General features: G+C 35.6%; 2 protein-coding genes and 3 pseudogenes across 5 annotated transcripts; 1 reads left to right on the top strand and 4 right to left on the bottom strand.

Annotated features, from left to right (window-relative positions):
• Positions 1–3,611: 3,611 nt before the first annotated feature.
• Positions 3,612–4,568, top strand: LOC308642054 (olfactory receptor 52N2; the record flags this gene model as incomplete). The annotated part of the gene is made up of 1 exon (XM_081280657.1): positions 3,612–4,568. One exon carries the CDS (start codon positions 3,612–3,614, stop codon positions 4,566–4,568), a length of 957 nt encoding a protein of 318 aa, XP_081136783.1.
• Positions 4,569–17,781: 13,213 nt separating this feature from the next.
• LOC308634702 (olfactory receptor 56B2-like) lies at positions 17,782–18,741 on the bottom strand (the record flags this gene model as incomplete). Its single annotated transcript, XM_081268723.1, has 1 exon — positions 17,782–18,741. One exon carries the CDS (start codon positions 18,739–18,741, stop codon positions 17,782–17,784), a length of 960 nt encoding a protein of 319 aa, XP_081124849.1.
• Positions 18,742–25,646: 6,905 nt separating this feature from the next.
• Positions 25,647–26,611, bottom strand: LOC308642036 (olfactory receptor 52N4-like; annotated as a pseudogene). The gene has a single exon. The product of its transcript is annotated as an olfactory receptor 52N4-like (transcript).
• A 15,210-nt stretch (positions 26,612–41,821) lies between these two features.
• On the bottom strand, positions 41,822–42,769 carry LOC308642063 (olfactory receptor 56B1-like; annotated as a pseudogene). The gene has a single exon. The product of its transcript is annotated as an olfactory receptor 56B1-like (transcript).
• Positions 42,770–68,144: 25,375 nt separating this feature from the next.
• Positions 68,145–69,093, bottom strand: LOC308634698 (olfactory receptor 56B2-like; annotated as a pseudogene). The gene has a single exon. The product of its transcript is annotated as an olfactory receptor 56B2-like (transcript).
• Positions 69,094–72,089: the final 2,996 nt, after the last annotated feature.

Raw genomic sequence — 72,089 nt, 5'->3', positions numbered from 1 at the left:
ATCAACCATATGAAATAGTTACACTATCATATACTTGCCTGCCAATTTATTAGATATATACATTTGGGTTATGGTTGTGATATACTTTGAATTAAAACTTAAAGATTACTTTAAACATTGGTTCTGATTTTGGAAGAAATCTTCATATATTCACATACAGGAGTGAGAACAATCATTTAAATTTGGTTCCCAGTCCCTTCAGAATCAGTCTTCTTTACAATAAAATATAAAAAGGAAAACTCAGGGAGAAAAATGTACACAAAATCTATTTAGAACTGTTTAGTCACAACTTTTGCCCTCCATAATAAACATATGAACATTCATATGCATATTTGTGCACATTTATGTTTTCATCAACTTGATAAACTCAAGACAAAGCATAACTAGACAGAGCATAGTCCTCTATTACTCATATGAAATGTATAATTTTTTATTTCATAAATCTTTATGAAATTTATATATCTATACATATATTCGTGTATATATATGTGTTATTGTGCCATGTATATAGTGATTGGTGAGCTGTGGTGAGCATAATATTGCGATCAAGATAAACGAAAAATGTTTCCTAGGACTGTCAGACCCTTCGTCAGAAGATCAGGGAGAAAACATAGAAATATGACACTATTTTTTTCTGTAATTTCCTCACTGCATAAGAAGCTGAAAAATGCAGAAACTGTCTCAAAAGTCCCAAAGGATCTTTTCCTTTGAACCAGAGCCTCCTGAGACACTGAACTGCAGAGACCCAAGCAGATGCACACATTGGAGTCTGGAAATCTTCAAAAGGTGCAATGATACTCAGAAGAGGCAGAACCTGACTGCTGTGGGACTCCTGGTGCTCAGAACTCTCAGGCATGCACACCAGTCTGATCTTTGCTAACACTGAGGTGAGTTAGGTTGATTACAAAACTCATATTTTCAACAAATGAAAATATCTAGACCAGAAACACAAGTGTGTGATTTGTGGTTCATGGCAAATTCAGGATTATTTTTTTTTTACTCTCACCCTAACACATTACCATTTATTTGGGGAATAAGAAGGGAAAGGCTTTCTGGAGTTGTGAAATAAATTTAAAACCTATGTCATAATTCATTGGAAATAGCAAAATATGTGCAATAGTGTGTTGCAATCAAAGGAAAACTAAACAAAACCTTTTGCCTTAATTATTGCATAAATACACTCAGAATTGTTTCCAGTTGGAATGTTTTTTTGTGGGGAAGTGGAAAGTGAACCAGTATCAAACATGAATCCAAGAAAGTATTGAGGCCACTTGTTAAAAGAAGCTTTAATAGAGAAATCCTCCCACTTGACCCCCTCCGTCTGCAAATGGGTGACATATAGCATCTGTATGAACAAATCCAGGGATGAGAAATCAGCAATGACACAGATACATTCTCTCTGTTCACAGAGCTTGCATAGCTAAGGAATGATTTGCTGTAACTTTGACTTGCTATACCTGTAACTTCTCATGTTTGTTCTACCTCTTCCTTAAGATACAATTAGGAAACATTTGTGCATGTGATAATACACCACAATGAATTCCACTATTATGTATAACTATTATTCACCAATAAAAAATTAAAATAGATTTTTCTCTCCTGCACTTTAAAATCAGTTTCTTCCTAGGTCACCATGAGTTGTTTAGTCTAGTTATGTTCAGCTTATGCAACTGTTCTTCAGTGTTTAGGTTCGGTAAATAATTATAACAGATGGAGTCTGATTAGACAAGTGGCTTTGAAGTCAAAGTTTAATTTGATTGAACTTTGCCTTTACCAGTTTTAAGTTTTTATGAGGATAGATATTTGGTTAACCTTGCATCTCCATCTCCTCATGAATAAAATGATGGTTATAACAAATTTGTGATATTTAGATTGAAATATTAGCACCCTGAGTGGAAGAGATTTGATTTGCTTGATTAGTATATCCCTAGAAACTAGAATGGTGCCACAAATGTTGGAAACAATCAATAAATACCTGTTAAGCAAAGAGTGTATGCCTCATCATATATTCTGACAATTTTAGAAGTAGATAACATGTGCTGATGTCCACATTCCAAGCACTGCTGAAAAGAGTATCATTTAGCCATTCTAACATGTCTATGGTATATATTATTATCAGTATCCTTTGAGAATTATGAATATACTTGCAAGGCGAAATATGCAACTTGCTCAAGTTGATCCAGTTAGTAAGTGTTGGAAACAAGATTTAGCCCAGGGAGTCTGGGGTGCCCATGTCTCCATAGTAAGCAAGCAAAAAATCAGATCTCATATTTTCTGAGAGCAGACACTTAGTCATCTACGTTTCTTTCTTTTGTACATATTCTAATTTTATAATTAGTTTGCTTAACAGCAGAATCCATGTGAATCCTTGAGTGTCATTGTGAGGGAGGTTGTACACAAATATTTATGAACTGAGGAGTGGGAAGGATAAACTGGCTCTGAGTTTGTGTGTCTCTTTGTAAACTAACAAGTATGGTTTGATGTTTATTCATATTATTGATGCTTGGATGAGTCTGTGATGGCTGACCAGCTTTACAAACCAGCAGTGTAAAGCCTAAAATCCCCATCTCTCCTGACATCCTGTCTTTTCTCCAGTCTTGTAGCTCTGGTGGCTTCTGGCTACTTGAAAACAAACAGAGACACAGGCAACATTCCCTACAGACTAGTTCTATTCTTGGGGATTCCAATAGACACAGGATTAGTTACCTTAGAAGTAGGAAGATCTTTGAAGGGATTTAGTTGAATGAAATTTTCCTGGATCTGATTCCAGATCTTAAAAGACATTTATGTTTATATTTTTTTCTATCTAAAACTCAGGCACATGTTTAAATCTCCTGTCATATTAACACATGTATTTTCTATAATTGACTTGCCAATCTCTTGATATAGCTGAGATTTTCAAAATTCAACAGTATCCTTTTAACTCAAAATATACAATGGCACTTGAGTTTACAGACGGTGAGTAGGTTTATTTGAATCTACACTTATTATCCAAGGTAAGCTTGATCTCTTGGGATGCTCTAAGCTGACTCAGAAGTGACAATAATAGCAGTCGTGATTATTGCTTATATCTATTAAGTATTCACTCTGCACTATTCAAAGTTTTAGCACATAATATAAAATTAAATTATTAAATAATCCTGATAAATAATCCTGACAACAATGCAATGATCTCATTTAGATGGAGAAAACTGAGGCATAATGTGGTTAAACAACTCGTTCATATCATACGCTATGTGCAGTTAGAAACAGGTGGAACATGAAACTAGACAGAGTGACTCCAGGGGAATCTGATAGATTCTCATTGCAAAGGCCTTATTGAAATCACACAGGTAACCACTAAAGGCACTCCAAATCATCGTACTATCCAAAAGTGGGATCCTAAATTAGAATAAATTATAATCCACTTATATATGTCAAAATACATTCTCCTATCATGTATATATATAAAAAGAACAAACTTAAAAAAAAAGAATTCACATAGTAAAAAAAATAAATAAATAATTTAATAAAAGATGTTTTCATGCTCTCTACTTACCTTCGGTTTCCTTTCTGGCCCAGGGAACTGTCACTGTTAAAGAGTCTAAAATGCTCTCCTCCTGTCAGCCATTATGTCTGGAGCCAACAGCTCCAGCCTGACACCAGGATTCTTTATCTTGAATGGTGTTCCTGGGCTGGAAGCTGCACACACCTGGATCTCCCTGCCATTCTGCCTCATGTACATCATTGCTCTTGTGGGGAATGTGGGACTCATCTATCTCATCAGTCATAATGAAGCCCTGCACCGACCCATGTACTACTTCCTGGCCCTGCTCGCCTCCACTGATGTCACCTTGTGTACCACCACTGTGCCCAACATGCTGTGTATATTCTGGTTCAACCTCAAGGAGATAGACTTTAATGCCTGCCTGGTCCAGATGTTTTTTGTCCACATGTTGACTGGGATGGAGTCTGGGGTGCTCATGCTCATGGCTCTGGACCGCTATGTGGCCATCTGCTACCCCTTACGCTATACCACCATCCTCACCAACCCTGTCATCGCCAAGGCTGGTCTTGCCACTTTCTTAAGGAGTGTGATGCTCATCATCCCATTCACTTTTCTCACCAAACGCCTGCCCTATTGCCAGGGCCACCTCATCCCCCACACCTACTGTGACCACATGTCTGTGGCCAAGGTGTCCTGTGGCAACGTCAAGGTAAATGCTATCTATGGTCTGATGGTTGCCCTCCTGATTGGGGTGTTTGATATCTGTTGTATCTCTGCATCTTACACTATGATTTTGCGGGCTGTAGTGAGCCTGTCATCAGCAGATGCTCGTCACAAAGCCTTTAGCACCTGCACATCTCATATGTGTGCCATCGTGATCACTTATGTACCTGCTTTTTTCACTTTCTTCACTCACCGATTTGGAGGCCACAATATTCCCCACCACATACACATCATTGTGGCCAACCTTTATCTGTTGTTGCCTCCTACCATGAACCCAATTGTTTATGGAGTCAAGACAAAGCAGATTCGTGAAGGAGTCATCAAATTCCTATTTGGAGACAAGACTGGCCTCACTTAAGACAAGCAAATCACAAAATGCACTGTTTGGGATGGAGAGAAAATAGTGGAGAAGAATTCATAAAAGGTGCAAATGAAATATTAAATCATTCTAAAACATAGATTTCCTAAAGTCTTTGCAAGTGTATATTTTTAAATGTTTATTGTTTGTAAATATCTGCCAAAATAGAGAATGCAGAATTAAAAAGGTAAAATACTCGTTTCCAATAAAGATTATGTTTGTCATGAATTTTTATAGAATCATATGTTTAGTGACACTAGAAAGTTAATAAAAAGCAAAAGGTAAGCCTGATGTATCCACACATTGTATGGAGAAGTAGGAGGCTAGACTAATGTGAGCAAGCACATCCTCTCCACTAGGAACAAATTCTATGCAGATCAAATGCATTTTTGCCATGGGGCCATAAGGGTCCAGGGTTGCAATATTTTCTAATAATTTTAAGACAAGCAAGATTTGATTTTTTTATAAAATCTTTGAGTTTTGTTCACTATTTTTGAAAAAATCCTGTTTCATACAAAAATTTCTAAGTGTTCTATTTTGTCCTATGTAATCATTTTGCAACCTTTATTTAAAATGTATCTAAAGGATATAGTTGTCTTGTTAAATATCAAGGAGGCAAATGTGTTATTATTAGTATACCTATTAATTAATTCACTCCTTCACTCATTCATTAATTTTGAGACACTGATAATAATATTTGTCATGCCTTGAATTTAATGAAAGAGAGGCAGAGTTGAAAATAATTCAGTCTCAGGCCTCAGTGTGTAGAATCTAGATGTTGGACCAGGATACATGAGAGGAAACACATGTGAAAAAAGAAGGATAGATCATTAAAAATGGATGAAATGTGGAGGAACCAAAAAGTTAGTAGGAAAGAGTTTGAGGAGATATAACATGAGTTTAATACCTAGTTAGTCCCAAAGTTTAAATACTCTGTCTTTTAATATCTAGTGCCTAGACTTTAACAGACTACTTCATCTAAGTCTCAACCTCCATTTTTTTTAAAGAGAGAGTGAGAGAGGAGAGAGAGGAAAGAGAGAATTTTTTTTTTTAATATTTATTTTTTAGTTCTCGGCGGACACAACATCTTTGTTGGTATGTGGTGCTGAGGATCGAACCCGGGCCGCAAGCATGCAAGGCTTGAGCCACATCCCCAGACCTCAACCTCCATTTTTTTTCAAGTGAGAAAAAAAAAAAAACAACAAAGATGCTTCTGGCCAATTACATGCTCTAATATGTAATTTTTTAAAAAAGTAAAAGCATGTAGCATGGTTTTGGACAAGTTTTGTTTTTTTATGACTTATTAGTTTCTACTCTGTCTCATTCTGAACATCACATTCGCAGAAGAAATCTTTCCAATTGTACAGTCAGTGGACGATTAGATTTCTATGGTTAAGCTTGCATTGAGTTTTCACAAACATTTTGTCAATATGAACAAACAAGTTTTTCTGGGTACCCTCTAGGTACCTGCCTTCATGTTATGTACTGTGAAATATAAATGATTACAAAAACTCTAGTGAATTCTACTCTAATAGAGGATAAAAATGCTTGGAATGGCTACCAGACAATGTAACAAGTTTTGTTTGCTATTTTTTAAAAATAGCGAATAGTGAAATAGATTTTCAAAAATCATGGAAACTGAGAATAGGATCATCAATATCAATTAGAGTTAGTAAATAAATTCTTTACAGGGAAGGTAGGATTTGAGATGAATCTTGAATTATACATGAGTATTAAAAGAAAGAGAAAATGGGATTATTTGAAACAATAAAATATTTTCATATATTTTGTGTAAAATGTTAAGGTTAAACAAACAATATCAAGTTTGGGCAAATAAATGTCCTCAGAAGCAAAAGATAAAGAGGAAGACAAAAAGATGGGTCTGAAAGGTAGAAGCCCTGCTGTGAGGTGCATTGCTTGTGAGCCTGGGCAGGACACCAGGAGCATCAGGTGCTGCTCCTCCATCAGCACCGAGAGGCCACAGGGGCCCTAGAATGGCCCTTAACCTTGAGCAGCTGCTGTCCATTGGTCACTTTCCTGGACTGTTCATGTCTCCACCAAAACCTCTGTCTCTGAAGGCCTGTCTCCCTCCCTGCTTTCTTCTGTCTTCCTTATAGACTCTATTTTCTCATTTCTACTTCCTTCTTTGGTGAACCAGCCTGAGTTCTTCAAAGGCTGTTCCTGGGTACTGTGTAGATTCCTTGTCTTCCTTTTGAAGATGTTGAGTATTTTCATAAGAACATGGTTTCAAGATTATAACAACAACAAACATATATGGCCCTCATTTTCCAGATATTTTTCTAAGCATTGTATGCGCGTTTGTTCTTAAAACAAGTCTGAGGATGGCACTATTTCATGTCCTTTCTACAGGCAAGCTTACTGAAGCAAAGGGAGGTTAGACAATGAAAATCATATAGCCAGCAAGTGGCAGAACTTGGATTTACATCCAGGCCACCTGGACCCAGTGTTTTTATTTTTAACAACTGCAATATACTACATCGTTTTCTAAGGAATTAAAAGTTTGAAGCATAATTTTTTTTTTATGACTGGGATAATGAGAAGTCCCTTATGGTGACCCTGCCCTGGGTGAAGAGATTCTCTTTTGTACTTCTTTATGACTGAAGAGTATTCATTTTCATGTGAGAGAATGACTTATGAAAATACAGAACTGCCATCAGATTCTTAAGGGTCCCACACAATATTTGACTCAAGTGCACATAATTGCAAGAGAAAACGTGTGCTCTCTATCCTGCTCTTGTGTTTTTCATGGAGCATGTTGCTTTCAAGACTTTTATTGGGTGTCCCCCCCACCAATCCTACTATATAGATGATTACTGCCATGATCGCTTATTAGCCTTTTGACTAAGACCAAGTTTAGGTTATTAATGCCATGAAATCAGGATCTTTACCCGATTTATTTACCAAGGTATTTCAAATTCCAAAATTATTGCCTGCTACATGGTAGATGCAATAAAAACATATCACCAAGCACCTCACCTAGACATGAGTCAGAAGCTCATTGCTGAGAAAGGAATTCTTAAATTCCATTTGAAAGTGGAGATAGACCAAGTGGGAAAATTAAAATAAAGATCCAAAACAGACTTACATTCTTCTGTAAACTATGGTTATGCTGGTAATAATTTTTATAACTCTCATATTATTTCATAATATACTATAAACATTTTAATATTTATATATAAGAGATTATACAGTATTTGGTTTTTTGTATCTGGTTTAATTTCACTTACTACATCCTCCAGGTTTATCTATGCTGTTACAAAAAGCATAATTTCCTCCTTTTTAAATGCTGAGTAATATTTCCTTGTGCACATATACCACATTTTCTTTATCCATTCATCTTTCAATGAATATTAGAGTTGTTTCCACTTCTCGGCTCTTGTGAATAATGCTACTATGAATACAATGATGTGTACCTCTCTTTGAGATGTTGACTTTATTTCCTTTAGATACATACTCAGCAAAGAAATTTCTGGATCACATGATAGTTATATTTTCAATATTTTGAGGAACTTTCTTTTACGTAGTAAACATTTATTTACATATCAGTATAAACAATATTATTTTTGTTAATATTATAAACAAAAATATTCAAAAACATGTTATTTCAAAGAGACATCAAGCACTATAAAATTAGTTGAAAATATTAATATACTAGATTCAAAAATAAAAGGTTAACCATCCTTTAATATCCATTTGAACTTGATATGTTAATTTTTGATATATTTAATAATTTTTTTTTTGGCTTCAAATATATCTCTATCTCCATCTCTATCTACCTACCTAAGTATTTCTTCAATTTTATTTTTGAACTTCCAGCTGACATCTACTGAACCTGGTGACTGATGTTGGCAATATTTTAGGAAAAGTTTCACCAGGTATGAAACTCTGTATTCATTGGATTTCTTTAGATCTACATATCTATATCTACCTGTCATTTATCTACCTATTTTCATACCTCTTTGATTTCATTTTTTGATTTCTAAATGAAATCCAAACATCTTGGTAGTGTTACCAATATTTTAAGGAGAGTTTGTTTCCATAATGGCTTTACTAATTTATGTTCCTCTTAACAGTGTATAGTTATTCTTTTTCCCCCTATATCCTTGCCAGTACTTGTTATCTTTTGTTGTTTTCAACAAGTTAAATTCACTATGGTTTCCTTTCTTTTTTATTTCTATTTATGAATAAAATCATACAGCACTCATTTTTCTGTGCCTGTTTTTTTTTACTTAGCATAATTATCTCTAGTTAATGCTATTTACATACGACAGATTTTTGTTCTTTTTTATGATGGAAGAGTATTCTATTGCATGTATGTATGACTTTTTTTAATCAATTCATCATTTTACTATTGGCTATTATGAGTAATGTTGCAATATATTTGGTAGCCCAAGTGTTTCTTTGGTATACTTTTGGAGTCTTATTTAAAAAAAAATCCACTCCAATTCCAATGTTCTAAGTGAATTTCCTGTACATTTTCTTCAAGTACCTTTATTATTTTGTGTCTTACATTTAAGTCTTTAATTTATTTCAAATTGATTTTTAGAACTGGTAAGAGATAGGGCTCTAATTTTTATTCTTCCACACATGGATACCCAATTTATCTAGCCCCATTTCTTGAAAAGACTATACTTTCTCTAATGCATATTCTTAACAGTTTTGTAAAAATTCAGTTGGCTCTAGATACCTGGATTAATATCTATTACCTGGTATTGGCACCAAAACAAACATGTTGACCAATGGTCCAGAATAGAGGATACAGAGACAAATCCACATAAATACAGTTATCTTATACTTGACAAAGGTACCAAAGACATACATTGAAGAATCTTTTATTATTTTATCCACTACCTTAAGATACCTAGCAAGTTAAACACAGTGTGTTGCTAATAGGGACCCATGGTCTCTATTTAGCTGTTACTGATACTTGTTTTTTCTAGTCTAATTCCCTCACTGAAGTTTGATAAAAGTCCACATCTCTGTTTGAACCAGACAGGATCTAGATGTAGACCTGAAATTCTCTGGGTGGTTATGAGGATTAATGGATATTTTTGATTTAGTTCTGTAGATCTCAAAAATCTTCCATGCTACTTGTACTGTGTCTTTGGAAAGCTACATATTTAAAACATCACCATGTGAGAGGCATAATTACATTACAAATTTTAAGTCAATAACCATTAAATTAATGGAGTCTTATTTTGGTTGTTTCTACTTCCTGGCTCTTGTGAATAATGGATTATTATTATCAAATAATAATAATTAATATTAAATAATATTTTAAGATAAAGAAAATCTATGCCTTATGTCAAAAGTATTCAAATTGAATTTCCAGTATAAATATGGCATTATGTTGAAGTGATTTTGATTGAAAGATTAATTCATTGCTCTTTTCATGCCTTCTAATGGTAGATCCACTTAATTTTGTTAATTCATGTAGGTTGTTTCAACTTTTGAACTAATAGTGTTATTATAAAAATGTATGCACAAGTTTGTGGAAGGTTATCCAAAATAAGGGATGAGGGTAAAAATTAGAAGAAAGACCTATGGAGTAGACAAAGGGATTGATGGTGAGGAAGGAAGGATAGAATAAAGAATGAACATTGGAACAAATCTGACCTAACTTTCCTATGTACGTGTGTGAATATATCACAGTGAATCTCACCATTACATACATGACAGTAATTTTTAAAAAACTGTAAGTAAATAGCAGAAAGATTATTAGAGCAGAGGGAAGGGAACTGTGGGAGGATAAGAGGAGGCAAAGATAAAATACTGGGGACTAAATTAGAAAAAAATTATATTCCATGCTTATACAATTTTGTGAAAATGAATTCCCCGATTATGTATAACTAAAAAGAACCAATAAAAGAAAAGAACAAGTTTTGTTATAACAGTTGCTTTCCATTATGTTTGGTCTATACCGAGGAACAAAATGCTGGGTTTTTTCCCCATTGTTTTTAACTGCCTGAGTAATTGCCAAACACTTTTTTCACAGCTGTTCTACTACTTAACATATCAATAGCAATATATCTATATGCCTATAAACACTTGCTGATTTCTAATTTTTAATGATAACTATTTTAGCAGGTATAAATATACATTATTATAATTTGACTTGACTTTGCTTAATATTAATGACTAACGATGCTGATTATATTTACAGGTATTCCTTGGTGATTTGTACATTTTCTTAGAGAAAGTTGTATTCAAATTGCTCATTAAAAATTGACAACCAAGTTCACTTTCTTCTCTGCAGAATGTGGAACTCAAGATTCTTAAATATTTTAAGATGAAAAAAGTCTTAACAAATAAAAAAATTGAGATAATTTCTTATATCTCATCAGATTATGATGGAATGGAATTAGAAATCAACAAGATAAAAACTAAAACTGTCTTGGGACTGGGGTTGTGACTCAGTGTTAGAGAGCTTGCCTTGCATGTATGAGGGACTGGGTTTGATCCTCAGTACCACATAAAAATAACTAAATAAAATAAAGGCATTGTGTCCATCAACAACTAAAAATATTTATTTAAAAAAAACTATCTTAATTAGCAAGCGGGAAGGAAAGTGGCTGCCATTCGGTGGAACCCCGCCGAACAAGCCCGCACTGACCCCAGGGCTGAGTAGGGAATTTCAGACGGGGAAGGAAGCGATACAGTCCCATCCCCCACAACGGAAACTCCTCCAAGGCAATCAGCGGCCACCATCTTGGAGAGCTGAAGTATCCACCGCCACTCTCCGACAGACTGCAACAATAAAACAGGTCTGTGTCACTCAGCCCATCCCCCACACATCGGGGAATCCGCATAAAACCCCTCCTAGGCTTTCCAGGGGAGGGAGTATCAGAGTGAGTCCGCATAAAGACTAGGGGAAAACTAGAGACACCTGACCTTCAACTCCCCCTCCCATCAGCAGCCAAAACAAAACCTGTCTAGCCAGTGCTAGGGGAGGGGCAAGCAGAAAAAAACAAATGATAGAGTGCTGGGGATCTCAATAGGCAATTGGGGATCTGGGCTGACTGATTCGCCTGGCCTTCCCCACGGCTACAGAAGGCGGGGCGCCACAGAGAAGTAATTAATTAGCAAGCAGGGAGAAAAGTGGCTGCAATTCTGTGGAATCCGGCTGGATGAGCCCGCACTGACCCCCGGGCTGAGTACGGGATTTCAGAGGGGGAAGGAAACGGTACAGTTCTATCCCCCACAACGGGAACAAAACAATAGAGTGCTGGGGTCCCCAATAGACACCCTCCACACCCAACAAACAGCAGGTCCAGAGTACAGTTTGAACTGCCGAGAGCCATCACTCAGGGGAAATCTGGTCTAGCAGGAGAAACCAAGACTAGCAGGAGAAACTAGGGGACTAGAGGCCAGGCCCTCGAGACTGGGTGGCTGGAAACAGCAGGCCCGCCAGCGACAGTTCACCCACCGCCCGTGTTGATTTCTGCTCTAATTTTAATTATTTCTTGTCTTCTACTACATTTGCTGTTGTTTTGCTCTTCCTTTTCTAGGTTTTTGAGGTGTAGTGTGAGTTCATTTATTTGTTGGTTATTTCTTTTTTTGAGGAAAGAACTCCAAGAAATGAATTTTCCTCTTAAAACTGCTTTCATTGTGTCCCATAGATTCCGGTATGTTGTGTCTGTATTATCATTTGTCTCTAAGAATTTTTTCATCTCCTCCTTTATGTCTTCTGTAACCCATTGATCATTCAGTAACATATTGTTCATTTTCCATGTGATGTAGGATTTTCCCTTCCTTCTTTTATCATTGATTTCCAATTTCATTCCATTGTGATCAGATATGGTGCATGGTATTATCTCCACGCCTTTATATTTACTAAGCGTTGCCTTATGGCATAATATATGGTCTATCTTTGAGTAGGATCCATGTGCTGCTGAGAAGAACGTGTATCCACTTGATGATGGTTGATATATTCTATATATGTCGGTTAAGTCTAGGTTATTGATTGTGCTGTTGAGTTCTATAGTTTCTTTATTCCGTTTTTGTCTACAGGATCTGTCTAATGGCGAGAGCGGTGTGTTGAAGTCACCCATAATTATTGTGTTGTGGTCTATTTGACTCTTGAACTTGAGGAGAGTTTGTTTTATGAACGTTGCAGCTCCATTGTTTGGTGCATACAAATTGATAATTGTTATGTCTTGTTGGTGGATGGTTCCTTTTAACAGGATATAGTGTCCTTCTTTATCCTTCTTGATTAACTTAGGTTTAAAGTTGATTTTATTCGATATGAGTATGGCCACTCCTGCTTGCTTCCGAGGGCCATGTGAGTGGTATGATTTTTCCCAACCTTTTACCTTCAGCCTGTGTATGTCTTTTCCTATCATATGAGTCTCTTGAAGGCAGCATATTGTTGGCTTTGTTTTTTTGATCCAGGTTACTAGCCTATGTCTCTTGATTGGTGAGTTTAGGCCATTAACATTTAAGGTTACAATTGAGATATGATTTCTACTTCCAGTCATGCTTCTTTATTTATTTATTTTAGTTTGGCTGGTTTTACTTTTTGGTTGTTTTCCTCCGCCTTTATTGAGACACTTCCTGCTCTTAGTTTTGGGCACTATTTTTCAATTCCTCTTCTTGTAGTATTTTGCTCAAAATGCTTTGCAGTGCTGGTCTTCTTGTTGCGAATTCTTTTAGCTTTTGTTTATCGTGAAAGATTTTAATTTCATTGTCAACTCTGAAGCTTAATTTTGCTGGATACAGTATTCTTGGTTGGAATCCATTATTTTTCAGCGTTTGAAATACATTGTTCCAGGATCTTCTCGCTTTCAAAGTCTGTGATGAGAAATCAGTCGTTAACCTAATTGGTTTACCCCTGAATGTAATCTGCCTCTTTTCTCTGGTAGCTTTTAATATTCTCTCCTTGTTCTGTACGTTGGCTATCTTCATAATTATATGTCTTGGAGTTGGTCTATTATGGTTTTGAATGTTTGGGGTCCTGTAGGCTTCCAGGATTTGGCAATCCATATCATCTTTCATCTCTGGGAAGTTTTCTAGAATTATTTCATTTAATATGCTGTCCATTCCTTTGGTTTGAGTCTCTGTGCCTTCTTCTATCCCGATGACCCTCAAATTTGTTTTTTTTTATGACATCCCATATCTCTTGAATAGATTGCTCATGGGATTTAAGCATCTTTTCTGTGTTGACTATATTCTTTTCAAGTTGATAAACCTTGTCTTCATTATCTGATGTTCTGACTTCTACTTGATCAAGTCTGTTTGTAATATTCTCGTTTGAGTTTTTAATTTGGTTTATATTTTCCTGCAATTCTAGGATTATTGTTTGATTTTTTTTAAGATCTCTATCTCCTGGTAGAGCTCGTTCTTCGCCATTTGAATTTGTTTGTTTAATTCGTTTTCAAAATATACTTTTATTGCTTGGACTTGCTGTCTCATGTCTTCCCTAATATTCCTTTCCATTCGAGTTAGGTAGGCCTTGAGTTCATTCTCTATCCCTGCTTCTGATGTTTCTATGTCCTCCTGTAGAATTAAGTTGTCCTGTATTGTTTGTACTCCTTTTTTCCCTTGTTTTCTCATGTTGTCCACGTTACTTTCCAGCTCTATTTGATTGCCGTGTTTCTGCTCTCTTCTATACATGTGTTTTAGTTCTGTATTACTCTGTTGTTTCTTCTTTGTGTTGTTAAACTGTGCCTGCTAACGTGGATTCTGCTGGGAAGGAATTCCGACGGTCGAGCTCCAGTGACGTCACTACTCTGCTATGACGGGCCCCAGGCTCCTTGCTGGGGTGTCCTAATGGGGCTGTGCGACTGGACTGTCTCTGTGGTTTCAGCTCCCCCGTCAAGGCAGGCGGGCAGTCTCCAGCCGCCCAGTATCTCAGGCAGCGGGCGGGTGATCGGTCGCCGGCAGGGGAGTGGACTTCAGCCGCCCAGTCGCGCGTGCAGCGGGCCGGCTGTCGCCGGTGTGCGGGCGATCTCTAGGCACCCCGTCCTGCGGTCGGTAGCCGGTGGGCGGGCGTTCTCCTACCGCCCAGTTACGCGGGCGGTGGGTGAACTGTCGCTGGCGGGCCTGCAGTTTCCAGCCACCCAGTCTCGAGGGCCTGGCCTCTAGTCCCCTAGTTTCTCCTGCTAGTCTTGGTTTCTCCTGCTAGACCAGATTTCCCCTGAGTGATGGCTCTCGGCAGTTCAAACTGTACTCTGGACCTGCTGTTTGTTGGGTGTGGAGGGTGTCTATTGGGGACCCCAGCACTCTATTGTTTTGTTCCCGTTGTGGGGGATAGAACTGTACCGTTTCCTTCCCCCTCTGAAATCCCGTACTCAGCCCGGGGGTCAGTGCGGGCTCATCCAGCCGGATTCCACAGAATTGCAGCCACTTTTCTCCCTGCTTGCTAATTAATTACTTCTCTGTGGCGCCCCGCCTTCTGTAGCCGTGGGAAAGGCAGGGCGAATCAGTCAGCCCGGATCCCCCGGGGTCGCACAATTGCCTATTGAGATCCCCGGCACTCTATCATTTGTTTTTTTCTGCTTGCCCCTCCCCCAGCGCTGGCTAGACAGGTTTCATTTTGGCTGCTGATGGGAGGGGGAGTTGAAGGTCAGGTGTCTCTAGTTTTCCCCTAGTCTTTATGCGGACTCACTCTGATACTCCCTCCCCCGGAAAGCCTAGGAGGGGTTTTATGCGGATTCCCCGATGTGTGGGGGATGGGCTGAGTGACACAGACCTGTTTTATTGTTGCAGTCTGTCGGAGAGTGGCGGTGGATACTTCAGCTCTCCAAGATGGTGGCCGCTGATTGCCTTGGAGGAGTTTCCATTGTGGGGGATGGGACTGTATCGCTTCCTTCCCCATCTGAAATCCCGTACTCAGCCCTGGGGTCAGTGCGGGCTTGTTCGGCGGGGTTCCACCGAATGGGAGCCACTTTCCTCCCTGCTTGCTACTTAATCGTTTCTCTGCGGCATCCCGCCTTCTGTAGCCGCGGGGCATGCAGGGCGAATCAGTCAGCCCAGATCCCCGGGGTCGCACAATTGCCTATTGAGATCCCCGGCACTCTATCATTTTTTTTTTCTGCTTGCCCCTCCCCCAGCGCTGGCTAGACAGGTTTCATTTTGGCTGCTGATGGGAGGGGGAGTTGAAGGTCAGGTGTCTCTAGTTTTCCCCTAGTCTTTATGCGGACTCACTCTGATACTCCCTCCCCCGGAAAGCCTAGGAGGGGTTTTATGCGGATTCCCCGATGTGTGGGGGATGGGCTGAGTGACACAGACCTGTTTTATTGTTGCAGTCTGTCGGAGAGTGGCGGTGGATACTTCAGCTCTCCAAGATGGTGGCCGCTGATTGCCTTGGAGGAGTTTCCATTGTGGGGGATGGGACTGTATCGCTTCCTTCCCCATCTGAAATCCCGTACTCAGCCCTGGGGTCAGTGCGGGCTTGTTCGGCGGGGTTCCACCGAATGGGAGCCACTTTCCTCCCTGCTTGCTACTTAATCGTTTCTCTGCGGCATCCCGCCTTCTGTAGCCGCGGGGCATGCAGGGCGAATCAGTCAGCCCAGATCCCCGGGGTCGCACAATTGCCTATTGAGATCCCCGGCACTCTATCATTTTTTTTTTCTGCTTGCCCCTCCCCCAGCGCTGGCTAGACAGGTTTTGTTTTGTCTGCTGATGGGAAGGGGAGTTGAAGGTCAGGTGTCTCTAGTTTTCCCCTAGTCTTTATGCGGGCTCACTCTGATACCCCCTTCCCCCGGAAAGCCTAGGAGGGATTTTATGTGGATTCCCCGATGTGTGGGGGATGGGCTGAGTGACACAGACCTGTTTTATTGTTGCAGTCTGTCGGAGAGTGGCGGTGGATACTTCAGCTCTCCAAGATGGTGGCCGCTGATTCTCATTTATTTTTTAAAAACAAATAAATAGAAGGAAGACCAATAGAGTATATGAAAGGGGACGTGAGAATGAAGGAGAGAAAGTTAAGAAGAAATACTGGGAACTGAAATGGAGCAAATCACATTCTATGCATGTGTGATTATCTCAAAATTAACACCATTATTATATTCAACTACAATGCAATAATAAAACATTTTTAAAAGACTAGAAACAGAATCACAATATGACACTGCAATATTGCTCCTCAGTAATTATCCAAAAGAATTAGTCAGCGTACTATAATGACATATAGTGCAAACCCATTTTTTAGATGTACATAGACACAATACATATTTATTTATTTATCATTATATCATGCCGAGGATTGAATCTAGTGCCTCACTCATGCAAGGCAAGTGTTCCATAACTGAGACACAACTCCAGTGTCTATATATGTTTTATATCAGTGCAATTCAGAATAGCCAATTTATTTAACCAATCTATGTGTCTGTCAATAGATGAATTCATAAAGAAAATGTGATAACACAACACACACACGCGCATATATATATATATATATATATATATATATATATATACACACACAATGGAGTTTTATTCAGCCTTAAAGAAGAATAAAATTATGGCTTTTGCAGAAAAATGAATGGAAATTGAGAGCATTATATTAAGAGAAATAAGCCAGACTCAGATGGTCAAGCATTGTATATCTTCTCATATGTGCAAGGTTAGAAAAAATGGGTGAAAAAATGGGGTTCTCATAAAATTAGGAAAAAAAGACATAGAGCTGAGAAAGGGAATTCAGTGGCAGAAGAGGATAGGAAAAGGGGAAGGATTGGGGAGTGAAAGTGACTAATTTTGTTATATGTGTGTACAAATATGTCACAATGAATCTCATTATTACATGTAATTATAATGCATCAATAAATATTAATTAAAAAGCTCCTATTTTATCAATAATTACATCAAAATAGAAGTACTATGCACTCAATTTTAATAGTAGATATTGATAAATACTTTCTCTAACCATATTTTCTCAACATTATTTGAACATTCTAGTTATGGAAAATACATAACATAATAAATTGTAAATTCTTCACATCTCGCGATTGGATTTCTTGAAACAAATAGCATCATTATGTTACACTTGTCATGAGATTTTTTTCGGGTAATACAGAGATTTCAAATATTAGCTTCCACGTGTCTTGTTCAGAAGCTTTAGTTGCTACCATGGCTTTCCTATGAAAATTGAAAAGATGCTATTGTATCTCTATTAGTGACGTTTCATATTTGTAGTCACTGAACACTGTAGTGGGGTAACTGTGGAGAAAATAAAAAGCGTGTCTTTTCCATGTTATTTGCTCTTGATGTTCAGCCTAAGCAACTTGCATAAGCCCTGCCTGAGCTCCTTGTTCTTGAGGGCATACACCATGGGATTGAGAGCAGGGGGTATAACATTGTGTAGCACATTGAGTAGAACTGGGATGAGGGGAAGTTTTATTCCTCCACTATGAGTGATGGAAATAACAACAATGACAGTGTAGAAAAAAAGAATTAAGATGAGGTGGGAAGTGCAGGTATTTAGGGCCTTAGATGCAGCTTCTTTGGAGTTGAGCTTCAGTACAGACTGAAGAATCAAAACATATGATACAATTATCAAACCCAGATCACTTCCCATAATCAGCCAAGCCAGAAATATCTGATTGATGCTGTTGATTTTCCTGTCATCACAGGAGAGGCTAGTGACTCCAAGATTAGTACAAAAACAGTGCTCAATTTGATTATGAAGACAGTAATTTTTCTGAGCAGCTAAGATGGGCACTGAAATTGGACTTAGACAGTTTCTAACTGCCATGAACAAGGTTGCTTTGATCACAAAAGAGTCAGTAACTATTGATGGATATATCAGAGGTCGGCAAATGGCTACATACCTATCTATAGCCATGCAGACAAAGATGCCTGACTCCATGGTCACAAAACAATGAATGGCATACATCTGAGCAAAGCACTCAGGGAGGCTGATGGCCTTCGCATTAAACCATAAGATGGCCAAAATCTTGGGCATGATGGTGGTAGCCAGGCCCATGTCCACCACAGCCAGAATGCCCAGGAAATGGTACATGGGCTGATGCAGACTTGCCTCTTGGTAGATGGTGATCAGGATCAGGATGTTGGCCCCAAGGCCTAAGAGGTAGAGCAGAGCCAGGGGTAGTGAGAGCCAGTGCTGCCAGCTGTGGATGCCTGGGAATCCCATCAGAACGAACTCAGAGACCTGAAACTGAGAGCTGTTGGAATCTCTGAGATCCTGGAACATCCTTTAGTAATAGAAAAAAAGCTGAATGTTACATCTATTAAATATCAACCTGAGAGTGTTGGAAATTGTCTGACCCAGGATCATGATATTAAACAGAATTTAGTATCCTTCATGTTCTCATCCTTTCATTCCCTTTTTTTACTTCTTTCTTATGAAAAAGGAACTCTAATAGGAGACACAATCCATTTATTTATTCAATAAACCATTTTAAAATTCCATCAACTTGATAATATTTTTCCATGTTTTTAACTAAAGAACTGACTATTACAGAAAATCAGGACTGTTAAAGATCATTCATGTTGTAGGTCATAATAGCAGCAGAAGATGAAGGTGATCTGATATCACAGTCTGACTGTGAGGTTTGGCTTTGCTAATGAATTGGTTGCTTTAGAGATCTAAAGTGCAGACACAATGAAGGTTTTTATGTATGAAACTTCTGTTGATGGAGGTTATATAATAACTTTTTAAAGTTATATATTTGAGATGTTACAAACTTGTGTGTGTGTATTTGTGTGTAGAGATATATATTGTAAAAAACGCATTTTTAAGTTATAATTGATGGTGGAATTAAGCTAGACATATAGATGTGGTTTTAATAGTAAATATTTAGGTGGTATTGGAGATTGAACCCAGGGCATCACATACACTGGACAATCAATGCAACAATGTGGTACATCCCCTGCTCCTAATAATTAAATTTTTTATTCATAGATAACATGCTGCACAAATGTATGCACAGGCTGTGCATACATAACGGTCTCTGCATAATTACACAGTGAAAACACTTGTTTAAACAAGAAACAGACCATCTTCTCTTATACCCAGCTGAAAATTGCTTTCTCCTTTCCTCATCCCCAAAGGTAAGCAAAATCCTAAGAGTTTAATGTTAGATAAACTTCATCTTTTATACAAGAATTTTAATACAGATTTTTAAACCCAAACAAAATAAATAAAATAGTATAATATACCTGTCTCTTATCTTGAACATTGTCACGAATTGCTGAAAAAATGCAATCTTTACTTGTTCATTTCTGTCTTAATCAGTTTTTTTCTCCTGTGGTCAAAAAAAAAAAAAAAAAAAAAACGATGAGAACAACTTTAGAGGAGTAAAAGTTTATTTGGGGGCTCACAGCCTTGGAGGTCTCAATCCATAAATGGTGGCCTCCATTACTCTAGGCTAGGGGAGGCAGAACATCATGGAAGAAGTGTGTGCCAGAGGAAAGCAGATGAGAACAAAGCACCAGGAAGCAGAGAGTGAGGTCCACTCAACAGGAGCAAAATATTTACTCCATAGCCATGTCCCCAGGGATGCACCTCCTCCAGCTACACACTACCTGCCAACATTTACCACCCAGTTAATCCCTATTAAGGAATTAATGTACTGATTCGGTTAAGGCTCTCATAACACAATCATTACACCTCTAAACTTTCTTGTATTTTCTCACTCATGCGCTTTTGAGGAACACCTCAAATCCAAACCATAACACTCTCTCTCAATAAATTTGACTTAAGAGTCAACTCTTGGGCTGGGGATGTGGCTCAAGCGGTAGCGCGCTCGCCTGGCATGCGTGCGGCCCGGGTTCGATCCTCAGCACCACATACAAACAAAGATGTTGTGTCCGCCGAGAACTAAAAAATAAATATTAAAAATTCTCCCTCTCTCTCTCTCTCTCTCTCTCTCTCTCTCTCTCTCTCTCTCTCTCCCCTCTCTCTTTAAAAAAATGTTAAAAAAAAAGAGTCAACTCTTAACTATTATATGTTGTTGTAACAAAAACAAGTAGAAAAAATGGGGAAAACATAGATGCCCTTAGTTGATAATAGGATATATATAGCTGTGGTGACATTTGCTGTATTCTCAAGAGTTTATATTCCCAAACTCTTTCTAAATATCCTATCTATATCTCTCATCACACTTTCATAGTTGTAATTTTAATTGGTAATATTGGTTTTATTGTAACAAAAGTCGATGTCTCATGTTCATTGTATTTTTAAATCTCTGGGTTAAAATTCTAACTGATACCAAGTAATATATAGAACTAAGAACAAATTAAATTAGACATTTTACAATGCATCTAAAATGCTTTTAATACCATATGACTTTACATTTCTGCAGGGAAAATGGGCACACATTTTTCTGTGTAAGGTCAACTGAAGTAATAACTCTGAAAAAGAGCATCACTACTTACAAAATATTATTTTGAAAGCATCCAGTGTATATTCTCACTTCAAAACCCATACATGGTAAGTTTATTTCAAAAGTTGATCATACTCAATATTTTCAACTCAAGTTCTTCTGTCCACGTGACTGTGGGCTCATTCCAGTCACTTCTCCTAAGATGAGTGAAACATAGTCATGTCTAAGTCTATGTTGAAAAGAACAGTTTAATTAGATTCTTCTCTGGAGGAACAAGGGAGGACAGGTAAATATAATAGGGTACTGGCCATGATTAACAACACTTCTCTAGCTCGTTCTTCTTGTCATGGGTGATTCTGTTACAGAGTGCATGGGAATTACAAACCACCACACATATTGAGCCAAATAGAAAGGGGAGAAAAGTCCTTTAATGAGTATGGCAGGCTAACATCACAAAGAACTCCCAGCAACTGAATGTTGGAAGTACAGAGTTCATAAAGGCAAAAATCACAAGAACAATTAGCAAATATAGGTCAGAAAGACTCTGTTGAGACAGATATTTTGATTACATGAGAAAATTGTTTGATTACACATTTCATAGTCATCTTTGTTATACATAAGTGCCATAGTCAGAGATGCAGGAAGGTCCTACTGTACTGTCCACAGAGATCCAGATGTCAGGAGGCTGAAAAGAAACCTGTTAAGTAACCATGAAATGGAGTCAGATCAGAACAAAATGGCATTAATTTGGTTCTTTTACATTTCAATTTATTCCTGATTTCCACCATTTCCAATAGTGTCAATTTGTCTAGGGAAAACAAATATTCATACTCATTATGAAAAGTAGCACTGAATAGAAATCTAAGAATTGTAAAGAGTAAACATTTTCAAAGACAAGCAATCTTCTCAATGTTGTCTGTTTTTAAACTAGGTGGATGGAATCAAAACTGTATTTCTGAGGTTATAGTTACCAGTTAGGATATATTCAAAGCAGCTCTCACCAATGTATCTACTAATATCAACAAAAAATACTTGGTAAGTAGTACCCCTTTGCATGTCCTTTAACACCTCACTTCTGAATGACAAAACAGAGAGATGGAAACAATCTTATTTAGCTATTCTGGGTCTTATTTAAACAATATCGCAATCTACAATGTATACATGCCTGGTACTCACTGTCTAAATCCTTTGATATCTGTTGAATTAAACTGAACCTTTAAAGGAAAGTGTATCTTATATATCCTGAAGGATATATCAGAGTTGGTGTGGAAACAACATTAATTTTAGGGAAGTGGAATAAAGACTTCAGGAGCTTTCTATGGCCTATGTGATAATACATAAAAAAAGTGAAATAATTTCATTTGCGTGTACCTATGTGCATGTTTGCATGTGAGCATATGAATACTGAAGGGAGTGAGAATGATCATGTTATTTTTAATAAAAATAATGATTTCAATAGTATTTTCGAGACATTTCTTTGTATTTAAGGCCTTGAGAGATACAGATAGAAAGTATTTAACTACAAAATGATTCAATTATTCACATTTGACAATTCATGTATTCCTTTATTCATCTCCTTTTGGTTTTGATGTTGTTACTGGATACTTATGCTCTTTCCAAAACATGTACTAAATATTACATGGAACTGTGTCTTCAAAATTTACTTCAAATTGTTCTTATACAGTATAGTTTGTTTCCTTGTGTCATATGTTGTACATGTTTATAACATGATTATATTCACTCCCTATTACCTCCATTTTGTCTTCTTCTTTCTGTCCCAATCCCCTTCCTTTACACTAATAGTGCCACATTCACATTTATGATATACTTCCCCCATTTTTTTTAGTTTTATCATATGAGAGAAAATGTGTAATATATGTATTTCTGATTTATTTTGCTCAACATGATGATCTCTTCTGCAGGAGCAAATGGCATAATTTCATTCTTCTATGAGACTGTCAACAGATTAATGGATAAAGAACACAAAAATACAGAACAGAGTATAATTCAGATGTAATGAGTTATGAAATTCTTTCATCTGCAGGAAAATGAATGAAACTGGAAGATATCATGTTAAGCAAAATATACCAGATACAGAAAGGCAGATATTGTGTTTTTGCTCATATGTGGAAACAACAAAAAATGTGATCCTGAAAGTAGAGAAGGGGATAATTTCCATAGGATTTAGGGTGTAGAAGAGGATAGAACTGCACAACGCTCCATATATGCATATATGTGAATGCCACAATGAATACCATTTATTTTTACAATTAATATGTGTTAATTAAAAAGAACAAGGACAGGATTAATAAAACAAAGCCAGAGGTAAAGCATGAGAATAGATAAGATTAGTGGAAAGAAAAGCTTACATGTAAAAATATTTTTAATATAGATACATCTCTGGGAAATAAGGAAAATTCAGAGCATAAGTCACATTTGAGCTCCCTCCCAAGTAAAATCACCGTGCAACAAATAAACTACATGAGTTCAAGAAAGAGTGCCAATCAAATTACAAACAATAGTTCCTAACAAAATTGAGAATAAAAAGTAACACAAGAAATACAAATACAAATAGAGCAATTTACTAAAGAAGTTAATATTTCATTCAAACCAATACAGCTCACTGTTTTTCTTCTAATAAGTAAATATGCTGTAAAAAAAACCAACAGAACCATATTGTTTCTCTATTTTGATGAGTACACTTCAAGATAGATTATTCTTGGATTATGTAAAGTATCCCCAGAACTTGGTAAAATAGGAAAAGATGTTCAATTCATTTGCGAAATATTTAACACTAATTTCAAAAGCAATTTCATTACAGACAGTATAAACAAAATTATGCACATAGTTTCTTCATGATTTTATAAAAATATAATTGAAATATTAGTTATCAATAATGATGTTTTGAAATAAGATTATGATCACAGCATGTTCACCACAATAATAATGCATTATTTACCAGGGAAAGTTCACTTTTAAATATTTTTACTATATTAAAATTAAACTAAGAATTTTATAGTTATCTTATATGCACATAAAGCATAGAAAAAAATGATTTTATAGAGTTCTATACTGATTTATAAGAAAAACACTCAGTTGAACCACGTCTTGTTAGCTTACGAAAGTATATGTACAAAACCCAGTATGCATGACACTCAACTGAGACTATTTAAAATCATTCCATCTGCTTCAAAAGCAAGGCAAAGGTATCCAATGTCATCATATAACTCTGGTGCTTGTGATATGTCTTCAGCAAGGAAAATATGAAATGATTAGTGTTTCTGAAGTTAAAAAAATATGAATTGATCAGTGTTTCTGAAATAGTGTTCCAGGCAGAAGAAATAAATAAATAATAGTGTTTTTTGTTTTTTCTTTTTCTTTTTTTTGATAGAGTTTCTGAGAGGCTCTGTTAGATGAGAACAGAGAAGTATCTATGCAATTTAACATGAAAGGCACAGGTTAAATAGACAAAAGCAATTCAAGATAACTGGGAAGAATGGCAAGTTCAGGAAGAGTGATTTTGGTGGAGAAAATGAAGAAAGTGAATGTTAACTTTTTTTTTTCTTTTAACAGAAGTTTTTCTTTAATTAAGTAGTTAAAGGGGTGATTGTATTTTGAGTAGTGGCATAGCTGTTTTGTAGGATTTTTAAATAAGAATAACAGAAAGAAATACCATCATTAAATAGAAATTCATGAGTACATGTAAATTGATTCAGGTGAATAAATTTGCATTCTTATTTGTTGAATGGAGAGAGATTAAATCATTGACTTTATTGTATATTCCTATTTAATTGGTATCACTTTGGTGGCATTAATATCAAATATTATTTTTTATGTTTTAATTAGATATGACAGTAGAATTCATTTTGACACATCATACGTAAATGGAGTATAACTTCTCATTCTTTTGGTTGTACATGATGTAGAATCACATCAAAGCACTATTTTTTAAGTCTGTCCTCTAATTATTAATTTATAAAAATCTTAAAAATTAGAGAATGTAGCTTATTTCATGAGTTTCCTTCTCAAATATGAAGAAGGCAAGGTAAGTATTTTTGTACCTCCCTTATACTACGTTCTTAAGATAATATTTATTTTTATTCTTCTTAGTGTAAGTAAAGGACTTCTCTATCTCTCTAGTGTGTTTGATATTGAAGGTGATCTTGGAAAGAACTATGTATCTCTTTAGTCTATGGGGAAGTGTATTGTTTGGATCAAGTTGGGAGAAATGTGGTCAGCTGACATATTTACAAATTAAAACTACAAAAAGTGAAATTTCACACTAAAGTCCTCATGTATGTTTCATAGCTTATCCATTAGGAAGACAGCATTGTGACAGTAGAGGAATTTTGGTAATGACAGCATGCATTTTGCAGGGGTAGTCACAACTGCCCTTCAAACTGGACATTCTGATCACTATTTTGAAAACAAGATGAATTAGTATATGGTCTCATGATCTCCATCCTCTGGACACTTCTACTGAAAATTGACTCCAATTCCCTTCATGTTTGTTCATGGAAATGTGGATTAAATGTAAGAAAAATTCTTCATAGAATTGTGGAGAATAAAAACTCAGAGAAAGGACCTGTTAGTGACTTGGAATTTGAGACTATTTAATAGGGATGTACCATTCAACACCCTCTTGTCATGGACAAAATGGGACTCTTAGGAAGGCATCACTAGCCTCTGACTAAATAAGTAGAAAAAACTGTATCATTTTTCCTATTCTCTTTCCCTGGATCCTCCTCCCTTTTCCTGAGAAATGTGTCTTTCATACACTCTGGGATTTGATCTCCTTAGAACCTGAAAGGATCTTCATGACACAGTCTCGTATTTGCTTTGTTCTTACCCCATAGACAATAGGGTTCATGGTGGGAGGCAAAAGCAGATAAATATTGGCCACAATAATGTGGCAAGATGGAGGGATTGTGTGGCCTCCAAAGTGGTTAAAAAAGAAACAGAAGAAGGCAGGACTGTAGGAGAAAACAATGGCACAGATGTGGGCAGTGCAGGTGCTGAAGGCCTTTTGCTGAGCATCTGCTGAGGAGAGGCTGACCACCTCCCGGAGGATCATGGTGTAGGAGACTGTGATGCACAAGATGTCAAAGCCCCCAATCAAGAAGGCAACCATCAGACCATAGATTATATTGGCCTTGATATTTCCACAGGATAGCTTGGCTACAGATAGCTGATCACAGTAAGTATGGTGTATCATGTTGCCTCTGCAATAGGGTAATTGCTTGGTGATGAAAATCAAGGGAATGATGAGCAGCACTGCTCTCAAGAAAGTAGGAAGCCCGGCCTTTCCAATGACATCATGGTGAGGATGGCTGAGTAGCGCAGAGGGTAGCAGATGGCCACATGGCGGTCCAGGGCCATAAGCATGAGCACCCCAGACTCCATCTCTGTGAAGGTATGGATGAAGAACATCTGGACCAGGCATTCATCAAATCCAATATCCTTGAGGTGAAACCAGAAGATGCAGAGGGCTTTAGGGATTGTGCTAGAGCACATGACAAGGTCAGTTAGAGAAAGCATAGCCAAGAAGTAGTACATGGGTCTGTGCAGGGAGTCCTCATAGCGGATGAGGTAGAGGAGTCCACAATTCCCAACCACAGCCACAACATACATGGAGCAGAATGGGAAGGAAATCCAGATGTGCATGTCCTCCAGGCCTGGGATCCCATTAAGAATGAACGAAGCTGGGGTCAGATCTGTTTGATTCAAGATCAGCATGATCAAGCTACTATGGTCATGAATCAGCTGAAACAGGAAAAAGAGAAGAGAAAGCATAGGTTAAGGGTACTTTCTCCCCTCAACCACACTTTTTTAAATCATGCAATACATTTTAATGATGGTATTCTGTCCATCTACAACTACCAAAGATAATAAAATCATATTGATGGAAAGACTTTGTTAAAGCATACCGCCATGGTTTAAGTACTCAGGATGCATAGTTGTATTTTCTTCCCATTATAAACCAATTTTTTCTGAGTGGCCAAGGACAGCTTTGCTTGTTTGTTATTTGTTGTTAATTCATTGTTTCATTCAGTAAATTCTTATTATGCAGTCTGTTTTGATCACCAACACTAAATCTACATCAATTATTTTATTTTATTTTATTTTTTTTTTTTACATTTTTTTATTGGTTGTTCACAACATTACAAAGCTCTTGACATATTATATTTCATACATTAGATTGACATGGGTTATGAACTCCCAATTTTACCCCAAATGCAGATTGCAGAATCACGTCAGTTACACATCCACAATTTTACATAATGCCATATTAGTGACTGTTGTATTCTGCTACCTTTCCTATCCCCTACTATCCCCCCTCCCCTCCCCTCCCATCTTCTCTCTCTACCCCATCTACTGTAATTCATTTCTCTCTTTGTTTATTTTCCCATTCCCCTCACAACCTCTTATATGTAATTTTGTTTAGCAATGAGTGTCTCCCTTCATTTCCATGCAATTTCCCTTTTCTCTCCCTTTCCCTCCCATCTCAAGTCTCTGTTTAATGTTACTCTTTTCTTCCTACTCTTCCTCCCTGCTCTGTTCATAGTTGCTCTCATTATATCAAAGAAGACATTTGGTATTTGTTTTTTAGGGTTTGGCTAGCTTCACTAAGCATAATCTGCTCTAGTGCCATCCATTTCCCTGAAAATTCTATGATTTTGTCATTTTTTATTGCTGCATAGTACTCCATTGTGTATAGATGCCACATTTTTTTTATCCATTCGTCTATTGAAGGGCATCTGGGTTGGTTCCACAGTCTAGCTATTGTGAATTGTGCTGCTATGAACATCGATGTGGCAGTGTCCCTGTAGCATGCTCTTTTAAGGTCTTCAGGGAATAGTCCGAGAAGGGCAATAGCAGGGTCAAATGGTGGTTCCATTCCCAGCTTTCCCAGGAATCTCCAAACTGCTTTCCAAATTGGCCGCACCAATTTGCAGTCCCACCAGCAATGTACAAGTGTACCCTTTTCTCCACATCCTCGCCAGCACTTGTTGTTGTTTGAATTCATAGTGGCTGCCAATCTTACTGGAGTGAGATGGTATCTTAGGGTGGTTTTGATTTGCATTTCTCTGACTGCTAGAGATGGAGAGCATTTTTTCATGTACTTGTTGATTGATTGTATATCCTCCTCTGAGAAGTGTCTGTTCAGGTCCTTGGCCCATTTGTTGATTGGGTTATTTGTTATCTTATTGTCTAGTTTTTTGAGTTCTTTGTATACTCTGGATATTAGGGCTCTATCTGAAGTGTGAGGAGTAAAAATTCGTTCCCAGGATGTAGGCTCCCTATTTACCTCTCTTATTGTTTCTTTTGCTGAAAAAAAACTTTTAAGTTTAATTAAGTCCCATTTGTTGATTCTAGTTGTTAACTCTTGTGCTATGGGTGTCCTATTAAGGAATTTGGAGCCCGACCCCACAATCTGTAGATCTGAGCCAACTTTATCTTCTATCAGACGCAGAGTTTCTGATTTGATATCAAGCTCCTTGATCCATTTTGAGTTAACTTTTGTGCATGGCGAGAGAAAGGGATTCAGTTTCATTTTGTTGCATATGGATTTCCAGTTTTCCCAACACCATTTGTTGAAGATGCTATCCTTCCTCCATTGCATGCTTATAGCCCCTTTATCAAATATAAGATAGTGGTAACTTTGTGGGTTAGTCTCTGTGTCCTCTATTTTATACCATTGGTCCACCCGCCTGTTTTGGTACCAGTACCATGCTGTTTTTGTCACTATTGCTCTGTAATATAGTTTGAAATCTGGTATCGCTATACCGCCTGATTCACTCTTTCTGCTTAGAATTGCTTTTGCTATTCTGGGTCTTTTATTTTTCCATATGAATTTCATGATTGCTTTATCTATTTCTACAAGAAATGCCGTTGGGATTTTGATTGGCATTGCATTAAATCTATAAAGAACTTTTGGTAATATCGCCATTTTGATGATGTTTGTTCTGCCTATCCATGAACAGGGTATATTTTTCCATCTTCTAAGATCTTCTTCTACTTCTCTCTTTAGGGTTCTGTAGTTTTCATTGTATAAATCTTTCACCTCTTTTGTTAGGTTGATTCCCAAGTATCTTATTTTTTTTGAGGATATTGTGAATGGAGTGTTTTTCCTCATTTCCATTTCAGAAGTTTTGTTGCTGATATACAGAAATGCCTTTGATTTGTGCGTATTGATTTTATATCCTGCCACTTTGCTGAATTCATTTATTAGTTCTAGTAGTTTCTTTGTGGACCCTTTTGGGTCTTCTAGGTATAGAATCATGTCATCTGCAAATAGTGATAATTTAAGTTCTTCTTTTCCAATTTTTATGCCTTTAATTTCTTTCGTCTGTCTAATTGCTCTGGCCAGTGTTTCGAGAACTATATTGAATAGAAGTGGAGATAGAGGGCATCCCTGTCTTGTTCCGGATTTTAGAGGGAATGCCTTCAACTTTTGTCCATTCAGAATGATGCTAGCCTGAGGCTTAGCATAGATAGCTTTTACAATGTCAAGGTAAGTTTCTGTTATCCCTAGTTTTTCTAATGTTTTGAACATAAAGGCATGCTGTACTTTGTCGAATGCTTTCTCTGCATCTATCGAGATGATCATATGGTTCTTATCTTTAAGTCTATTGATGTGGTGAATAACATTTATTGATTTCCGTATGTTGAACCATCCTTGCATCCCAGGGATGAATCCTACTTGATCATGGTGCACTATTTTTTTGATGTGTTTTTGTATTCGATTCGCCAGAATTTTATTGAGGATTTTTGCATCTAGGTTCATTAGAGATATTGGTCTGTAGTTTTCTTTCTTTGAGGTGTCTTTGTCTGGTTTCGGGATCAGGGTGATGTTGGCCTCATAGAATGAATTTGGAAGAGCTCCCTCTTTTTCTATTTCCTGAAATAACTTGAAAAGTATTGGTATTAATTCTTCTTTAAAGGTTTTGTAAAACTCCGCTGTATACCCATCCGGTACTGGGCTTTTCTTGGTTGGTAGTCTTTTGATGGCTTCTTCAATTTCATCTATTGATATTGGTCTGTTCAGATTGTCTTTATCCTCCTGACTCAGTCTGGGCAAATCATATGACTTAAGAAATTTATCGATGTCTTCACTATCCTCTATTTTATTGGAATATAGATTTTCAAAATAATTTCTAATTGTCTTCTGTATTTCTGTAGCATCTGTTGTAATATTGCCTTTTTCATCCCGTATGTTAGTAATTTGAGTTCTCTCTCTTCTTCTCTTCGTTAGCATGGCTAAAGGTCTGTCGATCTTATTTATTTTTTCGAAGAACCAACTTTTAGTTTTGTTAATTTTTTCAATAGTTTCTTTTGTTTCAATTTCATTAATTTCCGCTCTGATTTTAATTATTTCTTGCCTTCTGCTACATTTGCTGTTGTTTTGCTCTTCCTTTTCTAGGGCTTTGAGTTGGAGTGTGAGCTCATTTATTTGTTGGTTTCTTCTTTTTTTGAGGAATGACCACCAGGCGATGAACTTTCCTCTTAAAACTGCTTTCATTGTGTCCCATAGATTCCGATATGTTGTGTCTGTATTTTCGTTTATCTCTAAGAATTTTTTGATTTCCTCCTTTATGTCTTCTGTAACCCATTGATCATTCAGTAACATATTGTTCATTTTCCATGTGATGTAGGATATTTCCTTCCTTCTTTTATCATTGATTTCCAGTTTCATTCCATTATGATCAGATAAAATGCATGGTATTATCCCCACCCCTTTATATTTACTGAGGTTTGCCCTATGGCATAATATATGGTCTATTTTTGAGAAGGATCCATGTGCTGCTGAGAAGAAAGTATATCCATTTGATGATGGTTGATATATTCTATATAAGTCAGTTAAGTCTAGGTTATTGATTGTGGTATTGAGTTCTATAGTTTCTTTATTTAACTTTTGTTTGGAGGATCTGTCCAATGGTGAGAGAGGTGTGTTGAAGTCTCCCATAATTATTGTGTTGTGGTCTATTTGATTCTTGAATTTGAGGAGAATTTGTTTTGTGAATGTCGCAGCACCATTGTTTGGTGCGTAAATATTGATAATTGTTATGTCTTGTTGGTGAATGGTTCCTTTTAACAGTATATAATGACCTTCTTTATCCCTTTTGATTAACTTAGTCTTGAAGTCGATTTTATTCGATATGAGGATGGCCACCCCTGCTTGCTTACGAGGACCATGTGCGTGGTATATTTTTTCCCATCCTTTCACCTTCAGCCTGTGTATGTCTTTTCCCATCAGATGTGTGTCCTGGAGGCAGCATATTGTTGGATTTATTTTTTTAATCCATGATACCAGCCTATGTCGCTTTATTGGAGAGTTTAAGCCATTAACATTCAGAGTTACTATTGATATGTGGTTTGAACTTCCATCCATGTTTGATTGTTTATCCTTTTTTAAAAAAAAAAAAAATTTAGTTTGTCTCTCCATGATTGTCTTTCCCCTTGCCCTCTGTCTTTACTGCGGCACTTCCCACTGATGGTTTTGGTTATTGTTTTTCATTTCTTCCTCGTGTAGTGTTTTGCTCAAAATGCTTTGCAATGCTGGTTTTCTGGCTGCAAATTCTTTTAACTTTTGTTTATCATGAAAGATTTTTATTTCGTTGTCATACCTGAAGCTTAATTTTGCTGGATACAGAATTCTTGGTTGGCATCCATTGTCTTTCAGTGTTTGAAATACATTGTTCCATGACCTTCTTGCTTTCAGTGTCTGTGATGAAAAATCCGTGGTAAACCGTATTGGTTTACCCCTAAATGTAATCTGTCTCCTTTCTCTTGTAGCTTTTAATATTTTCTCTTTGTTCTGTATATTGGATATCTTCATAACAATGTGTCTTGGCGTTGGTCTACTGTGATTTTATGTGCTCGGTGTCCTGTATGCATCTTCAATTTGTATATCTGTTTCCTTTTTTATTTCTGGAAAGTTTTCTGTAATTATTTCCTTCAGCAAGTTTCTCATTCCCTTGGTTTGAATCTCTGTACCTTCTTCTATCCCGATGACTCGCAAGTTCGGTTTCTTAATGTTATCCCATAATTCTTGGATGTTTTTCTCGTGATTTTTTACCAGCCTTTCTGAGTTGGCTAGACTCTTTTCAAGATGGTGTATTTTGTCTTCATTATCTGATGTTCTGGTTTCTACTTGCTCCACTCTGTTAGTGATACTCTCAATTGAGTTTTTAATTTGGTTTATCGTTTCCTTCATTTCTAGAATTATTGTTTGATTATTTTTTATAGTCTCTATCTCCTGATAAAGATGCTTAACTTCTTCTTTTATCTTTTTGTGAAATGCATTCTCAATGTGTTCTTTCGCTGCTTGAATTTGCTGTCTTGTATCCTCTTTAAGGTTCCATTCCATCTGTCTTAGGTGTTCCTTGAGTTCTTTATATGACCATTTTTCTGATGACTCTAGGTCCTCCTGAATATTTAGGCTGTCCTGCGTTGATTGTACTCCTTTTCTTCCTTGTTTTTTGAAGCTGCTCATGTTGTTTCTTGTTCTGTTTGACTGCTGAGTTACTGTTTACTCCTATAAATTAGTTTGATGCTTGGGAGGAAAGGTATTTGAAGGGAAGGAAAGAAGTCTCTAAAGAGAATGAGAGTAGGCAGGTAGAATTCAAGAAAAAAGGGGGGATAAGAAAAATGAGAAGACTAAAGAAGAAAAAGAATAGGAACTAAAAAAGAAAAAGATTAAAAAAAATAATAATAATAATTAAAAAAATTTAAGTTAAAATTAGTAGAAAAAAAAATTTAAAAAATATTTTGTAAAAAAAAATTAATAAAACAACAAGAAAGAAAAAAATGAAAATGAAAGAAAAACCTAAATCAAAAAAAAAAAAAAAAGGAGAAAAGAAAAAGAAAAAAAAACCTAATAAATGCAGTCTTAGAGTTTGATTAACTTCTCTTCCAGTAGATGGCGCTGTGCCCTCCAGGCCAAGTTTCTCCTGTCAATACGCGGGAACCAGTCACTGTGCAGCAGCTCCTCCCAGACTGGGCGAGTCTCCAATCCTGAGTGTCTAGGGCCTCCTCTTGTGTCTAGTCACTTCCCACTTTTTCTCTAGCCAGGCCCCTCTCACCACAATACTGGCTACACGCCAAGTCTGCTGCTCCTGGGAGCCCTGTTTTCATGAATGACTGGGCACACTCTTCCAGTTTGCCATTCCCTCAGACCCTAAGCTTGTAGAGTTTGGGGCTGAGAATCCTCAGCGGCTTTTACTTGCCCTCTGGTATCCACTTCCCGTAGGTGGTGCAAGAGGCCTCAGCAGTCAGCCCTGGTGGGAGCGGTATTTCCGCTTGCGAGACCCGCACCACCTCTGATTCCCTCGGGCTGGCTGAAGCACTCACAAGAGAGCTGGGAGGTGCCCTTAGGGGAGAGCTGGGAGGGGCTCTTAGAGTTTTCCCGATGTGTGGAGAGGCAAGGCTATGGGATCACACACCTGTTTCAACAAAGTTATCTCCGCAGCAGTCTGATGACATGGTTTCCCTTTGTCGGGAGACTAATTCAACGGGTGGGTCCTTCTCTCCCAAGCCCCGTTTCAAACCTGTGGCCACTACTTATGAAGGCTCGGTAGGCATTTACCTTCGTAGGATGAGAAGGGCTGACCCGTTGTTTCAGCGGGATGGATTAATGCCGAGTCATAGCTGTTTGTCTGCGGGAAGCAGGTGACCGGGAGTTTGAATTCAGCGGGCCAGAGCTCAGTGCGTGTTCTCGGATCACTTGGATTTTAAATTTAAATTTACATCAATTATTTTAAAGACTGATTCACATCTACATAATTCATAACAAAGTATAACTAGGAGTTTTTGTTAGAATACCTGATTTAACTGTTAATTGTTGTGCACAATCACTGTGTATGTGATCTTAAAGAAGAATGCCTTGATCACCTCACTGATGGCCAAAAAACATAATGACTGATGCCAGGCACGGTGGTATAAACCAGTAATCCTAACAACTCAGGGAGGCAGTAGAAGTTGGAAGCCAACCTCCACAATTCAGTGAGGCCCTAAGCAACTTAGTGAGACCTTATCTCAAAGTGAAATATAAAAAGGGCTTGGAAAAGTTAAGTACTCCTGGGTTCATTCCCGAGTACCAAAATAAAATTAAAATTAATGACTGACATTTATTGTTGGTTACCAAGCACTGTTCAAAGCATTCTAGAATTATTAAATGACATTTCTCAAAGGATCCTAGGATCTCACCAGCCAATGAAATGCTTGATTTAGTCTTCTCATTTTTTATGATGCATGCTTCTTGTCCTTTCCAATATCTAGTCTATGTGCATTTCTAATTTTTTTTTCTCAAATTAAACTTCTACTCATAATTGAAAGTTGCTAATGGTGCTTAACATAAATGACTTTATTAAAAAATAATAAAATCTATGAATGGTAACAGGTCATTTCTTTTATTGTTTCTATAAATCTTCATGTATTATGGCCAGGCATTGACAACTAAAAATAATTTATTAAAAATACAATCATGGGGCTGGGTTTGAATCAGTGGTAGAGTGCTTATCTGGCACATGTGAGGCACTGGGTTGGAGCCTTAGCATCACATAACAAATAAAATTAAGGCATTCTGTCCATCTACAACTACCAAAGAATTTATAAAATATAAAATATAAATAAATAAAATGATATTGCTGGGGAAAATTAAAGACTTTGTTAAAGCATACCGCCATCATTTAATTGTTCAGGCTGCATAGTTGTATTTTCTTATCATAAACCAACATCTGGAAGACAAGTGAGATAAATCACAAGGCAACTTCTTTCAAAAACTGTGAAAAAATTCAGGTTGTACACATTAATTAGTACACTTTTCAAGGGCATAAATTTAGGCTATGACAAAGTCTTAGAGCTATTCCGGTGTCAAAGGAGCACCTGTGTATTTAACCTAGTCTCAAGAGGACCTATCAGTGAAATGGGCAAATGCTGTAGACCTGAAGCATTATGACAATCCTGACATATCAGAATGGTGGGGATCGTATTCTTTCCTATTTGCTATTTTTCCTACTTATATAAACTTGTATTCTTGGTTTTGTGATGGACAATCCTCTATCTTTTGGTGTTCCCTTTGCCTACATTCCTCAAATATGGCCAAATCCTACTCATTATTCAAACAAAACCATCATCAGGAAGACAAAGATGTCCTTAAGACATGATAGTGATTCATCCTCTAAATGCTCAAAAAATAATGCAATTACCAACAGCTGGGATGAATCGTAAGAAATCCATTGGTTCAAAAATTATTCTCTTTACTTCTCCTTATCTGATGATACCATAAACATAAATTCATATTTAGTAATCCTTCACAGTTTAATAAAATAAATTATGTTAAGGACAGTATACAACAAAACATCACCAGTGTCTATCAAATCAATTTACAAATAATACATATTTATAAAGGTATCTTTAAAATAAAAAATAAAAATAGATGAATAATGAATGCATGACATGTTGAAATTCACTTTGAGAATTACTAAATTGTAATCTAAGTTTTATCACTTAGTGCATAAAACACACTAGAAGAAAGAAAACTACAAGTTATATTCCTTAAGATTACTGAGAAAGATAAATAAATAAAGCTTTATTGTCATAAAGTATAGAGAAAAAGAAAATGAAAAGAAAATATAAAATGACAAAGATATATATTTATATTATAATATGTTTATATTAGTTTGGGCAAGAAAAACAAATCATTTAAACTTCCGATTACAAAATACAATTATAATTACTTTTAAATTACTTATGCAGCTTGAAGGAGTGTATAGAATAAAAATAAAACACAACGGTTTAAAAATGTATACAGATATTTTTTAAATAAACAGTATCCCAAAGTATCAGGGAGGTTATATTAATGTTAGACAAAGAGAATTCAAAGGAAAAACACTTGGGTCAAGAGCACTTTGGAGAAATAAAATGCTTGGCATTTTGACATTAAAGCTAATTGTATCAATATGTTTGATTCCAGGCCTTATAAGATAGTTTCATAATACAAATGATGAAAGACAGATTCACATTCATATTTTGTGAACACAGAAGGAAAGTTAAAATATGGACTTCTTATAAAACACTCTTAATTTTCTATTTAAGATAAGTGGATTAGACATAAGCTAAAATGTTAACCTTGGAATTTCAAGGAGTGTATTAATTTTTATCTTAGAATAAAGCAGAAAATTTGGCCTTTTCAACAAAGAAAGGATTTTCTGTTAAAAACCAAAATTACAAACAAGGTTTTGTCCTTACAACTCAGTAAATTTGTAAATTATATTTTTATTCAACATATTCAGGACTCTTACACATATATTATTAGGTTAAAACATATATAGTCTGTACATGTGTGGAGATATTTATATTTTTTTCACACAAACAAATAAATAATATGCATTTAATTAAGGTTGAAATAAGAAGTTTATAAAATTATGTTTCAATAATTTACAACTATTTAGTATGAACTAGTCAATAGGGTCATTATTCTTTCCTCCCTCTATACCTCTTTAGTACATTAAACAGTACCTCTTAACTGTAAAGTTCAGTACTTGCTTCAAGATATACATTGCATTGTAAATATCATTCCACAAAGCACATTCACAGCTTCTCTTGGAGTTAAAGTATTTTATGTAAAGTGTGCAAAATGTTAGATTATGGTCTTAATTATAGTTGTGCAAAAAAAGCAATTGCCTAGGGTAGTGAAAAAGATACTATGGCTATATTCTGACCCTACATGTGCCCAAGTATGAGAAGATAGTTCTATTACACTTTAAATATGTATCCATGTATCAGAAGCAGACAGAAAAATTAACAGAAATTTCTGGTTTGTGGTGCAAAACTGTTATCTCCAAACACTCAGGAGGCTGAAGCAGGAGCATCATCAACTTAGTGAGACCCTGTCTCAAAAACTAAAACAGGCATAAGTGTGTAGCTAAGTGGTGCAATTGCTCCTGGGTTCAATCTCTGGTGCCACACACATAAACACAAAAGGAATAATAAAATAATAAATAACTCCTAAACAGAAAATATTTTTTGATTACTTGTCCACTTTTCTGAAGTACTTCTAAAATACTAGGTAAACATTTTCTCATATTTACTTGTCATGTGTATGGCTTTGTCACTATAACTGGTCTTTTGCTTACACAAGTTAGTTCCATCTTCAGTACATTCACAAACTATCCAAGATCGAAATTAAGGACTCTAGTACTAACTACAAATGTAAGCAGTTGCCTTTGTAAAACAGACCTAAAACAATTTCAACACATCATTATTTAATTTCTTCTGCAGAGAAATTGATTCAGCTATGCTAAGGTGTGGGCAGAAAAACTGAATTAGTAATATTTATGCATGAGTATCACCATCTAAAATATAACTTTGATTTTATCTGCTATTTGTCCTCATTCTTAAACTCTGTAGGTAATACTTTTTTCTATTAAACCATCTTAAGTTATTTGTATCATTCTTCTTTTCATATGAGGTTGCTTGTTCTATCTAGATTTTGCTACACAAAACAAAGACATTTCTCAGTCTTTCCAGAAAATAACCAAGAAAAATTAGACTCTGATTTCAAGGAATAAGGGAGCAACAGGTAAACAGTAAGCAACAGAACTCTACTCTAGTTTTTTTTTCATTTCTCCATTTCATGGGAATGATACACACCTGACATCCATCACTATCAAATCAGTATTTCCTATTTGGATATAGAAATAACATGGATTATCATTATCACCCAAAGGCAACTGAATTTTAGTGTTGGATTTTGGAACACAAACATTTTCCAAACAATCCAACCTCACACAACACTGTTGCCTTCAAATTATGTGAAGATAATCAGATTTATTTCTGGAAAAATAATAAGCAATTTGTTTTATATCCAACACTCGTCTCCACTTTATCATACAGCTTACAGAAAATAATCTTGTCATTATCGCCTCTTTTATAGTTTTGAATACCTTAATTTTTGTGTTGGGCAATAGTAAGCTGAATATAATCTAGTCCAGGTGTTCAGGGTCTTGGTTGAAGGAAAACACAATCCTAGAATAAATGTGCATGCACAGATGTTAAACTCTGGATTCTTTTATATCTGTACTATTGAATGGATGCCACATGTCCCCACGAGACTATTTCAGAATATCAGAGACACGATGCTGCTATGGAAATCAACTTAAGTTCTATGGGGAGAGAAAAAGAATAAGACTGAATTCATAGTGCACACATTATGATAAGAAAGGAAATAATATCCTATGTGTGTTTTGTCTCTTAGGAAGTATTCACAAGAAAGGAAGAAAATAAAAATGTATGTTATTTTAGTGAGATTTAATCCTATGGCAGATATGTGTTTGCTTTTTATTCACTGCTTTATGTAAAACAATCAAAAGTACTTAAGCAGAGAATGTTTTATGCATTCATACCATAATTCATTTATTAAATTTCTTTCATTATTAATGTAGCACTTTATCCATTTAATTAATGTTTATGGAGTTTTTTTTTTTTTGTTTGTTTTTTTTTTTTTACTTTCTGAGCTAGGCTAGGAATTGTGTGAACATGGCTCCTTGTTCAAAAGGTTTCTTTCAAGTAAGAAAAATGAATGGTAAATATTATAGTGGTCTTAAACATCATCAAAACTGAAATTATCAAATGTATATATTTTTAAATTATCTTAGTGTCCTGAAATACATTGTTGTTAAAGAAAATGGTTAGGCATATTTCTACATTAATAAGTATATGTATGTATTGATATGCATTTATTGTTTTAACAAAATTTGATACTACTATTTTACAACATAATGACTACTATATTGATTTAAAGTTATTTAAGTGGTATATTCCAAAAAAAGGGTTCCTGTGATGGCATATGTGTATAATTTATTTATACAGGGCATATATAGATATAAACATTTTGAGAAGAAATGTTATGATAAATGAGCATCACTGTGAAACTTCTATGACATTTCTGATCTAATTATTTCTCAAAATAAATTTCTGCAGTGTATTAGATTCTCTGTCCTTTCTCTCATTACAATACGTATCTGCCAAATTTATAATAAACTATAATCTAATCATCATTTAATAATGGTACTGATTGCTGAATAAAAAAAATATTTTAAAAATTTATATTGCTAGCTGGGCTCAGTTTCACATGCCAGCAACTTGCAGGGATAAAGCAGGAAAATTGAAAGTTTAGGGCAACTTAATGACCATATCTTCAAAATAAATTTTTAAAAAAGATTAGGGATGTAGCTCAGTGGTAGAATGCCTCTGGGTTAAAACCCAGTACTGAAAATAAAAACTATATAGCCAAATTTAATGCATTGTGATGGAAGTTGCTTTTATTATTTCTCCTTTTGAGACTTGATGGTAATTGGGTAATTTCAGTAATAAGAATATGATCTAGTTGTCTTAATGTTTTATATATGCTTGAAAAAAGTACATCTTATCTATACAGACATGGAAATGTTAACCACCATGATCATGTGATCACTTTATAACAATAGGTTAGGGTGGAGAAAAAGATACTGTGGCTATATACCTTATGTAATGTGATATTTTGTTTCACCTATTAGTTGTTAAATGGGCTTTTTGTTGTTGGTCTTTTTTATGCAATGGCTTTTTTGTTGTTCTTTTTAGTAGAATCTATTTTGATGTACTGATACAAGCATGGAGTATGCTTGTGTTATTCTAATTAGGATCCCTGTCTTATGCTAATTCTAATTAGGATCCCTATCTTATGCATGAACACGATGTTGAGATTCAAAGTAGTGTACAAATGATAAGGGAATGAATCTGACATAACTTTCTTATGTAAATATATAAAAGTTTATTGACTGATCATACTTCAGAAAAACTGGAGGAAAAATCAAGATCAAAGATCATATTACAAAAAGACATGATAACTAAATAAAATATTTGGTCTTGGATCGAATCTAAAACATGAAAATAATTGCCATAAAGGATATTATAGAGATGTTTGTAAAATACATATGTGTTCTATGGATTAGTTTGTACTATAGTATCAGTGTAATTTTTTTTCATTTTATGGTTATATTGATCATTGTCTTTATTATTGTAAATACACAGTGAATTATTTTAGTGAATACAAACTGTGTCTATGACTTACTTTCAAATAGTTCATAAAAAGTGTACATAAACACATATATAGATGTACACTTGGTAATAAAGAGAAAATCATGAAGTAATGGAGCAAAATATAAATAATTGATGATTCTCTATAAAGAATATGCATAATTTCTTGTTCTAATCTTACATTACCATGAACTTAAAATAACATCAAAATATAAACAATTTAAATTATGTTATAGATAATATAGCAGACAATAAGTTAATTAAGATATTGGATTTTGTTCAGGATTCTGTTATATCTTCTGGCAGCTTCTAAAGTTGTATTCTTTCTTCATTTAAAATAAATAGCTGTTTATTTTCAAATTCTTATTTTCTAAAGAAAGCCCTTCAATTTGAATACGCTTAAACTCTAGAAAACCTGGATCTGAACCTGGAAGCCTACAGGGAGACAGGGAAAACCAGTCCATGTGAGAGGAGAACAATCCTCTCCCTACTCCACCTCTCTCACATAGAGACACATGTATAAACATAGAAACACACAGATACAAACATAGCCCCACACACTAGAAGAGAGACCAGGTAGCTTAAAGGGACTGGATGTAAGTTAGTTCTTATGAATTTCAAACTGCCAAATCAAAAAAAAAAAATGAGTTGCACTCTCCCTGGGTTCTATGATAAACTTCTATAAACTGTGTTAGGTTATACACTTTGGGCTGATGTGGGATGAAATGAGATGCTGTTCCTTAAACCAGAGAAGCTTCTTGATTTCCACACTCAGGACAGTGGTGTAGAATAAATGCTCTTCAATCTGCATCCACAATAAACAAACACTGGGGTGACTTTTGCTTGGTTTTCTTTTCTGTAACAACATCATTACTTTGAAAATCCATGGTTTACACTCCTTACTTCTTCTCACAATGTTCTCTTCATTTTCCTTATGCTTTGCAGCTTTTAATAGGCCCTTGCACATCTTCATGATAGGTTTGATTCTTCTGGACAGTAGTGTGTACATTTTTGTACTGGGATATCATGGCATCTTTGGTTATAATGTACAAATAAAAATACAGAGAAAATCTGTCATCTCGGTTTTATTTATTTCACTTAGTTCTCCTAATTTTAGTGCTAATCCTTATTTGGGAGAAACTGAAAATATCAAACTCATGTTTTCTTAAATTATCTTAATGTCTCGAAATACATTGTCATTAAAGAAAATGGTTTCATGGATCCATAAAACATCATGTCTTTTGTCTTTATTGTATTACCTGAAAAATATTCACGTCTCACAAAGAAATAGATTCAGGCTAATAAAGGAAACTCTTCACATTATTTTCATCATATCTGAGACCCAAGTAGAATGACCCTTTTTAATCTAACTGAAAGGAGAGTGACAATACATAATATATGATAGATTTTCTAGCTACTAGTAGACCTGAACACCAAATTAATATTCATATTTCAATATATACCTTGTGAAATATCCCAGCTACTTATTGATAGACTCTGAGTGTATATTCAAAAGAAAACAGAAAAGATCAAAATCCAAAGAAAAGCACACAGGTCAGATTGAAATATAAGATAAAATATGTTATGCCTTATTTTTTCTCTTTGCTGGTTTAAAGATTATAAAAAGGGGTACAATAACATTCTGATAGTATGACATGTAATTCATGCTCCTGTCACTTATTTTCTAGGTTGACTATGTGCACTCTTTCTTTCTTGCCTTTTCAGAAGCCTTCACAATTATTTATGTAAAAAGGAAAAAAAAGGGTCTCAAAGGCATGCTCTCACTCCTCTGTCTGCTTTGAAATTCTACTATGCAGTTAGAATAAGCTAAAGTTTATGTACACCAAGGAGAAGGTTTCTAGTGTATTACTTCTTTCTTAAACCTAAGCAAAACACTTTCTGGAAGCCTTCTCTGAGTTCTCTGTTTCTAAGTGCACAAATGATAGAATTGATGGATGGAGGAATGATGTTGTGCAGCACGTTGAGTAGAACTGGAATCAAAGCATTCTTAGTCTCTGCCAGGTGAGTTGCTGAAACCACTACAACAGGCGTGTAGAAGAAGAAGATGAGGATGAGATGGGAGCTGCAAGTGCTTAGAGCCTTGGAGACACCTTCATCAGAGTTCAGCCTAAAGACAGAGCACAGAATCAAGCATAGGACAGTATAATAAGACTTAAATCACTCCCCTTCCCAAGCCATGCCAGAACCAATTGACAAATACTATTGGGCCTCCTATCATCACAAGCCAGGCTTGTCACCCCAAGATGAAAGCACAGGCAATGTTTAATTTCATTCCTGGAACAGTAATGACATTGAGCTGCAAGTACAGGTACTGGAATGACAAGCCATTTCTAAGCACCATGAACAGGGTAGCTTTGATGATAAAGGAATTGGTGACAATCAGTGGGTATGGAAGAGGATGACAAATAGCTACATATCTATCAAAAGCCATGCAGAAGAAGACACCAGACTCCATGCCTAGAAAGCAATTAATGACATAAATCTGAGCAAAGCACTCTGGGAGGCTAATGGCCTTGGCATCAAACCAGAAGATGGCCAGGATCTTTGATGGTGGTGGCCAGGCCCATGTCCACCACAGAGAGGATGCCCAGAAAGAGGTACATAGGCTGCTTCAGAGAAGGTCTTGGTAGATGGTGGTGAGGATGAAGATGTTTGCACCAATTGTGGAGAGATAGAGCAGTGCCAAAAGAAAGGAGAGCCAGTGCTGCCAGCTGTGAATGCCTGGGAATCCCATCAGAATGAATTTGAGTCCTGGAATTTGGAGCTATTGGAGACTTTGAAAGATGTAGACATATTTTATTATGAGAAAAAGAAAAACAATTTTTCAGCATTGTTATCTCTAAATATTGTCATTATTAAACATTATATTTGAACATTTTCTATATAGATTGAGGCTATAACAAAATGACTGTTCCAGTCTATATCTTACAGTGATTTAAGGTGAATTCTTAGAAAATTCCAGGATTTTTGCAAGAAAGGAAACTTAAAAGTCACAATCTTTGTTCTGTGTGTGTACCTTGGTAGCAGAGTGCTTGCTTAGCATGCATGGGTTCAATCCCCTACACTGCCAAGACAACAACAACAACAAAGACAATTACTATGTTGAATATCTAGAGAAATTTCTCATAAATCTCAAATATCCTTTTGTATCATATTCAATTATCCCATGATGGAATATTTATGTAACGATTCTATCCTTTCTCAAACTTTTTTTTTTTTCTGAAACTTATGCAATTAAGTGGATGTGCTTGTTTTCTTCATATTTATCCCAAGGTTCCTTGACTCAGGTGTTTATTAACTAATAATAACTAGACTTTTAGTGTGGAATCATAAATGAGTAATGAAATTTTGGGGGCATTTCATTACAAGTTGATTCCATCAATGTTTTATTTTAGCCTACAAAATTTTATAATAATAAACTTCAATGACATGCAGAAATAAACTATGTCACAGATTGGGGGTAGAATATTTCCTTTTATGTTATTTTGTGTGCCCATCTAAGGAGATCACAAAAGAATTGCTTTACAGGAAATTAATTGATGGTAGATGAATATTTCAAATAAGAATGATATAATGGCATAGATCTTAACACTTTTTTCACTAGTTAAGTCCTAAAAAACTTTGAAAAGTACAATTAAGTATAACCAATATGATTTTAAAAAATTATTGTGCTAAGAACACTGAATATGATTTCCACCATCTTAAAATTTTTAGTGCATGATACAGAATTGTTAATGATAAGTACAATGTTGAACAAAAGGTCTCTGAGATTTGTAACCACTGAGTAGGAAATTTATCCTACCTAGCAAGTAAGAATGATTTATCTATCATATTGAGGGAACTGTCAGGGGATACTCAGAATTATGTTAAAAATTAAATAACTAGACTTATCAAAATTAGACTTATTATCTTGCTTTTCATATAGTTTTTATCTTGTAAGGTCACCCAACCAGTCAAGCCTGAAACAAGTTTAGAAGTAACACAGTCTTCTTTTTCTTTTCTATCAGATAAGAATTCCAAAAGAGAACTGGAATGGGAATCATTTGGTTATACAAAACCTGCTATTTCTGTGAAATCCTCATTTATCACTTTATAGCCTCATGTTGCATAGCCTTTTCTCTTTGATGTAATCCCATTTTTTTCTTTTTAAGCTACATATTTTATTTATTTAATTTATTTACTCATCATATTCAGACAAATTATTGTTGTATATATTTGTGGGGCACAAAGTAGTGTTAAAATTTTTAATACATTGTGAAAAGATTAAGTTAAATTTATTAATGTACTCATCATCCAAAATATTTAATATTTTAACCAGATTATTACAGTCTGGCTGGGCACAAAATAACCAAGCCACCACACTCTTGTAGATTCTAACAGCAACTCTTTATTCCCGAACTCTCACCAACACTCTACATGCACCATCTGGGAAAATACACTCCCTCCACTGGGCTCTGCATACCAATACTCTCAGAACCCCACGAGAACTCAATGGGAACTCTAAAGGAGCGGGCGCCTGAGGAAGCAGGATATGCCCTAATCCTGGGGCCACCCTATTCTCAGCAGGATCCACCCTAAACCTGGAGCCTCCCTAATCCCTGAGCAGGGTCACCTTTCAAACCAAAATGCCATGTGTCCTACTTGGCTATGGCTCTCAGCAGCTCCCCCCTTCTGATTAATAAAACAACAAGCAATGTGGCTTAGGGACCGTGCCTGTTAGGTTGTCCAATTCAACATATGGTTCTTACCGTCATCAGATGAGCTGACTCTAGGCGTCAGCCTCCTGTCTTAGGTTGGTACCACTGTAATTGGATCATACCCGTCACTGACTACCGGTCCAGCATACAGCCATACTTGTGGATAGGCCTATGCACTAGTGGGGGGGGTGAGGTTCTTTGCCTCACCTCTGTTGGCCCCCAAATTTTAGACCATCACTAGCAGAAGGGAGGAGGATACAGAAATGCCATGACACCAAGCCAATTGATGGCTCCTTTGGAAAAATTGTATCACCGGTGACACCATCAGCAAAGATACGCCAGCACTACCACAACTCGCTGCACCAACTGATAGTTCACAATGCATACAAGTGATACATAGTCCAGGCAAGTTCTGCAAACATTTCAAAGCAGAGGAATCTATTAATATGTCCATTTCCTCCCAAAGAAAATCGACTCCTTGATTGAGCATTACTTGTTGAGTTATTATTCATTGATGCATCAGTATATACAGTTTACTGTGATAGCTATCAAAAAAGCTGTAGTTTGGTTTTATCTTTGTCTTCACCAGCACTGGGATGAAGATAGGAATTCTGGCAATGATGGCTAAAAAAAAATATGTAACATTCCAACAGGCACTGAGAAAACAATTTTCTGAGCAATTTACATTATCCTGAACAGAATTATTAAATATACTGAGAAGGAAAGGTGAAAGTAAACAAACAGATTTGTTAACCTCCTTATTTGTACACATATTAAAACAATCCTCAACAGCTGTTTACCCAATTTAAATTAAACCATTAAAATCACGTGAATAATAATAAAAAAATTTGGATCCATTTTTTCATGAGCGCTCCTCATATATGATATATGGGCATATACACATACAGACATACAACACAAAACAGAAGTGTGCACACACACATACAACACATAAAACAATAGTAAAGGCCTTGTAGCTTTACCTAGGTGAAATCTCCATTGCAATGTTTAAAAACTCTACAGTCAAAAAATAAAACTGATCAGAAAAACATTAACCTAGGTCTGTATGAGCTCAAAAATAAAATAGAACTTTATGATGTGTGAAAAGGCAATAATAAAATAGATATTGAAAAAAGCATCCTGGTTAATTGCTGTTGCAGATGTGAAAATAGCCAAGCTGGAGCTCTGGATATCAGCTGTTATGGATTTGAGTCAAATCATCTTCTTTTTGGTCTGTGGAAATCGCTTTGCTTAATCTTTCTGGAATCCAAATCGGCTTCTGTTCTCCCTGTGGAAACACACAAACAGAACCCCAACTCCAGACAATCACTGGGTCAGGACCTTTCCATTGTTCTGTTAGAATATCCTTCCAAAGTACCTTAGGCTTATGTACATTTTGGGGGCACATATGCCTTTCTGCAGCACTAAGCCCTGATGAAACCAAATTTTAAAAGTTTCAAGTAAAAAGGGTTATTTTAAGTTTATCTTTGGGGAACATATACCCCTTTCCAATTCCCTCTTTTTGCTTTAATAAGTACATTTTAATAGTTTGATGAGCTCTTTCAACTATGCTTTGTCCCTGTGGATTGTATGGGATTCCTGTTAAGTAAAACATTAACTGATTTTTCTTCAGGGATGATGTTCCAAAATATCCTATATGCATCCTTTGGAAATTTAAAAATCCTTTTAAATTCAAGTCTTCCAAAAGCATTTTGCCTTAGTTTTTAGAATTACTTTAGTCCTTTTAATTTTTTGATGTGGTTTTAAACCAATTTCCTTCTAGTTTAATGTTTTCTAAATTGGCTCTTGTCTATAAATTTTAACACCCTCATCTGAGACTTCTAATTTCTGCACCACCAGAAATTAAAGTTGATGGGCTGTTTGAAAAAAATTACTAATAATCTCCTTGTTCTTCTATTTTATCGAATATTTGACTTTAAACTTCTCTCTTCTACCTTTTTCTATCTTGAATGTCTGTGTCTAATAGTTGTCTTAGCCTTTTGCATTTTCTATCTGAAATACCTTTACTTGACATTTTCAACCATTTTCTATCTTATTTCTATCTTCTAGTTCCCCCCCCCAAGGTTTGTACATTGACCCTTAGTTGCTTTTTTCCTCCTAGTTTTCTTTTGTTTCCTATTTTGTGGGTTTAAAATTATTGTCTTCCTACATCTTCTCTATCTTCCTACATCTTTTCTATCTTTTTTTCACCTTCCTTTACTTCTGTCTTCAAAGTTTTTCACTTCAAATTTCTAATATTCTTTCTCCAAATTGTTTTTATCCTATTATCTTCCCATTTTTCATGGGTTTTTTTAAGTAATGCTTTTAAGATTAACTAGGCTTCCATGATGCAATCTTTCCTCTGTCATGAAGGCATCTTAACCACCTTCAATTTAACCTTTTAAAGCCTTTTGCAACTTAGATATTTTACAACTTTTTACTTTACCACAAAAAGATTATCTCATCTAGAAGCATTTCTTTTTCTTTTAACCTTCCATATTAAAATATATTTCCACATCTTGAATCTTTTAATATCTCTTTTCTAGCCATTAACCCTTTTTATAAATTCACATTCTGAAACAACTCTTATAAAATTTCTGATTTAGGCAAATTACTCCACTTTAATAAGATGAAATACTTTCATGTTTTTTATGGTACTATAATACTATAATTGAAACCCAACTGAAACTTCTTATACTCTTTGTATATAAATTACACCTGATAGAATCTTAACTCTTAGTAACCTTGTTTCAGCAAAGACATAGACACAAAGCAATATTAAACTTTTTTCCATTTACCAATTTATGAAAACACACATAATGTTTAAATATATTACCTTATGTAACTTAATAAGTAGAGTACTTGATTTTATATTTAATGGTTGATATTTTAACACTTCAGCTTTGTAAATTAATCAGATGTCTGTAAAAACCAAGATCTTAGACAAGTGTAGTAAACAGAACTAACCATCTCTTTCTTGTTTTAGAAAAATCCTTCTACAGGATACCATGATGGCCCCATTGTGATATATTCAACAACTTCTCTTTAAAAAGCCATGGGCTACATTTTTGTATTGTATCAACATATGCCCTAACTGTTTTTGGTCTTACTGGGGTGCCTCCTTCCTCTAACAATTTCTCTTCCTCGGGGGCGAACAACTTCAAACCTTGAGTCAACCATTTTCCCCAGTTTGCCTGAGAAAGTTCTAGGAACAGGCAACTTGAAATAAAAACAAAATAAATCAAAACAAGAACACATTGTTTTTAGAAATGGTCACCCATTTCTTTTGCTCTCCTTCAGGGGTGAGCAATTTCACTTACACCCAAGCTTCAGGTGCTCACCGCATGGGCCGCCAAATGCTGCAGTCTGGCTGGGCACAAAATAACCAAGCCACCACACTCTTGTAGATTCTAACAGCAACTCTTTATTCCCGAACTCTCACCGACACTCTACACGCACGTTCTGGGAAAATACACTCCCTCCACCTGGCTCTGCATACCAATACTCTCAGAACCCCACGAGAACTCAACGGGAACTCTAAAGGAGCGGGCACCTGAGGCAGCAGGATATATCCTAATCCTGGGGCCACCCTATTCCCAGCAGGATCCACCGTAAACCTGGAGCCACCCTAATCCCTGAGCAGGGTCACCTTTCAAACCAAAATGCCATGCGTCCTACTTGGCTATGGGTCTCAGCAGATTTATCCTCAGTAATTGAAACATTCAGTAATCAATTATTAATTATATTCAGGATTCTATATAATTGATGTAAGAATAAGAATTATTTCTCCCATACAACAGAAATGTTGTCCCCTTTTGCCCTCAGCTGCCCATTTTCCTAATCTCTAGACTCAGGTAAACACATTTATGCTCTCTTCTTTTAGGAGTTCCATTGTTTTAGATTCCACATGAGAGAGTATGCAGTATTTGTCTTTCTGTGTTTGGCTTATTTCACTTAGCATAATGTTCTCTAACTCCATTAATGTCACAAAAGGCAGATATTCTTTTCTAAGTCGAAGTACTATTTGTTTATATATATCACCCCTCTTTTTCTGGACTTCTCTTGATGGGCACTTAGATTGAATCCATAACTTGGCAATTGTAAATAATGTGGCAATGAACATGAATGTTCAGATATCTCTTTGAAATGTTGACTTAAAATCTTTTGTGTACATACCCAGAATAGGGACTGCTGGATCATAGAGGAATTCCATGTTTAGTTTTCCCCATATTCTTCTAAATGCTTCTCCCTGTTTGATATTTGTTTCTCCCTAGTGATCCAATTAAGAGAATGAATGAATCTGAGCTTACAGAAAAAGCATTGCTTGCCATTTTTTAAACAATTAGATTCTAACATGATATAAAATGTGATTTTGTTATGAAAGCATTTAATATACTATATATCCTAAGACAATATTCTTTTACAGGCAGGTAAATTCTCTTATACCATATGATCCTCATATTTTCTTATTCTACACTTAACCCCTTTTGCAGAGGCTTTACAAGAATCTGTATTCTTTTAGGGCAAAGAGCAAGGTCAATCTCTTCCAAGACATTAGCCAAACAGCTTTCTGTGTAGAATGATACATCAAATGGTCTGAGGTTTAGCCAATGTGCCCTTGATATGGTTTAAATCTAACTGTAGTTATGAGCAGAGATACAGTCTGATGTCTTCACAATGGAAACAGTATTTTACTATGCAAACAGCATTTTGAGAAAAACTTCATTATGAGATCAAGATGTATTCTCAAAAGAGATATGACACACGAATTATGAACATGAAGAATTTATGAAAAGGAATAAACAACTAAGTGATGTAAAGGCAATAGGCTTCCTTTAGAAGCATGAGGAGAAAAAGGCTCACAGAGAAAGGAGATTTCTAAGATGTTAAATCCCAAAATGCAACAAGAAGTTTAACTCAGAAATGTTTTTTTAATTAATGCAACCAGAGAACCTACATTTTGTATTTAGAAAAATATCTTATTCATGAAACCAAAGTATTCCTATGACAGATGGAAAATTTTAAATTGTTCTTCTGATAAAAATTCAGAGAATTTAAAATTATGTGGTTAGGGGGTTTCTTTAAATATTTTTTTTAAAGAAAGTATTTATTCTTTCAAAAATAAAGGGAAAATTTCTACTGTTGGAGAACATGGTAGAGTTTTTCAAAGTAATTGAAAAAGTAATTGTTGCTCTTCTCCTGGAAATTATGGTCTAGAAGGGAAAAAAGAGATTATTATTCTTTAATAAAAGAATATTATGGACTGGGGTTGTGGCTCAGCAGTAGAGCACTTGCCTAGTGCATTCGAGGCCCTGGGTTTGATCCTCAGTAACACACATAAATAAATAAAAAGAAAGGTATTGTGTCCAACTACAACTAAAAATTAATTTAAAAAATTTAAAAAAGTATTTTATTCTCTACTAATAAAAAGCAAACAGAGAATTATAGACTGAGATGGTGCTTTAAACAAAAGTACCCTCTAACATGAAAGCATATTATGAATGGAATGTATCTCATTGCCAGGATTTTTCTGAAATAAGGAAAATATTTATCAAAGGCCAAATACTTGAGTAGGACTTCAGTATTGTTATGTTTGAGGAGTGAGAAGTTAAAGTATTCTAACAACATAAAAATGCTATGACAGGTGACATGGCACATATAATGCAATAAAAGATAAGTGTGGCTGGAACACCCAAGATGTTGGGGGGAAATAGGCTATGGTGTGAGATGATGTTCTTAAGGTAATAGGAGCCAGAGATTTTTAAATAAATCTATGTCAAATAATATGGTGCCACTGGAAGTTTTCACAGGTAATTCAGGCATACCAACAATGTGGAAAACAGACTGTGAGAAGACTAAGGATAATTTGGATAGACAGCTGCAAGAGTAATTAATCCAAGGGAGAGAGGGCTACATCTGGAGTGAAGCAGGACAGGGAAAGACGAAAAGTAAAGGTGGATGGATTTAGAAGACATATATGGGTGACATCAATAATACTTCTGACCCCAAAATAATCCTAAGGTCCCGGAATATGCAGTGGGATGGAATGAGATGTTATTCATATATCTAGGTGTGATTAGAGAAGGATGGGTTGTAGAGAAGGATGGGTTGTAGACTAGGTTATGTTGAACATGAGGTGTGTGACTTGAACAAGTGAACAATGGGAACAAGTGGGAAGATAGCTCAGAGAGCAAGGAGCAAACTGACAAAAAATGAAATGATCGGTATCTTATTTTTAAATCATTGGAGACAATATTATTGGCACAGATTTCCTAGCAAATGAGGATGGTGAGAAGAGAAGGAAAGAGCACCTACATTTAAAATCTACCTAAATGTTGAGAGAAAAGGAAACCCATATATAACTGATTCAGAAAGAAAACACAGCAAGCAAATGGATTCATAATGTTACTCTGCTCACAAATCCAATAGTAGGGAAAATTTTCTTATAGATTAATTTTCTTGGGGAATATAGATAACTTTGGGGGAAGAATAATTGACTTTTGTAGTTCATAAGCCAAAATCATACTAGGATAAGTTAGAGAGAAGTCAGAAATTATAAAATAGAAAAATCGGTGCATATGAAAATTTGGGGGAAATGTACTCGTGTAAAACAATATAAAATCTATGTTGGAAAAATTCTCATGGTTTAAAATTGTTTGAAGTGGAAGTAGAATAGTTCCCACAGGTGGGGGTAAATTGATGTGAGAAATGCACAAGTTTTAACAAAAGGGTTTCAAGTTTCAGTTGATCAGGAGGCATATGTTTTTCAGATCTATCATAAAATAACATGGTCACAGTCGATAATAATATTTTGCATTTTTAAAAATTGCTAAAAGAATAGTTTTTAAATGTTCTCACAGTAAAAATAAACTATGTATAGAAGGTGATGGATATGTTAAATACTCGATGTGATCATCTTACAATATTCAGATACATGAAAATATCACATTCTGAAACTGACACACTTGATCAAGATTCACCAATTAAAATTAAAAGTGTAAAATTCAAAAAGTAAAACTAAATTTAAAGAGCATGAGTTGTTTTACAATTGAAGAAAATGATGCACACATAGACACTGATATAAATTATTAGAGATAAAATAGAGTGTGGATCAATGAGAGCATCTGCTTGCTTAGCAAGGAGGGGTGATGAGAATGACCTTCCACAGCTCACCACCTGGGTCAATGGTAAGAAGAGTGGCACCAGTCATCCAACATAAGACAAGAGAAAGAAGATATGTACAAATATAGGTGGTTTCATATATTTTGTCATACTTGGGTAGAAGAAAATAAGAGTTACTATTCATTTAATGTTCTGGGAAATTTTCAGACAAAGATCAGGAAGAAAGTTTGACATTGGGAAAGACATTTTAATCATGTAGATGATTAAAAAGCAACAACTCTGAGATGTGGACAACAGTTTGGGAAGTTCAAAAAGGACTTTTCTTCTATTACATCAAATAATGAAATTAAATCATTAACTTTTTCCTGATGATTAGGGATGTAGGCCTATAAAGTGGGATGTCTAATTCTTGCTATGTTTAAGTGAAATGCTTTGATTTTGACAAGGCCTACCAAGTGTTCATGGTAAATCTACGTAAGATTTAATACAAACAGATTGAAAAGCTGTCTGGGCAATGGATGTCCTCTGAGCACAAACATTTAAGATTAATGCAAAACTATACACACAACAACATCAGATTATACACATCAGCAATTTTTTTCCACTAGGAAAACCATAAACTGAAAAACTGGTGAAAATATAGCCTCAATTTGGGAGTATAAATCTTTGAAGATTTGAATCACATTATCAAGAATGTAAATATGCTATCTAGTCTAAGTGATGGCACAAGTACAATTCTGTGCTGTTGTGAGAACATCTGAAGCCATTTGCTTTGGTAAAACAGCTTTTCTCCTGAGTGTCACCTCTGAGTTCAGGACAGAAATACCTTTCACAGTGTCATTGAGAGCTCATTGAGTCTAACTGGTCAGAGATTCCACATGCCAAATTGCAGCCTCTTGACCAATTTGTGGGATAAACAGTGAAGTTAAATGATCATACCAATGAAAAACAGATATCCCCATCTATACTTGAAATTGTGGAGGTTTACATGTTTTGCTGTTTTTTGTGTTCATCTCATTTGCATTTATGAGAACCATATAATACATCTTCCCAACCAACCTCATAGATACTGGGGTCATAAATTGGTACCAAATAACCATTGTGCCCCATTAGGAGTAGGCCATCTAATTCTGGAAAAAAAGAACCAATTATTCCCAAGCCAATCATTAGCCTGTAAAATCACAATTATGTTGACATTGAGATTCTGGAAAGGAGTTGGGGTTGTAGCTCAGTGGTAGAATGCTTGCCTGCCATATTGAGGCACTGGGTTCAATTCTCAGCACCGTACATAAATAAATGAACAAAGTAAAGGCCCATTTAAAAAACATAAGGGAATCTCTTTTTAAAAAGTTTCTGGAAAAAGAGATTCTGGAATCCATCATACTTCTTAACCAAATTAATCCATGTATAATTAAGTGTGCTTACATTGTTCCCAACAGATTGGAGCTCTGTGATTTACATGTCCTGTGGTGGATATGAGCCATATGTATTCATTCCAAATTTGATCCTAACTATTTTCATGTCTTTGACATTCTATCATTAACTATGGAAAGAAGGAATAGATGAACTCAACTATGGCTTAACATATATGAAAAATGAAAATATAATTTACCTTAATGAGAAGATTTTCCAATGACCTAGGTGTACTAAGATCACATTTATAGGCCATAATGTAACATCTCCAACGGTAGTGATTTGTAATGACCACATGTCTTTTTTTTTTTTTTTCTAGCATTAAGCATTGTAATTCTATTCTATCCAGGCATTCCTTTGTAGGGAAATACCCAAGAAGGTAGGATCAATCAATTGTACTAATTGTTCAACTTCTGACAACATCAAAAAGAACTGGGATTTTCATATCTGACTTCATATTATTATTATTAATTTTAATAATTATTATATTGTCAGAACACAAAAAATGAGGAATGGAACTTCAATTCCCCAATTTCCTGTGACATCTAACATGGTGCATGGCTCAGATCAACATCACCATCTACTATTTCTAGAGATTAAGTTCTGACTTCTTAATTAGTTTTCTGTTCTTATCATGTCTCAGATCACTTCTTTTTTGCACATATTATACATACATATATCTATTTATGTGTGCATTATATGCATTGAACATACAGTTGTTAAATATATTGTGAACTATTTTTATTGCTCTTCTATATTACAGTTAGAATAGTATATAGATTTTATGTCTACTAAGTAGATTATGCATATAGGTTCCTAATTAAGAATCACTTAAGCTAACACTGAATTTGAGAAGAGAAGAACCACTAAATTAACACAAAACAGAAGAATTTTATCAGTGGCCATCTAGATTTTCACAAAAATTATAATCATCACACACCATTTAAAAATGAATATGAATAACAACATTGTTTAGCATTTCATCAAAGTGGAAGAAAGTTTAATTGCAAGTTCATATTTTTATTAAAAGAGATCTTGGCTTCATAGGGTAAAATCATCACCCAACAGCTGATCCTATTGTGACAAAAGTGAAAATAATGCAACCACACAAGCAAAAGAAGATTTAATCATTACATGAAAACTGGGAATGTTCAAACTATTTCTATACCACTTAAAATCAGCATACTACAGTGATTCAGCCACATGAATGTACATAGATGCTCAAGTCACAATAACTAAGCTGTGGACCTAACCTAGATGCTCTTCAGTAGATGAATGGATAAAGAAATAGTTGTATACATACAAAATGGAATATCACTCAGCATTAAAAGTGAGTGAAATTATGGCATTTGCAGTGTAATAAATGGATGGAATTGGATAATATCATGTTAAGTGAAATAAGCCAATCCCCAAACACCAAAGGCCAAATGTTTTCTCTGATATGTGCATACTGATCCATAATGGGCAGGGGCAGGTCATAGGAAGAATGGAAGAACATTGGATTAGTAAGAAGGGAGTGAGGGGAGAGAAAGAGGCATGAAGTTAGGAAAGATGGTGGAATGAGATGGACATCATTACATAGGTTCATATATAATTGCACAAATGCTTTGACTCTACATCGTGTACAAGCAGGGAAGAGAAAAGTTGTGCTCCATTTGTGCACAATGAATCAAAATGCATTCTTCTGTCATCCATAACCAATTAGAACAAATTTTTAAAAATTAAAAAATGACAATCATGGGGGTGGGGTTATAGCTCAGGTGTAGAGTGCTTGCCTTGCACTTTTGAGGTACTAGGTTCAATCAGCACCACATTAAAAAAAAAAAAAGATATTGTGACAATCTTTAAAAAAATGGCAATCACAATAAAAGTACAATTTATTTATTTTGTTCCAGAAAAAAGAAAAACAACAACAAAAAAGTACTATAACTTTTACTCTGGGAACTGCTTTTCAGATCCTGTTGACCCTTGAATAAATGGCCCAAAGGGATCTCCTAATGAACTACTTTTTGTACCCGCCCTCTTTTCTTGGTCTCCAAAGAGTCAGCTGTGCCCAGAATTCTTGGAAGATGAAATCATAGAGTTCAAAATTTCCCTTCTGTAGTGGGAGAGTTTCTGCCCACTATTACAAGGAAACTTAAGTGTTCTGTTGCAGCAAAGAAAGACAGGAGAACCAGTGCTGGCAGAAAGCTCCTCCACTCATGCTTCCCAAGGTTAGCAAAAAAGAGAAATCACATTTTATTCTGGGATAGGCAGATCCAAGTTGTGACTTTCAAGTAAAAATGCTCTGGCTATCAGAAGCTAAGAAGTTGTTAAACAGAATATAGTAGATCATTTCCAGGTAAGTTCTGTTTTAAATAATTAAAACCACTCCCCTGTATCCCCTTCTTCCCATCATATTGTCTTCTCTCAATTTCCAATCTCTGCAGCTGCTTATTATTCCCTAGCTGCCCAGCAATTCTACTGTAGATACCTAAATGACTGCCTCCCTTCTGAAAGTTGAGCAAGGTTACAAAAGTTCTAAGGAGTCAAGGAATTAAGATGCAAGACCATAGGGCTTCAAAATAATGAAGAAAGAAGCTATGCACAGTGGCAGATGCATGTACTGCAATCGAAGCTGCTCAGGAGGCTGAGGAAGCAGGGGTGAAACCTGGAGGCCAGCCTGGGCAACTCAGTGAGACCCTGTCTCAAAATTTAAAAAAGAAAAATGGCTGCGTATGAAACTGAGTGGTAGAGTACCCTGGTTATGTCCAAAATAATAATAATAATAATAATAATAATAATAATAATAATAAAAAATAGTAATAATGGGATGTTATAAATTATGGCAAGTTGGAGTTAGTTTACAAATCCTGTCTCAGAGACAGCAGTTAATAAACACTATTTAAATAAGAGGAACTGCTTAAAGAAAAGAAACTTAGCATAAGCACTAGACAACAGCAGCATGGATACAGGCAAAGCCATGATGTGAGCCAGAGCAAGAGTGAAGAAAAGATTGAGTAGAGAGATGAGGAAAGCATCCTATTCTAAAGAAGATGGCAGTCAAGGACCTGTTTCTGACGTTGTCCTCAGGACTCTCATTTATGATACAGCACATTGAATTTCTCAATTCCCTCTATACACCTACATTTTCTGATAATGTATCTTTTTGCTTCTTTCCTTTATCCAGAATTTTATCCCCTACTTCTCCATTTGAATAAATCTTACTATTGTTTCAGGCTACAACAAACATTACTTCTTTAAAATTTTCTTTATCCCTAGGAAAGAAGAGTTTCTTCATATCCATAAACTTCTTTATATCCCAACTTGTAGCATTTGTTAAACTGTGCTGTCACTATTGAAAGTTTGTCTCTGGAACAAAGAGTGATGAAGGAGAATGAGGGGCAAGGGGACAAAAGAAGAAAACAGAGAGAGTGAGGTGAACGCAGTGGCATGCACTGATGGGTATTTGGCTTGTGTGGGGCTGGCCCTTCTCAATGAGGCCACACAGGAAAGCACTTTCAAGAATTTGCTGGGCTCTGATTCTGTGTTTTCTGATTGAATTGGAGAAACTCAGTTATCACAATTGTTAAAACTCCTCAGTGCTTCTTACATGCAGCCAGAACTGAGAATCACTTCATAGATTCCATGAAGTATAAAGGTGTTTGGAAACAAAGGTCATTTTAAAAGATGGTAAATGGCTTAGTATAAATAAAACATAAATGTTTTATGTTTTATCCATACTAAACAATGGAATTTTCACAGTCTAAGGTACAAAAAGGAGTCATGTGAAGTTTTCTGAGAACAGAAAATCAAGGGCCAGCACTGTGATGCAGGCAAAGCTTTCTTTCAAGAAGAGTTAAATAGCCAAGAACAAAGTGAGTCAGGGGAGAGTGACAGATGCTGAAACTGAAGGGGTGAGCAGAAGCCAGTTGCTTCCTTGCACATCACAAGCATCACAGCATTCATGACAGAATATATCAGAGGGCCTCATGCACCATGGTCTGATTTCATTCCATTATAACAGGAAGCCACTGAAGGTTATGATGTCCTATTATTTGTATTTATATACATTAAAGATAATATGGCAGTTTGTAGGAGAAAGATAAGCAGAAAGACCAATGAGGAGTTGTAGCAGTAGCCCAAAAGGAAACTGAAGTGCACAATGTAAAGAATTTGGAAGGCATGGGTAATGAGAATCCATAACTAAGTGATAAGACCATTGATGATAAACCGGGGAATAAGATTAAGCAAATAATATTATGTCCATGAAAAAATATGCCATAATAAATACCACTATTGTGTATATAACTATAATGCCCCAATTTTTTTTTTAAAAAAGGAAAGAATATTGATGATAAACCTAACTGCAATCCTAGATTTTCTTCAAATGGCAACAGGAAATAAGGATGTAAGATATGGTGAGATTAATTCTGAAACCATTTGAGGGGAAAATGGATGTCCAAACCTAACACATTATTTTGTTCAGATCCAAGTTTTATCCTTTTGTGGTACCTCCTATAGATAGGTTGTGGTGGCAAAGGGGACAGGGCGTATAGTGTGTTGACAGTGGAGGATGGGTACATTGGGGGATGAGTTTGGTTTAACAAAGGCAAAAGGGGATCTGAGGGTCTCCTCCAGCTCCAGTTGTGGACTGTGTTTATTTCAGGGCACTATCAATCTTTTTGAGAACATGACTTACAGAGGCTGACATCAATGTGTGGAATTACAGCAATTTTGCCAGGAGATAATCTAACTTATAATTCTTTCTAAGCCACAATTCAAATTCTGACAATTTTATTTCTTTCAAAACTTGAAGTGTTTTATTTATGCAAAGTATTTTCTTTTTATTCTTTGTCATTTTAAAAACAATCATACTTCATTGTGGTTCAGATTCTAGAATCTGAATTCACTCTTAATTATCACTCTTCTTGTTTTTATTAATTCTTCACCTAAAAATCCTCTTGCTTTCATTTGTAAGTTAAATATGAGATAATAGCTATTGGCCTTATGAAAGGTAATGACTTTTGAAACAAATGTTACATGAAAAATAATTATTGATATTTTAGAGCTCAATTCAGATTGACTAACTATAAGTGGATGATTAGATCTATTGGAATTGTGCACTATTTTGTAGATATTAAAAAAAGTCAGTGCATTGATATAGAGATAAGTAATGTAAAGAACAAAAGGACAGAAATCTTTATACCTTAAAAAGTAATATATTATTGGCAAGGTGAGTTTGAAGTTTGGAAGGATATGAATATGTTCAGGGATGGTTATAGACACTGAATTGTGAAATCACTTCATCTGCCTCAATATTTAACTGATCCAGAAGTAAGGCAGGAATTAAGAAGTATAAAAGTATAATCTATAATTTTTCTGTCTCTTTAGTAGTGCCTTTCATGTCCCTATTCATATTTTCATTCCCATACTGTTCATGTGTCATTAGATCCAGAATCAATAAAGAAACTCATCAATATCCCATCAATCATTTTCTCAGCTAAATTTTCACCTTAACCTAATTCAGATACTTTGTGAATGGAGATCAGCTTTAAGAAAGTGAAAGAATCTGGTAGCTCAGCCAGATATGGTGGTGCACCCCTGTAATCTGAGTGACTTGGAAGGATGAGCAGGAGAGTTGCAAGTTTAAGACCAGCCTCAGCAACTTAGTGAGGCTCTAAAAACTTGGTGAGACCCTATCTCAAAATAAAAAAATAATAAGGGCTGAGGTTAAGCATCCTTGGGTTCAATCCTCATACCCCACCACCCCCCAAAAAAATATCTGGAAGTTTAAATTCTATGTAATCCTATAGCAACCTTACCAAAAGTATTAAATTTATGAGTGCCAAATTTTAGTTGTCTGGAAGAGTAATATGTAAAGAGTGCTGCTCACTGATAGTTTTAGTTTGTAATAGGGGGTGGAGGTCAGATCACTATTAAAAAAAAAAGCAAGGGGATTTTTAACTAAAGAATGAATAAAAAAAGAAGAGCGATAATTAAGAGTGAATTCAGATTCTAGAATGTGAACCATAATGAAGTATGATTGTTTTGAAAAAGATGAAGAAAATGCAGACAATACTTAGCATAAATAAATTTAATATTTATAATTTTACTACATGCATGCAAGTTACAATGATCCTGTGTGTGGTGCAGTTTGTTTAAGTTAGACAGAATTCTTTTTAATTGCACTACAGACAACCTGAAACAAATAGTTATAAAATTATAAGGTTCTAAAGGAGTAACTTAAATATCCCCTATAGTCCCTACATTTTATAGTACTAATTATATTCTGTGACAATATTAATGAACTTAGTGATTCACGAAATTATGTTGCTAAGCTGCTGAGAGCCATTGCCAAGTAGGAATGACACATCGAAATTTCCTTGCCAGTGTACCCCATGTTGCTTAGAGGAAGGACTCGTGGAAATGGACTTGCCTTGGACATTCGCTGTGACATTGCATGTATGCTTGAGTAAGGTGACCTTGCTCAAGGACCAGGGCGGATCCGGGTTTAGGGTGTTCCCGGTTTAGGACAATCTGGGTTTAGGGCAGTTCCAGGTTTAAGGTTATTCCTGCTGGGAATAGGGCGTATCCTGCTGCCTCAGGCACGCCTGATCCTTGAGTTCCCATTGAGTTCTCATGGGATTCAGAAAGTATTTGGGATTCAAGCTTGGTGGAGTACGTGAATTTTGGGGCAGAACGTGAATTTCCCCAGAACGTGTTTGTAGAGGGCCGGTGTGAGTGCGGGAATAAAGAATTGCTGTTTGAATCTGCAAGGTGTGAGTGGCTCGTGATTCTGTGCCCAGCCAGACTGCGGCACTAAGCTATGAAAATGTCAGGGTATTCTTTACAGGTGGGCTTCTTACATAACTAAGGAGTCCAAGCCACGTGACTACATACATGCTTTCATTTTCAGCACTCTCCTTGTGTTGTATAGGATCTATAGATCCTCCTTGGCAATCCCCATTTTGGATGTTGCTTGCCTTCTCAGAACCAACCACTCTTAGTGTCTTTTTGGGCACAAGTGCAAGGTCCCTTCAAATTGCACCTTGCATCACTTTTATGAGGATTGTTTCCTTTAATCTGTCCTTCAAAAGATTGGTAACCATATTTTTCATTTATTCAAGTTATGATTTTCCTCTGTTATTGGTCCTTTGTCCCATATTTTGCACTATACTATATCAGTAATCTCTGGAAACATTAGCTTCTTTCTAGAAGTCCAAGTGTAACACTGATTTCCTTCATTTTGCCTACATACTAATACATACTTCTTATAAGAATAATCAATCAGGGGCTGAGGATGTGGCTCAAGCGGTAGCGCGCTCGCCTGGCATGCGTGCGGCCCGGGTTCGATCCTCAGCACCACATACCGACAAAGATGTCGTGTCCACCGAGAACTAAAAAATAAATATTAAAAAAATTCTCTCTCTCTTTCTCTCTCTCTCTCTCTCTCTCTCTCTCTCTCTCTCTCTCTCCCTCTCTCACTCTCTCTAAAAAAAACATAAAAAAGAATAATCAATCATCCTCATGACTGAGCAGCTAAAAGGATTTCTAAATATCATTTTAAATATTATAACCTTGTTTCCTAACATCCAGAGCCATAAAAAGAGGCTATTAGCTATTAATTAAATTAAATATCAATGTCCTAATAATCATAGATGCAATGGACAATGTGTGGACCATGGAAGACAGACAGGTGTTTATTAGCAGAAAGACTCCTTAATTTAATTACTGCTTATAGTGCCCATACATCCCTACAAGGAGAGGAAATTCTGCTTGATATAAACAGGAGTTGAATAAAAATGAGTACTCTTAAATAGCCCAGTGGAAGAATAGTTTGATTAAAGGTAATACGTCATGATTAAAGGTAATACAATCTACACACGAAGTCCAGTAAGAGCAGAACACAAAGACATGCATAAATTTGGTCAAAATCTCATAGGGCTGTCCAGTAAGTGCATATGTGCATAGCTTAGGACATGGTGGAATACATCACCGAATAATGTCCTCATTGGTATATATGTCTTCCACATTATTTCTCCTGAAAAGAAAGGGCCCAAGGGAAAGAAAAGTTATTATCATCAGAGAGTAGATTTCTGAAAGAAGGATATCACATGAGATTTAAGAAGCTCAACAGCTCAGGCTAGGGTTGGGGCTCAGTGGTAAAGTGCTTGCCTTGCATGTGTGGGGCACTGGGTTTGTACCCTAGCACCACATAAACAATGAATTAAAAGTATGCATCCATTTACAACTAAAAAAATCCAAAATATATAAATAAACTCGACAGTTGAACATCCCTGGAACAAGGAGTGAAAAAGCATATTTTCTCACCTTATATATGTTGGAACCCTCCCAACGAAAATACCATGGCTCTTCTATCATGTTCTTCCTTTATTTCCTCAAGGATAAAATATATTTTCCCCTATCCTTACTCAGAATTTCAGAAAAAAAAAATGGAGTATAGGATTGCTGAACTGGGAGGGGTGAAAATAAAGGTCTGCTACATCATGTCTTATGCAGAAAAGAAGCCAAATCACCATAAAGAATTCACTGTGGGATAATAAAGGTGCTGAGACATAGAACTGAACCAGATTTTGGCTTTAAGAATTCCTACCATCTTTCTCTGACCCCAACTCAGCAAGTCATTAGAATCATACATTACTGGTGGGACTGCAAATTGGTGCAGCCAATATAGAAATTAGTATGAAGATTCCTTGGAAAATTGGGAATGGAACAACCATTTGACCCAGCTATCCCACTCCTCAGTTTATATCCAAAGGACTTAAAATCAACATTCTACAGGGAAATAGCCATATCAATGTTTATAGCAGTACAATTCATAATAGGTGGAACCAACCTAGATGCCCTTCAATAGATGAATGGATTAAAAAATGTGGCATATATAAACAATGGAATTTTACTTAGCAATAAAATAGAATAAAATCATTGTTGAGTTAAAGATCCAAATCAATACCATGAAATGTGGCAATAACTACAATTAAATTAGACTTTTTCAGCACAAATTTAAGGTGTTTTCAATACTGTTTGATTTCACTTTTCTGTAAGAAAAATAGACATATGTCATGATGTGATCAAGTAGGTCCATTGAAGTAATAACAATAAACACAATTATCACCATAGAATATACAACTTTCAAAGCATCTGTAATCTTGTCTTCACTCCTGAACTCATAGAAAATAAGTGTGTGTCCACACTTTAACATCCTCAATCTGTACAACCTGTGGTCAAATCTCTTGGTACTGGGTTTATCCAAGTCAGTTTTGCCATCAAAAGAGGATGAAAGAAAGTCATAATTGTTCTCTAGAGAGACTTGCTATGAAGCAAGTAAATTACATTCTACTTTTGAGTGCAAGTAAGAAGTGACAGTGTTCTGAAATTGACAAAACTCCTCTCCAGCTATTTCTACTCATCATGGTGTAATTTAACCTGTTTTCTAGCACTCCTGGAGATTTTTCTTTGGTCATGAAAGAATAAATATTCACAATCATCATGAAAAGTCACCTTTAATTGCAACATGAGAATTTGGGAAGTAAATATTTCCCAAGATAAAGCCATCTTCTACAACATTAATGCCTTAAACTTGGTGATGGATATCAAATCTGCATTTCTGAGAACATTATAACCAATTAGTGTATAATCAAACAGTGTTCACATAAACAAAACAAAATATCTCTGTGATATGCTATTAAAAATAAAAACTAAAAGATTTATGACACTACTTTGTCTGCCTTTTCATGCCCTTTATTACCATTTCGGTGTGTTGATAGAGTAAGCAGGACACAATCTGGTCCAAGCAATCTGGGTTTGGTGTTTTAAATAATCAGAATTCTGCAACATACAAACATGTATAGCTCTAAATATCTAATTCCCTCGATAGCTGTAGGATTGAACTAAGCCTTTAAACAAAAAACCCAAAGGAATATTTAACAGCTTTAGGACACAGATGCTGATGCAGAATCAAGATAATTCATATGGAAGGAGGGAAAAAGAGGTTGCTTTTCATCTTTACCGCCTGCATGATATGATACCGCATTAATACATGAATAATTTCTTATGCCTATGTCAGTACATGTTCTTGAGGGTGGTCATGTGTAGATGGAGGGGAATGATAATGAACACAAGATAATTTGAATGAAAATTCATAATTTTCCTATTATCTCAGATTTGTTTCTCCTAAAGGCCTTTTGGAGACAAGAGGAAATCATTTATTGTATAGAACATTTTAATCACTCACACATATGCATTTATATGTTTCTTATTCATTTTTGGTTTCATGAATTTACAGTGCTTAGTACTCACCAAAGCAGAATGTAACTAGGAAAAAAAAACATTAGATAGCATGGACTCTGGTTTTAAAAAAAAAATTATTTCCCAATGAGGTTGAAGATGTATATTATGACATCAGAGAAACTCAGAAAAAGTACAGGTACACTTTTTTTTAATAAAACCTGACAAATGTACGTAAAACATACTTTGAAGAAAAGACACATTTTTTAAACAAATGTTGCTGAGAAAACTTGTTATCCACATATAGAGGAATGAAACTAGATCTTTATATTTCATCCTGTACACAAATCAATTCAAAGTGGATCAAAGACCTAGGAATTAGACCACAAACTATGGAACTCCTAGAAGAAAATGTAGGGTCAAAAAACCAATATATAGGCACAGACAATGACTTTCTTAATAGAAGCCCTAAAGCTCAGGAAATAGTCAAAAGTTGAGTAATTGGATAGGGTAAAACAAACCATGTTTGTATAAATATGTCAAAATATACTCTACTGTAATGTATAATTAAAATGAAAAAATAAAAACATTTAAACAAAATTAAAGTCTTCTTCACAGCAAAAGAGAACTTTAGGAATATTAAGAAACAAATTACAGAATGGAAGAAAACCATTACAAGCCACTCTCTGACAACGAGCCACTCTCTGACAGAGGATTAATATTAAGAATAGATGAAGAAGTAAACAAACAAACAAACAAAACCCCATAAAAAGCAAATAACCCAATTAATAAATGTGGAAATTAAGTAAACGGAGACTTTTAAAAAGAAATATGAAAGGTTAATAAATATATGAAAAATATTTAACTCATTAGCAATTAATAAGATGCAAATCAAAACTACACTGAGATTTAATCTCACACCAGTCAGAATGGCAGTCTTCAATAATACTACTACTAATAAATACTGAGAGGAAGTGTCTAAAAAATGAACACTTTTACATGTTGATGGGATGGTGACTAGGACAACCATGATGGAAATCAGTGTAGAGGTTTCTCAAAGACTAGGCATGAAACTACCATATGACTCATGTATACCACTCCTCAGTATTTATCCAAAGGAATTAAAGTCATCATACTATAGTGGCACACTCATACCCATGTTTATAACAACACAAACTATAGAACTAGCCAAATGTCCATCAAAAGATGAATCAATAAAGAAGATGTGGTATATATACACAGTAGAGTTTTATTCAGCCATAAAGAAAAATGAAATTGTGTCATTTCCAGGGAAATCGATGGAACTAGAAACAATTGTGTTAAATGAAATAAGACAATTTCAAAAGGGGAAGATTTGTATGTTTTCTCTCTTATGTGAAAGGTAGAGAGGAAAAAGGAAAAGAAATGTGGGGGGGTTGGAGATCTCATAAAAATCAAAGGGAGATCAGTAAAGGAAAAGGACCATGTGTGAAAGGTAGGGAAGGAATGGGGGAAGTGCTAAGGAGTGATATTGGCCAAATATCTTGTTATATTGTGTGCATGTACATAACAACAAATCCCATTACTATGTATAACTCTAATACAACAATTAAAAATTTGGAAGAAACTATACATGTAGTATACATAAAACAAGTGTATGTGTAACATGTATCGGTACTTTCTCATTTTTTTCATTTGGTTCATTTATTTTTTAATTATTTTGAATTATTACTGCATTAAAGTTTGGATTTGTTTTTGTAATATGTAGGAAGCCCTTAACTGCTTAATTGAATAGAACATTTCAAAGATAACTTTTTATTGTGTATATCAAGATTTACAAGATGATGTGATACGATACATAACAAATAGCAAAATAGTGAGTATAGTGTGAAACTGATATCTTACCTCACAGTTATATTTTGATGGAATAATTGTTTTGTATAGATAATTATATTGAATTTTGCTTATCCATTCAGGAACTTAAATATACTTATAGTGTCTTTCCACTTTTTGAGTAATAGTGCTACTAAAAACATTCATATATAAGTTTTTGTTCTGACATATGATCTCAGTGATGATGGATTTATACACCAGAGTTAAATGTTGGAACCTATCATCATTACAATTATTGTGTGATGGTCTATATTTTTCACAGCTATGGTACAATTGTATATCTCAACAGCAATATATCAACATTTGCTGATTTCTTTCTGGTTTTATTTATAGCCATTTTAGTAGGTGTAAGGATATATTATTGTGGTTTTAAATAGAATTTGCCTAATGAATAACAATATCAAGCATATTTTCATTTATTTGTTAGTGATTTGCAAACCTTCTTAGAGAAATGCATATTCAAGTCCTTTGTTGCTCAAATAAAGACATGACACATAATAAGACAAATGATAAACCGTTGAATTAATTCCTACCATATTCTTCAAAAAACTAGGAATGGAACCACTACGTAATTCAGTAACCCTATTCCTTGGTATTTATCCTAAAGAACTCAATTTAGCACACTGCACTATTATGAGAACATCAATATTTATAGCTGCACAATACACAAAGCCAAGGTATGAAACCAGTCCTCAGTGCCCTTCAGTAGATGAATAGATAAAGAAAATATGGTATGTATGTATGCACAATGGAGTTTTACTCAGTCATAAAGAAGAATGAAATTATAGCATTTGCTGGCAAATAATGGAACACCATGCTAAGTGAAATAAGCCAGGATCAGAGGGTCAAATGTTTTCTTTAATATGCAGAAGCTAGAGTAAAATAAGGAGAAAAGTATGTATGTAGTACAGGGAATCTCATGAAAATAAAAGGAAGATCTGTGGAGTAGATAGGTATTCAGGGAAAAGAGAGCAGCAATGAGAAAAGGAATGTAATTGACCAAATTATTCTAAGCATGTAAGTAAATATATCATATGGAATTCTATTTTTGTTTATGTCTATAAATCATCAATTTAAAAACAAATAAATAGAAGGAAGACCAATAGAGTAGATGAAAGGGAATGTGAGAATGAAGGAGAGAAAGGAAAGAGAAAATACTGGGAACTGAAATGGAGCAAATTACAGTCTATGCATGTGTGATTATATCAAAATTAACACCATTATAATGTGCAAATATAATGCAATAATAAAACATTTTTAAAAGACTAGAAACAGAATCACCATATGACACTGCAATATTGCTCCTCAGTAATTATCCAAAAGAATTAAAGTCAGCATACTATAGTGACATATAGTTCACACTCATTTTTTAGATGTATATGGATACAATACAAATTTTATTTATTTATTTTAATGTCATGCTGAGGATCGAACCTAGTGCCTCACTCATACAAGGCAAGTGTGCCATAACTGAGACACAACTCCAGGGTCTATATATGTTTTATATCAGTGCAATTCAGAATAACCAATTTATTTTACCAATCTATGTGTCTGTCAATAGATGAATGCATAAAGAAAATGTAATAAGACAACACACACATACATATATGTGTGTATGTACACAACATAACACAACACACACATACATATATGCACACAATGGAGTTTTATTCAGCCTTAAAGAAGAATAAAATTTTGGAATTTGCCGGAAAATGAATGGAAATTGAAAGCATTATGTTAAGTGAAATAAAACAGACTAGGATGGTCAAGCATTGTATATTTTCTCATATCTTCAAGGTTAGAAAAACACGGGTGAAAAATTAGGGTTCTCATGAAATCAGAAGGAAGACATAGAGCTAAGAAAGGGAATTCAGTGGCAGTAGAGGAGACGAAAAGGGGAAGGACTGGGGAGTGAAAGTGACTAATTTTGTTATATGTGTGTGCCAGTCTGGCTGGGCACAAATCACGAGCCACTGAAGCAGGAACAAACTTTATTTCTGAACTCCACAGCACACTCCACACATGCTCCCCGGGAAATCTCCCAAATGCCACACACGCGGCCTTCTCCCGGGACACACCACACACCAACCGGAAATCCCGCCTCCAGCACTTCCCCAACCAATGGGAACTCTCCAGGATCCATGCAAGAACTCCAAAGTAGCAAGAACTCCGAAGTAGCAAGAACTCCAAAGTAGCAAGAACTCCAAAGTAGCAGGCCAAGGCGGACAGCAGGGGTCTAATATACACAGCTTAACATAACCATTATCATCTCAATGGCTTGCTGGCATCACCTCTCAACCACTCCGTTCTGGCAAAAAATGCCATGCGTCATTGGACTCAGCTATGGCTCTCAGCATGTGTGTACTATTATGTTACAATGAATCTCACTACATGTAATTATATTGCATCAATAAATATTAATTAAAATAGTTCTTATTTTATCAATAATTACATCAAAATAAAAGTACTATACACTCAATTTTAATAGTAGATATTGTCAGATATTTGCTCTAACCATATTTACTCAACATTGTTTGAACATTCTGGTCATGGAAAATACACAAGATAATAAATTGAAAATTCTTCACATCTTCCCCTTGGATTTCTTGAAACAAATAGCATCATTATGTTATACTTGTCTTTTGCAGGTAATACAGAGATCTCAAATATTAGCTCCATGTGTCTTGTTCAGAAGCTTTAGTTGCTGTCACAGCTTCCATATGAAAACTGAAAATATGCTACTGTATTCCTATTATTGACTTTTCATATTTGCACTCACTGAACACTGTAATGGACAACTATGTGGAGAAAATAAAAAGCATGTCTTCTCCATGTTAGTTGCTCTTGATGCTCAGGCTAAGCAACTTGCATAAGCCCTGCCTGAGCTCCTTGTTCTTGAGAGCATACACCATGGGATTGAGAGCAGGGGGGATAACATTGTGTAGCACATTGAGTTGTACTGGGATGAGGGGAAGTTCCATTCCTCCAGTATGAGTGATGGAAATAACAACAATGATAGTGTAGAAGAAAAGAATTAAGATGAGGTGGGAAGTACAGGTATTTAAGGCCTTGGATGCAGCTTCTTTGGAGTTGAGCTTCAGTACAGACTGAAGAATCAAAACATATGATACAATAATCAAACCCAGATCACTTCCCATAATCAACCAAGCCAGAAATATCTGATTGATACTGTTGATTTTCCTGTCATCATATGAGAGGCTAGTGACTCCAAGATTAGTACAAAAACAGTGCTCAATTTGATTATGAAGACAGTAATTTTTCTGAGCACCTAAGATGGGCACTGAAATTGGACTTAGACAGTTTCTAACTGCCATGAACATGGTTGCTTTGATCGCAAAAGAGTCAGTAACTATTGATGGATATCTCAGAGGTCGGCAAATGGCTACACACCTATCTATAGCCATGCAGACAAAGATGCCTGACTTCATGGCCACAAAACAATGGATGGCATACATCTGAGCAAAGCACTCAGGGAGGCTGATGGCCTTAGAACTGAACCACAAGCCAAAATCTCAGGCATGATGCCAGGCCCTTGTCCACCACAGCCAGGATGCCCAGGAAATGGTACATGGGCTGATGCAGACTTGCCTCTTGGAAGAGGATGGTCAGGATCAGGATGTTGGCCCCAAGGGCTAAGAGGTAGAGCAGAGCTAGGGGAAGTGAGAGCCAGTGCTGCCAGCTGTGGATGCCTGGGAATCCCATCAGAACGAACTCAGAGACCTGGAACTGAGAACTGTTGGAATCTCTGAGATCATGGAACATCCTGTAGTAAGAGAGAAAAAAGCTTAATATTATACCTCTTAACTGTCAGTGTTAGAGTGTTGGAAATTGTCTAACCCAGTATCATGATATTATTTTTTTAGGATCATGATATTAAAGAGAATTTAGTATCTTTCATGTTCTCATCCTTTCACTCACTTTTCTTATTTCTTTCTTATGAAAAAAAGGAATTCTAATAGGAGACACAATCCATTAATTTATTCTATAAACCAATTTAAAATTCCATAAATCAGGTAATATTTTTCCATGTTTCTAATTAAAGAACTGACTACTAGAGAAAATCAGGACCGTTAAAGATCATTCATGTTGTAGGTCATAATAGCAGCAGAAGATGAAAGTGATCTGATATCACAGTCTGACTGTGAGGTTTGACTCTGCTAATGAATTGGTTGCATTAGAGATCTATAGTGCAGACACAATAAAGGTTTTTTAATGTATGAAACTTCTGCTGCTGGAGGTTATATAATAACTTTTTAAAGTTATGTTATTTGAGATATTACGAACTTGTATGTGTGTAGAGATATATATTCAAACAAACACATTTTTAAGTTATAATTAATGATGATGGAATTAAGCTAGATATATAGATGTGGTTTTAATAGTAAATATTTAGGTGGTATTGGAGATTGAACCCAGGGCATCACATACACTGGGCAATCACTGCAACAATGAGCTACATCCCCAGCTCCTAATAATTAAATTTTTATTCATAGATAACGTGCGTGCACAAATGTATGCACAGGCTGTGTATACATAAAGGTCTCTGCATGATTACACAGTGAAAACACTTTTTTAAACAAAAACAGACCAGCTTCTCTTATACCCCACTGAAAATTGCTTTCTCCTTTCCTCGTCCCCAAAGGTAAACAAAATCCTAAGAGCTAAATGTTAGATAAACTTCATTTTTTATACAAGAATTTTAATACAGATTTTTAAACCCAAACAAAATAAATAAAATAGTATAATATACCTGTCTCTTATCTTCAACATTGTCAATAATTGCTGAAAAAAATGCAGTCTTTACTTGTTCATTTCTGTCTTAATCAGATTTTTTTCTCCTGTGATCAAAAGAACTGATGAGAACAACTTTAGAGTAGGAAAAGATTATTTGGGGGCTCACAGCCTTGGAGGTCTCAATCCATAGAAGGTGGCCTCTATTACTCTAGGCTAGGGGAGGCAGAACATCATGGAAGAAGTGTGTGCCAGAGGAAAGCAGATGGGAGCAAAGCACCAGGAAGCAGAGAGTGAGGTCCACTAACAAGAGCAAACTATTTACTTCATAACCATGTCCCCAGGATTGCACCTCCTCCAGCCACACCCTTCCTACCTACATTTACCATCCAATTAATCCCTATTATTATTATTATTTTTACTGATTAGGTTAAGGCTCTCATAACAAAATAGTTTCACTTCTAAACTTTCTTGTATTGTCTCATTCATGTGTTTTAGGGGGACACCTCACATCCAAACCATAACACTCTCTCTCAATAAATTTGACTTAAGAGTCAACTCTTAACTATTATTTGTTCATGTAACAGAAACAAGGAGAAAAACTAGGGAAAACAAAGATGCCCTTAGTTGATAATAGGATATACGTATCTGAGGTGACCTTTGTTGTATTCTCAAGAGTTTATATCCCCAAACTCTCTGTAAATCTCCTATCTATGTCTCTCATCACACCTTCGTATTTATAATTTTAATTGGTAATATTGGTTTTATTGTAACAAAAATCTATATCCCATCTTCAATGTATTTTTAAATCTCTGGGTTAAAATTCTAACTGATACCAAGTAATATAGAAGTAAGAACAAATTAAATTAGACATTTTACAATGCATCTAAAATGCTTTTAATACCATACTTTTAATACCAATACTTTACATTTTGCAGGGAAAATGGGCTCACATTATTCTGTGTTAGGTAATAACTAAACTGAAGTAATAACTCTGAATAGGAGCATCACCACTGGTAAAGTATTACTTTGAAAATATCAAAACCCATAAATGTTATGTTTATTTCCTCAATTGTTCATACTCAATTTTTGCAACCCAAGTTCTTCTGTCCACGTGACTGTGGGCTCATTCCAGTCACTTCTGCTAAGATGAGTGAAACATAGTCCTATGTCTAAGTCTATGTTGAAAAGAGCAGTTTAATTAGGTTCTCCTCTGGAGGAATAAGGGAGCACAGGTAGAAACAATGGGTACTGGCCATGATTAACAACACTTCTCTAGCTATTTCTTCTTGTTATGGGTGATTCTGTTACACAGTGCATGGGAATTACAAACCACCACACATATTGAGCCAAATAGAAAGGGGAGAAAAGTCCTTTAATGACTATGGCAGACTAACATCACAAAGAACTCCCAGCCCCTGAATGTTGGAAGTATATAGAGTTCATAAAGCAAAAATCTCAGGGACAATTCAGCACATATAGGTCAGAAAGACTCTGTTGAGACAGATATTTTGATTACATGAGAAAATTTTTTTGATGACACATTTCAGAGTCATCTTTGTTATATATCATGGCCATAGTCAGGGATGCAGAAAGGTCCTATGGTACTGTCAACAGAGATCCAGATGTCAGGAGACTAAAAAAAAAATCTAGTTAAGCAACCATAAAATGGAATCAGGTCAGAACAAAATGGCATTAATTTGGTTCTGTGCCATTTCAATTTATACCTGATTTCCACCATTTCCAATAGTGTCTATTTGTCTAGGGAAAACAAATATTCATACTCATTATGAAAAGTGGCACTGAATAGAAATCTAAGAATTGTAAAAAGGAAACATTTTCAAAGACAAGCAATCTTCCCAATGTTGTCTGTGTTTAAGCTAGGTGGGTGGAATCAAAACTGTATTTCTGAGGTTATAGTTATGAGTTAGGATATATTCAAAGCAGCTCTGCACATTAGCAAAGCCTCTCACCAATGTATGTACTAATATCAACAAAAAATACTTTGTAAGTAGTACCCCCTTTGC

Source organism: Spermophilus citellus (genome assembly GCF_964194105.1).
Source record: "Spermophilus citellus genome assembly, chromosome: 2".
Classification (NCBI taxonomy): Eukaryota; Metazoa; Chordata; class Mammalia; order Rodentia; family Sciuridae; genus Spermophilus; species Spermophilus citellus.
Note: the sequence above shows the minus strand (reverse complement) of the source record. Positions and strands in the feature narration are given on the sequence as shown.